The sequence below is a fragment of the Psittacula echo genome (assembly GCF_963264785.1).
Source record: "Psittacula echo genome assembly, chromosome: 3".
Lineage (NCBI taxonomy): Eukaryota > Metazoa > Chordata > Aves > Psittaciformes > Psittacidae > Psittacula > Psittacula echo.
Window position 1 is genome coordinate 34017118 of NC_137736.1, and position 72089 is coordinate 34089206.

The following is a 72089-nucleotide window of genomic DNA, read 5'->3' on the forward strand; positions in this document are numbered from 1 at the left end:
TCCTAACAACATGTCTATTTGGACTCCATACAACGGGTCGCCCTGAGCGCGCGGCTCAGCAGCAGTTCTACCAGCTTGATTTTGCCACTCATGTTCCCAGAGTAAATACTGTGAAGGAGTTAGGATTAACCACGCCAATGACATACAATCGTTAGGTGTCACGATTTCTGAGCCGAAAACATAGGTTATCAAATGTCTTGCTGGCTCAGAGTAAAGCCCGTACTGAGAGACGGTGGCCCGCAGCTGCTGCATCAGCTTCCAGTCAAAAGGACGCCACTGAGCCCCAGGTTGCCCTTGGGGTGTGGTGACCATCTGGATCGGGTATGCCAACGCCGATGCCACCTGCCACTCGCCTTCCAGTATAGCATCTCTAATTACCCCAGACCACCGACCGGTAGGTGCGGTAGGTTTCACTATCACCCCATTAGTAGTCGTCACTTGCACATCTTCTACTGGAACACCTCCCATCTCTCTTAACCCCTTTTCAATCTCTGCAACTGACTGATCAGGGAATGCGGGCTTAGCAGGGGGTGACGGGATGCCAGGAACAGTCCTCGGTTTTACTGGAATACCATCAGACTCAGAGTCAGAAGCAGAATCATCTGTTGAATAATGTGGAAGAATCTTTTGAGGTCGGCCGTCTGGCTCCCCCCCCCGGGGTTGCAAAGGTGGGGCTTGAGGGACTCCTGTACTGCTGGATCCATGAGGTTGCGATTTGGGCGTTTCTCGCCTAGCTGGCTTGCCTTCCTCTGCTATCTCTATGGGCAACGATTTAGTCGGAACAACAAGTCCTTTAGCCGTATCAGCCAGCATATGGTCGAAAACCCAAGTTGCTGATGAGAGGGGTTCTTCGGACCCCAAGAGTCTCGTGGCTGCCATGGCCATTTTCTTTTCGGCAACCATCTGGGATAAATTGTTCGTAACCTCCCTCCACATAGTCCCCAGGTCTTTAGCAGTCTTATCCCCTTGGAGGGTGGCATCTCAGAGGGAGTCTCCAATTCCCCTCCATTCAGTGACACTAAACAGAAGTTGGGGATCCCGCAAATGTCCCTTATCTTTAGCCCAACTGCATAGCTCTCGAAGCTTTTTTGTACTCACACTAGCCTCTCGCTTAGCGAGCAGTTGCTCTAATAGTGCGAGTGCCGTTCCTCAATCCGTAAGGGGATTTTAGGAGGCGGTCTTACCCTTGCAGATGTGGGTGCGCTGGCCGCAACAGCTATCTGGCAAGCCGAGCTTCTTCACTTTTGCTGGCAGATGCTTCTGCACCGTTGATCCTCCGTGCCTCTCGTCTGTGTCTTCACAATGAGCAGTCGTCGGACACAGTTGTGGGCAGCAATCCAGAGTCCCTGTTCGGGCGCCAGTTGTCAGAGATCAACCGGAGTCAAGAGAAAGACTCAATATGAGTTATCTTGCTCAAGTTTATTGCCAAAAACTGCCTTACTTATACAAGTAACAACAAATCACGCAGCTCTATCTTACCTATCATTGGCTAGCACCTACTGTCCACACGCCTAACTCTATACAATGATTGGCTAACCTAACTTCTTCATGAGGGTCTCTGCATCAGCAGGGTACATTCCTTGCGGTAAGCTAGTTTGTGGCTAAGTGTTCCTTTGCAAAATTTCCTCCGCCAACTCCCTTCATCAGCGGCCGTCAAGGACGATTCAAGTTCATGCAGCTACTTCGATTAGTTCCGTTCTGGGGTTGTGCAGCCCATCATATGAGTCCAGGCCAGGGCTGTCAAGGCCCAGATATGGACCATATGGACTATGTCCTCGGCATTTTAACCACTGTTCTACAGAAGGTTAACTGCTGTGTTCAGTGCTAGTCTCCCTATGAGCAGGGACTGCCACCACAGTGTTGGCTAAAGAGGAGATATTTGGCAAAACAGCTATTATAGCTCAATACCACATTTGTAATTCTGTACTAGTAGGGCATCATTAGCGTTGGCACTTCCTCTCAGACACACTCTGGTATATCATAAAGGAGAAGATCAGCATATTTAATGCACAGTGCAAAGAGGTGATGGCTCAGACCTATAGAAGCAGGAGATGCTTCCAGCTGGGGCCGAAAAGGGTTTGACTGCAGGGCTTTTTCTGAGGGTCACTTCTCTGAGCACATTTGATCTAAAATTAGGGCTGATCTATGGATCTCTCAAGCATGTTGAAAGGCTCCCTGTTGCAGGAGAAAAAAGGACCACTCGCAGAAGTCATACCTGTGCTGAATGAGGAGTTCCTCCTGAGTGTTTGTTGTTGTTTACTCTTTGAGCTAACTTTTTATGTCAAGTACACAAGGTATACTGTTCTCTAGTCATCACAAGAGGGCTGCAAAAACTCAGTCAGGCATGTGTGGTGATTTCATCATCTGAAAAGTCCTGTAGACTCAAAGTTTCTTCTACACAAATAAACAAGTGATTTTTAAAGTATCTGGACCTCACATTTGCCAGGGCTTCACACTTCATCAGCCACAAAGCTAGCCTAAGGGTGCCTCTGCACATACCCAGCAACTGCTTTAGGGTGATCATTTCTTCTTTACTGACAGTCCCATCTCTGACTGCTTATATGAACAAACTGTGAGGGCTTTTTCTTCCCTCTTCTCTGGGATAGGATCCTGGGGTCCTCTTTCATGTCATCTCAGAGAAATTGTAGAGGAGCACAGAAAATTCAGATCCAGGTGTACTTCCCTGTCACAAAATCCATGTCCACACACACAGTGTATGTTGCTCCTCTCCTCCCTTGGCTAACAACCCCATGAACATAGAAGGGAAGTTTTATTTTGCTGTTGTTCTCTTAACACTTTTATAGCACAGTACTAAAAATGAGAAGTCAAGGGTTTTCTTTGGTATAATTTCCCACATTTTTTCTTGCAGGGCACCTTGGTAGGAATGCAGCACATCCTTTCTCAGCTGCTGGAGTTGGATCTGGTTCCATTAGGGATGCAGTAAAGCTAAGGAAAAAGTGACTTCCTCACACTGCTCAGCAGAGCAGAAGAGACTCCTTGTTCATGTGTAGTCATTTATATAGTTTTATATGTAGTCATTTTCTGATGCTGCTGAAACTAATGTGTAATATCCCAGGGATTTTTCACAGAGGAACCTGCATTTAGAGTTTATAAATTAAGGTATTGTTTCACATATATATAATTTAGCCACAAAACTTCAGTGAACTATATATGCATCAATCAGGGATCACATTGTTTTTTACAAAAAAGCTGTTTCTGCAGTATTTAACATTTGCAAACCATACCTGATGCAATTCAGACATGAAGCTGGCCCTGCAGATTTCCTTACGCAGTTGACCACATGTTTATTCGCAAGATGTGGTGAAAACATTCTCCTTTCCCAAACCACTGCTTGGGGTCTGCACCTTCATTTGTTTTGCTGGAGTGAAGCTCAAACAGCTTGAGCTACAGACGGATTTCATAGCAAAGAGAGAGCATTAATTTAGTTCATAATCTGTTTTGCTGGTATGCCATAGAAGCAGAAATTCAAACTGTAATTGTTCAGCAATGGTCATTCATGACCAAGGTGTGACCTGGCATGGAGGGCAAGAAAGGTTTACCCTGGGGGGAAGCAGGAGTGCCAGAGACAGGACTGCTCCCTATAAGGGAGTGAAGTTTCACTGGGTGATAAGAAATGCCACAGCACTGTGTTGCAGCAGGGTTGCAATGAGAATGCTCAGGGGCTACCTTTGGACAGCAGAGATGGTGCTGGAGGGATGGACCATGGGGTACTTGCATGGTGGGTATAGGTGCAAGTGTAAGGAATTGGCCTGTGACACTTATTTGTGTAGTCCTTTCACAACTGCTCCTTCCACTTCTGGTGGGAGAACTCTGCTCAATGAGTTGTTCATTAAATATTTTTGCACAAATATGTAATATATAATCAATATTTAAGCACAAACGTATGTTTAATTCACCGCAAGGAGTACAATAAAAATTCCTCAATGCTATTCTGCCAGATCCTCTGCTACCATTTCTTTTCCCACTGAAAGTGCTAATTTGCATGAAATTAGGATCTCATTTTAGTAATTTTTAATATAACAAGATTAAAGGAACAGAAGCAGAGTAAGCATGTGAAAAGCTAGTTGCACCTGAACAGTCCATGGGCAACCATATAGACTACATGCGGTATTTTAGGCTTCAGATTTCCCCCACCCCAAATTATAATGCTAAAGTGCTAAACAGCTGTGAGGAACTGACTTTATTTGCCCTATCTGTAACACATACTGCTCTTCTATTCCTTTCTCATTGGCAGAAGCCAGGAAAGCAGCAAAAAAAGCTTAGGGACTCTAGGGACACTTGGACTAGATGATCTTTTGAGGTCCCTTCCAATCTCTAACATACTGTAAACATCCAGATGTCAGGATCTGTTATCTCTTGGCCATCATCAGAATGACTATTAACAGATTCCCATATTCCTTGAACAAGTAGGTTCAATACTTGTGGTTTAAGCCCAGCTGGTAACTCAGCACCACGCACCCGCTGGCTCACTCCTCCCCTTCTTCCACTCCCTGCTCCTGGCAGGATGTGGAGAAGAATCGAAAGAATGTATCTAGACAACACCCTAGATAACACAGTCTCAGTTCTTGGTCGCACTGCCTTGTGGCTGACATCTTTGGAAGAATTTACATAGCCTAAAATATGTTTCCACAAGCTTGATATTAATTCCAAAGACTTTGAATGTACATCATCTGCTCATTGCTCAAGCCACTCTGGGGACTGACAGAGTTTTCTACTCTAGGCTGACACTGCTCAGAATAGGGGTGCAGTAAGCACTAAACCCCCACACCCTTCTCCCTTGACAGCGCAAATCTGTGCTATGCACATGTCGCTCTTGCCCTGGATATGCAGCCAACACAGCTGCAACTACCAGAACTATGCTTTTGCAGGAGCAGAACTACAGTTGTGCAGTTTTACAGGAGCTGCTGGGCAGGTTTGCAGGATGAAAGCGCTGACTCTCCTACCGAGATGTGTCTTTCACTGGAACAACGCCCCAGTCAACTTCTCCTTTTCATATAAAAATGTCATTACTACCTGCTTCACCCTGCTTCTGTGTGGCTGGATCTCAAGAGATGGTGCAAGAGACTTGAAATGAGCTCCCTTCCCTTGCCAATTTATAGTTAACTTCCCAAGTCGAGCAATTCTTCGGCAGTTTAGGGGTTTGGTTTTCCTTTCTGTTTTACACCAGTTTAAATATTTTTCTTATTTTTTTCTTCTTTCCCCTTATTTTTTGGTAGCTTCTATTTGGTGGTTATTTATTTTGCCAGGATGTTTGTTGAATGTTTGCAGGGTTGTTTTTTTTTTGCAGTGATGCTCTTTTTCAAAATAGTTGTTTATAGGATTTGTTTCTTTACTGCTGGCTTTTGGGTTTGTTCTGGCGTGTCTGTAGGACTTTTATTTATTAATTTAGGTGGGGGTTCTTTTTGAAGGGGTAGTTCTATGATTAAGGAAAACCATGTAACCAAAACAGTCACATAACAAAGGAACTGCTGAAAGCTAATAAGCTGATCAGTAGTGTGACTTAGAAGCCCATTTCCACTCAGATAAGTCTCCTTTATGCTTGAGTGAATGAAGACAGATGATGGAGAAGGCCAGAAGAGGGATGGTGGAGGAAGCCAGGAGAGCTTGGACGTGCAGTCCCCTGCAGTGATCCATGCCAGGCCATGTTGGTGCCCATGGAGCACTGGATCTTTGTCACTCCCTGCCATGCACCCACAACCACAGCTCAGAAACAAGCCCTCTGAGTCACCGCTAGACAAGGAAGTAGGAAGAAGAGCTGGCTTAAAAGATCACCGACTGCTGTTTGGTAAGATATGCAGTCAAGAGTAAGTCAGTTTGAAACCAACCAAAACTGTCAGAAACTGAGAGCAGCTGACAGAGGTAGAAGTCAACACCAGAGGGAGTGAGAAATAAGGGCTGATCCTGCATCAGAGTTGCAAAGCCCCTGCCAGGACAAAGCAAGGTGATTTTGCATAACAGCTTTGAGTCCATAAAAACATAAAAAAATGAGGGCAGAAGAGCAAAGAGAGCAGAAGAGGGAGCATCCTGACCCAGCAATGTCAAAAAAAGCAGTGCAAGGACCTAAGAAAGCTCAAGACCTTGACTGCCTCAAAGGACTCATAATGCTGATAAATCACACTGTGTGTCACTTTGCCCATGTTTAGCAACCTCAGTTGTACCCTGCAGCCTCTGATAGCAAAGGTGCAGTCCAGGTGAGCAGTAGCACAGCTTGCCACTCTGGCCAAGCTAAAAAGTCTTGCTGTGGGGTGGAAAAAAATCTCCTTCTCCTGTGGAGGGGACCCTCACCCGCTTGCTTTTTGCATGAATGGATGAGGAGCCCAAAAGGGTCCTTCAGATGGTGCAGTGTCAGCATCCCCAGCCAGCAGCACTCATGGGAGAAGGGCTCAGCAGCTTGCCTGGTCTCTGCTCAACCTGTTTGGTTTCACCCCACATACAAGAGAGTTGACTTGGTGAGATTACTTCTGGGGGGAGGAAAGAGGAGTTGATGCTCACGGGCAATATTTCCAAGTACCTCCACCATTTGCCCCTGTCACCCTGCCGTGCAGTACAGCCATGCAAGGAGGCAGCCAGCTGTGTCGTGAGGAGTGTCACTTCTGTCATCCGCTAAACAACACAAGAAAAGTCAGCTGGTGTATAAGGAAATAAAAAACCAACACATGACACTATTACTTCCAGAGCTATCATGAAGTGAACCCCTTTTCATGTTGCAATTGGTTTCATTTCTCCTGATTCTCATCACAGTGTAGGTGGAGCCTGTAAATAAAAAAGCACCAGAATAAGTTGAAAAGAAGTTACTGCTTCTCCTTGCTACAGGACACTACACAGGTAGAAGTTTCTCTTTTCCTTCTTCTAAAAATAGTCATGCAGGTTTTGACTGTTATCTTCATTCCTTTTAATAGTTGCATGTGAGAACGCTGTGTAAGTTTCTAAAGTTAGTGTGGTTAAATAAGATTTCCAGAAGTAGGATTTGTTGTTTCTTGAGATGGGGAAAAAGATTTATTTCCTCTTTAAATATAATATTTATATAATATTTAATATTATTAATATTTATATAATATTTAATATTTAAATAAAAGTATTATTTCCTCTTTAAAGGGTGAACACTGAGAGACAGCATTTAAATTAGAACATGTTTTTTAAAGTATCTACTGTGTGGGGGCAGTGTTCAGCAACATGGTCTAGCTGGCAGTATTCATGTGTAGCATCATAAGCTTTGAATTGCTTCACTCTTTTTCTGAGAAGACAGCCAGAATTAATAAATGTACAACGCAGAGACCATGTAGTTTACCCAAATATCCTGAAGTTACAGGGTACATCAAGCAGAAGTCCGTGTGCTCCTCTAGCTGGACAAAGAGTGAATAAATGCAAGATCTGTGTGGGTTCAGTGCCACAGCTTCGCGCTTTGGGTTTGATAGCTAGTTTTGTTATTACCCCTCAATATGCAAAGCTAGGGTTGTTAGAGAAGAGTGAGGCAACTCATCTTCAGGACCATCAGCAAGTTCATGCTTCATGCTGATGGGGTTGCCTAGCTCAGTGTTTTGTGTTGTGCCAGGAGAGATTTCTGATACACAAGCAGACAAATGTCTAAAGGTAAGGTTCAAGGAAACCAATACTGTCCCAGTAATGGAGGCAGGGGCGGCTCTGGGAAAGAGGAGTGTTCAGTATCGGCACGTCATCCAGGTGTCATGTTTCATGCATAGATTTTGGCCAGTTTCAGAAAGGCACTTTAAAATTGAAGCTCTTTTTTTCCTCTCCTTCTATCTCTTTTTCATGTGATGCTGTCAAGGCAAAGCACACAAAGAAATCAGTATGTCTGTATGGCACAGTGAGGGCTTGCACCAACCTATCTAGCCTTTTTCAGGTTCAGGTGAAGAACAGACTTGTAGCCCCATGCTTGCTGATTACTGTAGATAATGCATTGCTTACTGCACGTATCTTGTTAGCCTGCGTATCTGTGTGTGCATGCTGTGATCTATACTCAGCTAAAAACCCAGGTATATGGTTAAGGTACAGCTCTTGCACTAAAACATTTCAAAGTTGGCACTTCCTTTGTCAGACTCCTTAAATCTCAGTTTCCCAGATGTTACAAGTTTATCTTGGAAGATCTTTCTATTTTTATTTTTCCTGGTGGCCTTACTACACCATTTTTGCATTTCATCCTATTCATTACAAGGATATCTAAAGCTTGCTATATAACCTCTTTCTGAAGGAAACACATCCATGTTTAGGAGGCTATATGCTAAAACCTGTACACTAGTAACGCAGCCCAATGAATATAAATAATAATGTAAAAATGATAGAAAATTGTTCTCAGATAATATTTACATTAAATTAAAAAATTGTAAGAAGTGTTTGGTTCACTAAATTGAAACACAGATAGGTAATGGGGAATGGGAAAGGCCATAAAAGGGAATACCGTTAGAAACATTAATACCAGTAAATTATTTCCTGTAGCAATAGCAAATCACTAAAGAGTTTGGTGGCCGGTGAATGTGGAATGTATGTTTGTTGCAGATAAAGCACTGAGACCTCATTCACAGAAGAATCTTTGAATTCATTAATAGAAAAAGGTTCATACTGGAATATTAAAGAAAGGGGAAGTGTGGTAAAAGATGAAGGAACTGTAAAATAAGTAACTACAAAGAAATGAAAGTAGTTCAGTTATCTTTTACTGAGGGCCAAAAAAGAAAAGTTTTCCCATAGGTTGTTTTTTGGTTGGTTGGTTTTTTTTTGGTTGGGTTTTTTTTTTTTGGGGGGGGGGGGTGTTGTGTTTAAATGGAACAGGAATATCGACTAAAAATTATTGCTTTATTTGAAAGAAAGACCAAATAACAAATGTGGAATTAATCTTTTCTTTTTTCTAACTTGTTTTACACATTGAAAGTTTAACTTGGGTCTGATCATCCTGTTTTGACACCTGCTCTAATTAGAAAACCTGTAAACATAATTCAACCAAAAAATTTAAAAACCCGGAAGTTTTTTCAAGCAAAAATGTGCTTCTCCAAATTCATTTTCCCAAGTATTTGAGTTAAACAGATCTTAGTTTTGGCAATGAAGGGTTAAAAAAATCTATCTTTGAAAAAAGAATTCTGTTTTTTTTCTCTTTAAACCATTCTCACTGGAAAACACTTTCCCTGCAAATGTCACATCAAAGGCCTCTGGTTTCTTCAGTCACCCATAGAAAATATATCAACAAACTTTAATGCAATGGAAAGCTGAAAAAAAAAAAAAAGAGTCTCCTAGTTGTCCCTTCTCTAACATTATGTCAAGCAATGTTTGCCTTTTGGAGAGGGTTTTAATTTATAGAGAAGAGGGACTAAGATATTGAACTTCTAAAATAGGTGTAAGACTTGCCTCTGCCAAGTGTTTCTACTGCAGGAGAGGTGAGTTGGCCTCATAGCAGACTATGGCTTGATATGTCCTACTCTCACTGCCATTGGCTCACCCATGTAAGATCCTCTTTGTGCAGCGACACAGCCCTATACTCCTGACCCCAGGTGACTGAAGTTAAGCATTTGCACACTCTCTCCAACCATGCCCAGCAGCTGCTATACTGACTGAGGTCCTCAAAACACCTTTCAGCATAATATTTCATTGAGAAAAACTGCCTTTTTGCAAAAGCGAGTGAAATTTTGTTGTTGTTTGGGTTTTTCAATATTCTTGTTTACTTTTTGACAAATTCTTTTTTTGAAACCACAGAGAAAACATGAGAGAGGTAAGGAGAAGTGTTTCAAGTCTATCCTCTGGAGAGCAATTTTAGTGATTTGAAAAGAGCTGTGGCAGTTGATATCTACTTAGGGTTTGAATCAGTAAATAAAAGTGGTGTTTGATTTTCTCTGCTATGATAACTGTTACAAGTTTGAGTCACTCAGTGCCCTATGTTTGATTTCAGCAGATATATAAAGGAGCGATTGGAGTAAACAGTAATCACTAGTAAAGCACTGATGGACAGCCTACCAGGTAAGTCAAAAAATCAGCAGGCCATGCATAGTTAGAGTGTAGCATTCAACCAACCTTTTGATGGAACAAAATTTGCCCTGATGAAAAATGGTTTTGCATCACATTCCTTACAACTGTCTTTCAAAGCTTTTGCAGTACCTCTTCCACCAGAGTCAGAAGATGAAGATATGATGATGGATAACGTGAAGGAAAGAAAGCCTAACTATGACCAGAAGGAGCTGAAGAAACAATACTATGGAGAAGATGACAAAGTAAGGCAGATATCAGAAGGTGGCATAGATTTTCCCCATTGTTATTCCTTTTTTTCACTTTGCACTCCAAAATGAATTTTGTTGTCTCTTTGGGCAATCTGATCTTGTTAGACCTAAGCAGAGGAGGTACTTTGGGTATCAGGGAAAAGCAGTCCTTTGTGTAACTAGGAAGATAAGAACCTGCAATTAATCTGCAAGCATAAAAAATGCAGGTGTAAAAAATAGGATGGCAGCAGCCTAGCAGCCAATTTAATGTGCAACATATATCTGCTTATTGAACCATAGAACCATAGAATAGTTAGGGTTGGAAGGGACCTTGAGATCATCTAGTTCCAACCCCCCTGCCATGGGCAGGGACACCCCACACTAAAACATGCCACCCAAGGCTCTGTCCATCCTGGCCTTGGACACTGCCAAGGATGGAGCATTCACAACCTTCCTGGGCAACTCATTCTAGTGCCTCACCACCCTCACAGTAATGAATTTCTTCCTTATATCCAATCTAAACTTCCCTTGTTTAAGTTTTAACCCGTTACCCCTTGTCCTATCACTACAGTCCGTAATGAACAGTCCATCCCCAGCATCCTTGTAGGCCCCCTTCAGATACAGGAAGGCTGCTATGAGGTCTCCACGCAGCCTTCTCTTCTCCAGGATGAACAGCCCCAACTTTCTCAGCCTATCTTCATACAGGAGGTGCTCCAGTCCCCTGATCATCCTCATGGCCCTCCTCTGGGCTTGTTCCAACAGTTCCATGTCCTTTTTATGTTGAGGACACCAGAACTGCACACAATACTCCAAGTGAAGTCTCACAAGAGCAGGGTAGAGGGGCAGGATCACCTCCTTCGACCTGCTGGTCACGCTCCTCTTGATGCAGCCCAGGATACGGTTGGCTTTCTGGGCTGCGAGTGCACACTGCCAGCTCATGTTTCATTGGTAACAATTAGCAAATGATGAATAGAAATCCTTTAGGAGATTTTTTCTTACTTGAGGCTCTTCTACCTTCAATAGAAATATGAAGAAAGATTGCTCATTATCTGTGTTGAATATTTGACACTGATTAGTTTTCAATCTGTCATAGTTAATGAAGTTCCTTGAAAATGCTTAGGATTTACCAGCTAGTAAACATCACGATGAAGAACCTTACCAATAAGGTTTTAAAATACCTGCCACCAGTAATGTGTGATATCTTTCTTATTTGGAAAGAAAAAAGCTGCTCTGTTTGATTATGTACGATTGGTAGATGTATTTGCAGAGGTGGCTTTCTTAGACAAAGGCAAAGGTGGAAAACTCCTGGTTTTCTTTGCAAGAAATTAGGTGTGAATGTGCCTCACCTGTTAGGGTCTGTAAGATACTGGTGTTATCAGAATTACATTTTTAAATGCAGCAGTCAGACTGGAATATGGAGACAGGAATAGGGAGAAGAGACCAAGCTGAACTAACTTTAGCTGACCATATTTAACAGCGGGTGGACCAGTTTTGTAAAGGGCTGGAAATTATTTGTTTTGTTTTTATGAAAATGAAGAGTCTTTGTTAATACCTGGCATATGGATCAAACAAAAAAAAATTATAATAATCTTTCATTTAAAACAAATCATTCATCCTTTACCCTAGCCTAAAATGAGGCAAAGAAAGAAGAGCCATGATGAAATAAAAGATTTTAGCAACCTGTTAAGGATGCTAGATCAGAACACTTTTGGTGTCTGTGCAAAAATTAAACCATCAAACTTCAAAACAAAGATTTAATAAGCTATTGTGTACTAAATTCTCTTACTACTGGGATTAGATTTTAGTCACATACACATAATCTGGTACAACTGCAGATGAGTGGAAGAAAATGGTAGTTATTTTTTATTAAAAAAACACAACAGTAAATTAACAAAGCACATTTAGTAATGAGTCTCCCTTTACTCTTTACCTTCTCACAATAGCTTACTAAGCTTGGTATTTTAACAAAGGATAATCATTAAGCTAACCTCAACTGATTTTGTCCTATTTACAGACACCTGTGTATAACATGGAGGTGCACAGATGCATAGTGATATGAAGTACAGCTTGATGCCACTACATAAGGTTTACTTGGGAATGATGAGCAGGAAAAGATGTCTGAAAGTGAGGTGGTTTTGTGTGGAAACAACTTCTTTTAAAATAATTAAAAATTAATTGTAAGTTTAACTCTAACAGGCAGCAGAACGTACCTTGTATAACCAATATGAGGAAAAAATTCGACCCTGCATTAATCTCATCGATAGCCTAAGAGCTCTCGGAATAGAAAAAGACATGGCTTTGCCTGCGATTGCAGTGATTGGAGACCAGAGCTCTGGGAAAAGCTCCGTCCTAGAAGCCCTCTCTGGTATTGCTCTTCCTAGAGGCAATGGTAAGGATTCACTTTCTCAGAACTCACCTGAATTTCACTTTGTAGAAGGGATTTTTTTTTTTTTTCTGGAATTGGATAACTCCGTGACTGAGACTGTATCTAAATTGTGAGATTCCAGGGGCCTTCTCAGCTCTGGTCTCCAGTAGAAGAAATGGATGTGCAAGTCAAGCAGTGCAGGGTAACTTCAACAAGGCACATGTCCTGGGTGGTCAAGAGACCAGGAGTAAGAAAAGTATAGTGTAATGTACTTGTCCCAAAATGTGGCCAGATTGAAAGGTAGCATCAGCTGATTCTGTACATTTCCCAGCAGAGAGTAGTGCAGCAGAGTATCAGTTTCACATAGAAGACTAGTTCTGAAATTTGCTTTTGAAGTTGGTTTGTGGGTTTTTTTAAACAAGATTTTCTTACAGATACCTATTCTTTTTTTTGTATGGAAAAAAATGTACAAAGATCTCTACTAACAAATATGTGCCTTCAATGTTATATAAGGCAGAGAAGATTGTTGGAAGACTTTGCTGCTCAAGGCGATTCGCCTTCCAGTTCTCTGTGTGTGTACACAAACATAAGGTCTGCAAGTTCTGTGTGAGTTGACAGTGCCATCTAGTCTTTCAAGCTGGGCTTGAGGAAAAGGTTCTTATAGGATGTACGTGCAGCACTGAAACAAGTCACCCAGAGAAGTGCAAATCTCCATCCTTGGAGGTTTGCAAGACAAGCTATGGCTGGACAGAGCCATGACTGACCTCATTAGTGCCAATGACAGTCCTACTCTATATGACAAGTCAGACGAGAGACCTTTGTCAAAGTATCCTGAAACATTTCTGTGTCTCTGTGCAAAGTATTAGGCAACCCTATGTACGCCATGCAGTCCGTAGCTATGTATCATGCATAACAGCTGCTGAGAGAGTTACCTCTGTCTTTGGAACTGCTGCAGGTATTGTTACTCGATGTCCCTTGGAACTTAAACTGAAAAGAATACCTGCCACCCAGGAATGGAAAGGGAAAATTCATTACCACAACTTTAACATAGAGCTCCACAATGCTTCTGAGGTGGACAATGCAATAAGACAAGGTGAGTTGTAATGTATTCCCCTCTGATTCGGCTTTCTCAATCTCCTCTGAATTCCTTCTCATCTTTTCTTAGGCTAAGCAGAAGTCCGCAGACTGTAGTGATTGCACATTAACACAGTGATTGTAGCCAGCAGTAACACCAACAGCTGGATTCAGAGAAGAAGACGGTGGGGGAGCATAACATAACTCTCTCACAAAAGTTGTACCACTTATTAGATCGATAGTGAGGATGAGATGTCTCCTCAGCTAGATGCTGTCTGCCTGGTTTGTGAAGGTTGTCAGTCAAACACAAAGCCCTAACAGGTTCCTCTCATCAATTCACTCAGAGAATGTTTGAGGTGCCTGTGGCTGTAAATCTTACGATTCTGAAGAAAATTGCAAGAAGGCAGACTAGAAAGCATAAGGAGCTGTTGCCAGCTAGTGTGACTACAGCCTCAATCAGTGCACTTTTTATGTCACAGTTTTGATTTTGTGGTATTTCATGCTGTGTAAGGAAACATTTTTCTTGCCCAAAGGATGGTAAGGTCTTAGTGAAAATTGGATTGTTCTTATTTCTTTGACTAGCACTGCTCTGCAACATTGTTAATTGTCCTAATGTTTTTCCATTAGCTTTTTAATATATTATTTTGGTATTTTCAATATATCCTTCCAAAACCAGCGAAGTAAGTGGTATAAATTGATTAAGCTAATTACAGAACTGAAAATTCCTCATGAGTATGACTTGGCAAACAATGATAAGACAAGGGGTAATGGGTATAAACTGGAACACAAGAGGTTCCACTTAAACTTGAGAAGAAACTTCTTCTCAGTGAGGGTGACAGAACACTGGAACAGGCTGCCCAGGGAGGTTGTGGAGTCTCCTTCTCTGGAGACATTCAAAACCCGCCTGGACACATTCCTGTGTAATCTTATCTAGGTGTTCCTGCTCTGGCAGGGGGATTGGACTAGATGATCTTTTGAGGTCCCTTCCAATCTCTAACATACTGTGATACTGTGATACTGTGTGATACTGCATTTCGTTGCTTGTCTGTACTGTTCACAGTTCAAGCATTATTGCTTTACAAGATCTGGGACAAATCACTTGATCTCTCAACCTGTCTAAATGTGAAGAATATAGAATGTTATTATCTTTCAAGGCAACCAAGAATTAATTAATGCCATATTAAAAGTGTCTTAACATTAAGAAATCTAATTTCTAAAACTGATCAGTATTCTGTCCAATCACTTTTGTTGTGGTTTACCTATATGTACTTTGCATATATGAAAGTTCATAAGTATATGCTCTGTAAAATATTAAAGTTCACATTGCAAACGGACTCCACATATCCACAAATTGCATAATAATAATTTTTTTATATTTCTACATTAATGGATTTACGTGCATGGCTGGATGCTATGGCTAAAAAAGCCAAGCCTAAAAGTACTTTAGTTGGTAGCAGATATTTTTCAAAGTCATTGTGCTCAACTTCACTTTCATGCATTATTTGAAGCTTATAGTCATTGCCTCATTCTTTTCTTCTTCAGCCCAGAATGTTGTGGCTGGTACTAAAGGTGCCATTAGTGGAGAACTAGTTTCCCTAGAAATCTGGTCACCAGATGTACCAGATCTGACATTAATTGATCTTCCTGGAATTGCCAGAGTGGCTGTGGGGGACCAGCCAAAAGACATCGGGGAACAGGTAAAACTCAGTCTCCTCATATGCCAATCTATTCACAGAGTCACTTCTGTAACCTACCTCATATACAAGCCTTTGCTGTAGGATGCTGAAGTTATTATGCTGGGCTTCTGAGCCAGCAATAAAGCTACACTGACAAACAGGCCTCTTTTTCAGGCAAGGAATTGCTCACAGGAACAGTGAGGTCTAGGATCTTCTGTCTGCCCTGTCGTGCTAGAGGGAGTTGCCCACACTAGGGGCCCTGACACAGCCTACCCATGGGAGAAACCCATATGGACCCTGAACACAGTGTTGCCTCTCTGTCCCTTGGCTAGACTGCAGTCTGGAAGACGGATACATCCCAAAATGAGTTGTCCCGTACCAGCTTTTTGGATGCATTTGGCAAAGGTGAAGATATCAGGAGAACTGGCTACCCAGGATTTGGAGAAGGCCGAGGTTCTTAATGACTTCTTTGCCTCGGTCTTCAGTGGCAAAGACTCTGATCGCACCACCCAAGTCTTGGAAGGCTAACTCAGGGACTGTAAGAATGAAGACCCTAGGCCCACTGTAGGAGAGGATCTGGTTCGAGACCATCTTAAAAACCTAAACATACACAAGTCCATGGGACCTGATGAAATTCATCCGCGGGTCCTGAAGGAGCTGGCGAATAAAGTTGCTAAGCCACTGTCCATCATATTTGAAAAATCATGGCAGTCAGGTGAAGTTCCCAACAACTGGAAAAAGGGAAATATAACCCTCATTTTTAAGAAGGGGAAAATGGATGACCCAGGGAATTACAGACCAGTCAGTCTCACCTCTGTGCCTGGCAAAATCTTGGAGCAGATTCTGCTGGAAAGCATGTTAAGGCACGTGAAAAACAAGGAGGTGGTTGGTGACAGCCAGCATGGCTTCACTAAGGGGAAATCCTGCCTGACCAATTTGGTGGCCTTCTATGATGGGGCTACGGAACTGATGGACAGGGGCAGAGCAGTTGACATCATCTACCTGGACTTGTGCAAAGCCTTTGACACTGTCCCACACGACATCCTTGTCTCTAAATTGGAGAGACATCAATTTGATGGGTGGACCACTCGGTGGATAAAGAACTGGCTGGATGGCCGCACGCAAAGAGTTGTGCTCAATGGCTCCATGTCCGGCTGGAGACTGGTAACGAGTGGTGTCCCCCTGGGATCGGTGTTGGGACCGATCCTGTTCAACATCTTTGTCGGTGACATGGACAGTGGGATTGAGTGTGCCCTCAGCAAGTTTGCTGATGACACCAAGCTGTGTGGTTTGGTTGACACGCTGGAGGGAAAGGATGCCATCCAGAGGGACCTTGACACGCTTGTGAGGTGGGCTGATGCCAACCTTTTGAAGTTTAACCATGTCAAGTGCAAGGTCCTACACCTGGGTCGGAGCAATCCCAGGCATGGCTACAGATTGGGCAGAGAAAAGATTCAGAGCAGCCCTGCAGAGAAGGACTTGGGGGTGTTGGTCGATGAGAAAATGAACATGAGCCGGCTTCAGTGTGCGCTCACAGCCCAGAAAGCCAAACATATCCTGGGCTGCATCAAGAGGAGCGTGACCAGCAGGTTGAAGGAGGTGATCCTGCCCCTCTACTCTGCTCTCGTGAGACCTCACTTGGAGTATTGTGTGCAGTTCTGGTGTCCTCAACATAAAAAGGACATGGAACTGTTGGAACAAGTCCAGAGGAGGGCCATGAGGATGATTAGGGGATTGGGGCACCTCCTGTATGAAGACAGGCTGAGAAAGTTGGGGCTGTTCAGCCTGGAGAAGAGAAGGCTGCGTGGAGACCTCATATGGGTACCTTCCAGTATCTGAAGGGGGCCTACAAGGATGCTGGGGATGGACTATTCATCAGGGACTGTAGTGACAGGACAAGGGGTAACGGGTTCAAACTTAAACAGGGGAAGTTTAGATTGGATATAAGGAAGAAATTCTTTACTGTGAGGGTGGTGAGGCAGCGGAATGGGTTGCCCATGGAAGTTGTGAATGCTCCATCCTTGGCAGTGTTCAAGGCCAGGTTGGATGAGGCCTTGGGTGACATGGTTTAGTGTGAGGTGTCCCTGCTCATGGCAGGGGGGTTGGAACTAGATGATCTTAGTGTCCTTTCCAACCCTAACTATTCTATGATTTTATGATTCTTCTGCAACATGGCAGCAAATTGGCCCTCTTACGGGTTTGTTGCTCTGTCATCCCTTACTTACGGAGCTCATCAGAATCAGACTCATCCTGGTTTTTCTCACCCGTTAAGGGGTCCCAGCAGACCCTTTTTCAAGTAAACAGAATATGCAGTAAATTGGAGGGGATCTCCAATCTTCCTCTGGCTGCTTTTAGAAGAAATGCTGGGGAATGCAGATAAAACTCTAGTTGGACAAGGCCAACTGTAAGGATGATGTGCAGGAGTCGGGTGTACTGTTTCTCCTAGAATACTTTTAAGTTGGAACTTGGAATAAGAGGAGCCCAAACTGAACTAGACATATCAACAAAACTGAGACAAGATTGGATTGTCTGAGCTTAATTCCCTGGGAAAGACTAATTTCATTTCACACTTAAATAGTAATCTTTCTATTGTATTCAGAAGAAAGCAGCAGGTATGACATATTCCAGACATTTTCATCCTGCATGCCTCATAGACAGAGGCTATAGCATTGTAGCATGTTAGAAATCGGGATGGATGTGAAGTAGAAAAGAGAGGCATCTTTACCAAAACTCAGGAGAAAAAAAGAATAAACTTACTTTCGTATAAGCACAATAGAGGTGTGCAAACCTTTTGTAATACAACACAAACTATGACAAACACATTTTGAAACATAGAAGCAACACCAAATAGACGACTTGTGTGACTCGCGTTTTTTGGTTGGTTGGTTGGTTTTGGTTTGAGGTTTTGGGTTGTTTTTTTTCCCCACAAATACTCCACTGAAATATAAGACAAAACATTTTCTCTCCTTTCAGAGATACAAATTTGAGATTTATCAACATGATCTATCTTGCTTTCTTTCTGTAAGTGTGTACCTCAGTATCAGAACTTGTTTTTCTCACGTGATTATTTGCAAAATATCTTCAACATTTCCATGACAGATTATATGCATGAGAGGTTAAACTGCATATAGCTCTCAGGACAGGTATAACATCCAAAGATGCTAGATGTTTGGATTAATCTTGATGTAGAAAAAGAGGCTGCATTTCACTGCTGACCAATTTCCATGCTATCCTTTAGCATGTAATACTATCCTCAGTAAATGAGACATTTAATGCCATTAGACAGTGGCTCATATTGCTAGAAATAGTCACATCTTACATGGAAGCATCTGATTTCACTGAATTTTGTTAATGCTGTGTTGCATTGCAGATCAAAATACTACTTAAAAAAATTATTCGCTTCAAAGAAACACTCAATTTGGTAGTGGTGCCATGTAATGTGGATATTGCAACAACAGAAGCATTGAAAATGGCTCAAGAGGTGGATCCCAGTGGAGAAAGGACACTAGGTGAGACAATTTTTAATCTACAAGTTGAAGAGTAATGTGAATCTTGTTTCCATGAAGGCCTGATGTTCTGTATTCCATGCTAGATCTGTAGGATTAGCTACCAGAAGAAGGAAAAAAGAAAACAGCCTAAATGAACCATTTACAAAGCTTGAGATGATCCAGTAGCTCAAAGAATCCCTCCATTTTGAGTCTTGCTGGCATACATGTTATAATTGCAGGAAAGCTTTGCTGCTGCCTGTTAAAAAAGGATTTGCAAGACAAAAAGAGGGTGGGAGGCCAACTGTGGAGCAAGTTTTACAGTGCAAAGCCCAAGAGCTGAGAGCTCTCTAGAGGAGAAAAAAAATAAAAACAAATGAAAAGAAGTTGCTTTATAAAACATTGTACAGAGTATTCCTGCTCTGGGTGTCCTGCTACACCTCTCCCACCTTTAACCTCTGCACTTGACTAACTTTCTCTTTGGGTAATTTCCCAGGGATCCTCACAAAACCTGACCTGGTGGATAGAGGAACTGAAGAGTCTGTCATTAAGATAATACAAAACAAGGTCATCCCCCTCAAAAAAGGTTACATGATTGTGAAGTGTCGCGGGCAGCAGGACATCCACAACAAACTGTCCTTGGCCACTGCAATCCAGCAGGAGAGAAAATTCTTTCAGACTCACAAACATTTCAGGTACTTCTCACAGCAAGGACCTAATCGAAAACATATTAAAGTCACTTCAAAGTTTCCCGTTGACTTGCTGAGATTTAAATTAGGGTTAGAAACAGGTATTAATGATACTCACACTCACTATTTCTCATTGCCCGTGTAGTGTTATGTTCCAGGGAGCCAGAAGAATTTTACATGTCAAATAAAACTTTAAAATGCATTTTGGATGCAAGTTCAATATATATATCTCCCCTCAATCCTGGGAGAAGTGCAATGGTCTTCAGAAGTTCAGAATAGTCTCAAAAAAATATAATTTAAGCATCTTAAGTGTTTGAGCACTTCAAGTCAAGCACTAAAGTATTTTTATGCACTGGGAAACATGGTTAAACTCAGCATGAGAAAGGATACTGCCCGTGCTAAGGGCACAGATTTCCCCAGCAGATGACTCAGCAGCAAATCAATCATAATATAGAGAATGGCAGGTGAAAAGGGTTTGCAATCAGTATACTTCACACATGCAGAAGTAACACAGCAGCACATTAATCTGCTGTTACAATTTGCTGTTTTCAGGTTCATCTCTGTTCCCATTTGCTTAGCCAGTAGCAGTAGCTGCCAAACAACTCTTGCATAAAATGCCCAGAGTCCTGGGCTGCTGCCGCATCTGTGCTTACGCTGCCCAGACAGCCCTTCTTTTACTCAATTTGTGTATTTACTCAAATTGTGTACAACTAGTGAAAACGGAGCAATGCATCAGTGCTACCTCCTTGCCCTGCCCGTGCAGTCTACCCTAAAACACCTTTTCCTCTTTTTTGCAGCGTTCTGCTGGAAGAAAGAAGAGCTACTATCCCTCATCTGGCAGAAAAGCTCACAAACGAACTTGTGGGACATATTATTGTAAGTAACAGAAGTGCTATACTAAGCCGTTTGTGTTAGTTACAATCTAGAAATAAGTTCAGCCCTTTAACCTTGGGTTGCATCTTTATATGCATAGAGAGTACTTAATTATCCTTCAGTCCGGCAACCTGAAGACAAATTGCACTGAGAGTTAAAGGTGAAAAAACCTGTGTTCCGTTAATCTTAAACTGAACGTTAACAATAGGCAAATAATTTCATTTGTGACTCATGACTCCTGCCTTTTCAATGATAGCCATGTTATTTCTTTTTGTTTGTGAGTGTTGACTGGGTGACAAGTTACTGCTATGAGCTTACTAAAACACAATAATTTCTATTTAGCTGAAAATGCCTTAAAAAAATTCAAGTAAGATGTAATTGTTTTATTATATTATTATACTAATGTAAATATATCAGAGTTTTAATTTTATAGACATATATCTGTAAGTAATATATCTTATTCCATTAAGACAAAATGCTAAAATACAGGGAACCTCTAAATTCAGTACTGAAGGAGAAAAAAACAAGCATTTACATATCCTGATGCAACTAAACAGCTGTGTTCAATCAGCTATTTATCAGGAATGGAAGGGTCATTGCATTCCCCACATCACCACCTCCCTGGCACAACCTTTGAGGACATAGTTTTTGGCTCACTATAAAAGAAATGTTGCTAGGGACTATTGCTAGGTTGCCTAGGGACTGTAGCTACTCTGCCCACCTCACAGTGAGGTAAAGCTTGACTTCTCAGAGAGGTCTTAGACCCTTGCCTTCTCTCAATGAAAGCCATATTTGCTTTTCCATGGTATCCCACTGTGATTGTGTGGGATGCAAGGACAGCAAGCTCTTAGACTTCAAAGAGCAGCAAAGATCTTCTGCAGGTAAAGGTCATTCTTAGAGTGATTTTATTTCCCTTCCAAAACCAGACATGTTCAACCTACCTAAATGTCCTTCTTCACTGTCTACCCACCAGAACACTTTGCCAACACTGGAGAACCAAATTCATGAGGCACTCCAAAAAACATTGCAGGAGCTACAAAAGTACAGAAGAGTCTCACCCACAACAGAGTCGGAGAAGCTGACTGTCCTCACTGATGTGAGTATCAATATTGATTTTGTCATAGAGCAGAATGAAGAGGTAAACATGGGAGAAAAAGAAACCACTTAAAGTTAGGAAACCATCAGCGTGGAGCACCAGGAAGCTTGTGGTATCTGTCATCGAAGTGTTTCAAGAGCAACATAGACAAACCTCTGGCAGGAATACATCATAGCTGCAAAAATAATGGTCCACAGGAGCTCATGGACCCTTCTAGCAATATTTTTCATGTGATTACGTGCTGAGAACTGAACAACAACTCGGTTGAAAGGTCAAACTCAAGCATCTCAGGGATGGAAAAATTACACTCCTGCCTGCACAACATTTTGAAGGGTTTATATTGTTTACAGCACTCATAAAATCAAATGCATTCTTGATATCAAAATATGGTTTACTAGTCCATCTAAGTATCTTCTCTTGGCGAACTAATTCCTCACAGAAAGCTTTCGGGAGGTCAACATGGGCACTTATGAAGGCTCATCAGCCTTCAAAGGTTTCATACCAGTCTGGTCAAATAGAATTTGCTAAATGGTTCTAAGAGTCCACAGGAAAGGAAAAACAAAAAAAGTATCAAGTTTGTTCTCCTCCAGCTGTGCTGGTTTGAGGAAAGCCAAACAAAACACCAAACAAAACAACAGGAGTTACAAGCATAAAAGATGTAAGGAAGGGATGTTTTCAATGAACCATGTTCCTGCTTTAACATCAAAAGATTGCAGATTTGCTTTACAGATGCAAGTCAGTCTGAAGAAATTAAACCTTACTACATTCTTGCTTGTTCTTTAATTCACTACAGTTGATCAAACTCTTTAATCAAGATGTCTCTCAGACAATGCGTGGAGAGGAACAGTTGGTTGGAAATGAAATCAGGCTGTTTACAAAAATCCGCAAAGAGTTCCAAACATGGGAAGAAGTTCTCCTAGAGTGTGCTGCAAAGGGTAAGCATAGAAAACCATTGTTTGCAGCTGACCTGAGATTGCATTCCCTTGCTTTTAAATCAAGACACAGCATCATCAATGGGTTGTTCCAAGAAAGTAAAAACAAGAACCTGGAAGCATGCATCTGTTGTAGTGTTAGGCAAGTTATGCTTTAGTCCTTGAGGAAAAAGACCGAGCTTGTGTTAAATGCTGTCATTACGGAGAGATCAGTGAATGTCTGTCTTCCCCCAGCAAAGCAGTAAAATCAAGACTATGGGCCCTGGCACAAAATTGGTTGGTGAGTCTCTGAACCATTCTTCTAAATAACAGCAATAAAACAAACATATCTTCCTCATTATTATTGTTGTAAACTATATAATTAATCTGCTATAATTCTATTACTATTTTTATTATTACTATTATTAGGAACATTTTGCAGTTTTGGTCTTTTTTGTTCTACTTTAGCGCTGGTTTAAGGTGTGGAGAAAGCAATTCTGAGTCTGAAATCACCACACCTTGTAAAGACACCCCTTTCTGTGCATCTCCCACTTCGCTAATTGCTTAACTGAACTCAGATCTAAACTGAGGCATAGGATGATGCATGCAAGCTGAACTCTGCCATACACTCAACATCTTTTGTAGCATCTCCTTCACATCTTTCAGAGACCCCATCACTTGCTCTTAGAGATGAAATACCATCAGCTATCAGACAAGCAGCAGCTCTCAAAGCAATTTCTATGCACATCTCTGTCAGCGTTACTCGTCACTCTAAAATGATAAGGTACAAATAGGCTGCAAGAATGACATCAACCAGAGACAAACATGTATATATGTATGCATATACGTGAAGACAGACATTAGTGTATGTTAACATCTTTTATGTCACATCCATGAAATATCGAGCCAATCAACATGATTTTATGGAGAGGAATAAAAGAGTAAGATAATGAAGGCATGACAAAATAGACATAAAAACAGCAGAAAGCACTAGCAGAAGGATGCAGCTTCTTCAGAGGACAAGAGCAACTGAGTTGCATTACAAGGCATTTCAAAGCAGCTGAACCACAGTGGGGATCCCTCTGGGCACTTTCAGGTTATCCCCATTGATTTTAACTAATATATCTAACTTCGCAATAGGATCAGGTAGCAACATATAGCAGCTCTTACAACAGCATAGCTCTTGCTGACAATATGCTGCCCCAAACTCGTGTATATATGCCCAGATAAAGTATTTACATGTGCAGCAGAGTAAGTTCACTTACATAGCTTGAAAACTAGAGATAGCTTTAGCGAGCTCTTCCTCAACAAAAAGCACTATTATCAGTCGCCTCTAGGATTTCTGAAGGTACATCATCGCATGTCAGATGACACTGTTTAACTTGAGCTTTCTTATGATGAATGAAAGTACTAAAAGTAGTAGACACTTTTGATATTTGAAGCCTTGAACTTTCTGTTGCAAAGCTGATAGATGTTCTTGTGGCCATGTTACAACTTTGTACTACCTAAACTGTACAGGTAGGTTTCCAGACTCTGAAACATATTCTCTACATCTACTTCTGGGTTTTTTGTGTAATTTTTTCCACTGTTTGTTTTTTTTTTTTTTTTTTTTAATTATCCAACTATGGATTCGTGTATCTGACTGTTAGAACTGAAAGCATTCATAGCTTGACTTCGACTTCCACATCTGCATATGATTCACAAATTTGACCCCCAAACAGGGCTATATTAAATCCTTTTGAAACACTCAGAGGTCTGTCTTTGCCTGAATATATAAACCAGTTCAAAGAGATATACCCCATTTAAGATGGCAAATTCATACAATATTAACAAAGAAATATTGACTGTGATATCTTAAATAAAAATAGATAGTCAACAGTAGATTCCCTGGAACAAGACTGTTTAGGGAGTTTGGGGTATTGTTTTGTTCCATGACGGTAGCAATTCCAAGGAGAACCAGTATTTTTGAACTCCATCATGATTTCTGGGTTGCTTTCTGTCATGTAGGTGGTTGCTCCATTGTGTCATTAACTGAGCAATAATGTGTTAGCACAGTTCTGTAGTAATGGTTTTGCTTGAAAGATCATCTCAGTAGTTGCTCTTCTTAAGAGCATTTCAAAGAGGAGAAATAGACCTCCTTCATAAATCTGAAATTAATAAATTGAGTGATTAGTTGTAAAGCAATGTTATTTTACTATTGCAGTTAACGAAACTGTACCCAGTAAAGCATGGAAATATGAAGAACAATATCGTGGAAGAGAGTTCCCAGGTTTTACCAATTACAGGACATTTGAGGATGTTATAAAAGAGCAGATCATAGAACTGGAGGAGCCAGCCATTGAGATACTGAACAGGGTGATTGGTACGTCCCACAGGCCTCACGAGGCTGTCGCATGGGAGATACTCATGCGCCTAACTTTTTTTTTTCCAGGATGAGCAAATGTTCTCACTGCTGGAGCAAGAGCTCCAGCGAGGATTCTTCAGAGTGGGGAAGTGAATTTGATTCAACCTGGAGTCTTACTTCTTCTCTAGAGCCTCCAATCTCTACATGTGGTCTCCAGCATTTATTAATACTTTTCCCAGTGGCTGGTGGAAGAAAGTTAGAATGTAACTACAGTAAATAACAGAGTAAAGTAATAGTACAGTAGAAGTACCTGGTTACAGCCCAGCAGCTTGGTATTCCCAAACCCAGGGAGTGGCATTCACAAATCTGAAATGGGAGCCCAGCTTCTTTGCCAGTTCTTTGCATGCCGTTGTACATCATACAGTGTATTGTACGTTGTATCATACAGTGACTGCTGAGACTGGGGGGAAGAGTACATAGTTCATCCAGTAAAACCCACCCAAAGAAAAAGTATGTCATGATCCTCTCTCTCCTATATTTGCCTTAGAAGGCAGCTATGGTGTCTGTGCCAGACTCAGTGATCTGTCCTATATGTGGCTAGCCCCTGTCTCTGCAGGGGCAACTGGAGGTGAGATGCAGATGTGCTTACATGGCCAAGTGATGGCACATCTGTTCAGATACAGTTGTAAGCACAGAAATTGCTTCATAAAAGAAATCTCAGGGATATTCAATCTCTCAGGTGTTAAGTGATTACAGCAGGTCTTTAATGTTTCACACTCTTGGACCTAGAAATACAAATTCCTACTTGTTTGTATTGGTCATAAAGGCACAGTGCATCAATACAGCTGCCCAGCTATTTCTGGATGAATACAGAAAATGGGTAGTTTTCCCAAGTCTCATATTAACAATAGCTTAAAAACCTCACTTGATTACTTGACATTATTTTGTCTGTCTGTTCTTCTTCTATCTATTAGGACTGGTTGAAGAGAAATTTACGGAACTCACTATAAGGCATTTTGGTAATTTCCACAATCTAAACAGAGCTGTTAAGGTGAGACATTACCTATAACCTGAGACAAGACAAGAGCAAGACAGAATGCCTTTGTAAATACAGCCATTTGTAAAGACAGCATTTGTAAATACTGCTTAGAGTACCTACCCATTGCATTACCCTTATGCAACCACTGAATTTCTTTCAGGCCTATGTTTTTTATAAAATAAGGAAGAGCATGAAAGTGATAGCATCTTTACAATGGGATTAATGAAAGTGCCTTTTGCTTTTTGGTACAATTTTGACAAGATATAAAACACACATTCCTCATTCATTCTGGTCACATTCTTGATGCATACACCAAAATGCAAGCAAAACAATATGGCAGCCTTGAAGAGTTTATAATTAATTTAAATTTAAGTCCTGTAATGATCTGTTAGCATGTGGGTAGCCTAAGAGTATTAAACAGTGCTTTTCCTTCTCTGAAAGGCAAGCCATGTTGTTAGCCAGTGCTGGAATCTCATCTTCAATAAAAGGGAGCAAGAGCAGACAAGCTAAAAATCATTTAACGTGAGAGAGTTAGAATATGACTGTTCACAGTTTAGGGTAGAGTTAAATGATATGGATGTTATTGAGCCTTTCTCTCAGAAAGATCTTTGAGGAAGAGATGAGAAGCAATGCTGGACAGCAAGGAAGCAGTGTCCACTCACAGGGTACTGCTTAGAAAGGAAACTCAAATGCAAATGTGAGTGAAATAGATCGTTTTCTATTTTACTTGCACGGTCAAACCCTATTGAGCTCCCAGGCCAACCCAATACCAAGCTAAGCTATTTCAGCCAAACACAGGAGTATTTAGGGAGGGTCTTTAGGCATAACACAGCTAGAGAGATGCAGAGGGAAGAAGTTCTGGTAAACACTGAAGATAAAAAAAAAGATGGGGTGCTTTCTTAAGAGTGCTAAGAAAACGTGTTAAGGGAATTTCAGGATGACTGAGGGAACTTCGCTGCTATGGACCGACACCTTTGCAAGAAAAAGCAATTGTCTGAGAACTTGTTGTTCTTTTCTTTTCTAGACCAGAATTGAAGACATTAGAGAGAAACAAGCAGAGGAGGCTGAAAGACATATCCGGACCCAGTTTAAAATGGAGAGAATTGTATACTGCCAGGATAACCTTTACATAAATGATTTAAAATCTGTTAATGGAGAATACTGTAACAAAGTCAGCAATAGGAAAGAATCGCAGGTTGGATCTGGTTTGCAACAAGAACCCTATTTTGTCGGGGAACTGGTTTCTCATACGAAGGCTTACTTCTATGTGAGTTTACAGATGGTCTGTACCTTGAATGCTATATACCCGCTGTCTAGATCTGACTGTAGTTAACATATTGAGTCTTTCATACTACTACTATGCAGGGAATAGTAGCCAGAGGGTATAAGTGTCTTGTCCAAGTACATGCATAGCTTCTGTACGAATTAATCAGAGCTTCTGATCAGTGATAAAAATGCCAGGACAAAGTTGGTCAGAAGGCTGTTTCAGCACAGTTTCTAGGGAGAAGTAGTTGCACAGTGCCAGATACGGTGATTAGAGAAGCCTGCAATTTCTTAAAGTGACAGTTGGTTCCTAAAGCACATGTTAACTGCCTCCCAGCCTGGCATGGTTCCCTGCTGCCCCTTGCTCAAGGAATACACTGTGGGCAAGTGAGCCCTCTTTTCTAGCTTTTCACAGAGGAGGTGGCTCCTCCTGGCTACACAGCCCCATGCCAGTACAAAGTTCTCTTGCTGGCTCTCCTATGGGAACAACTGTTGGGGGGGTGGAAAGACAGTCACTTACCAGCATGGAGGAGAGGATAGGATGTGAAAGAGCCCTTCGCCCTATAACTACAAGTTACTGATATTCAGTTGATGGCAAGCCCCCTTCTACAGCAAAGGAAGGAAAAGGCCTAGGATAGCTTTCCCCACTGCACGTCTATATCACATTTTTCAAATAACATTAGTTTCCATGAGCTTAACAACATTATGTACAGCCCTTGAGCATTTGGCACAGCATCTGAGAGCTTAGGTCAGCTCAGGTCATCCTCAAGTCCTTCTGCATATTCCTCTTGCCAGCAGAAAGCCATGTCAGTGGCTTGCAGTCAGATCCTAAACTAATGTGACAGGAGGAGTGATAATAAAATGTTAAGTTAAAATGGATTCAGCTATCTGTAGAGATCAGAGTGTGTATGCTGCATTGCAGAGACCTCATAGAAGTTAAGTCTCTGAAGACAAATGGGATGTTTTAACAAAATATCATGTTAAAGACAGCAAAGAGAACATGCAGTATCAGTATTTGCTTTTGATCTTTGTTTTGTAAAACTCTCCCAGAAAGCAACAAGTTCAATATTAATAATGCAGTAGGTAGGCAACAGCTCACCTTGAATTCCAATAGCAAGATTTTGACAAATTCCTGCACTAGTGTTCAGTCTGCTCAGGTTGGTGGAGGGAGAGAAAATCATCAGCTTTCAGAGAATGAGACAAAGGCAGAACTGCGTAAACTCTTCCCTGCCACCTCACTATTCTCTCTGCTATAGCACAAATGTCTCAGAAGTTAGTTATACATTTTTGTAAATGCCCTAAGAGCCATTTTAAACAATAACAAATACCAGAGCATCGTATCTCCATGGGACTTACACAAGGTCAAAAGATTTTGAATGCAATGGAAGCTTTTAAGTGTCCAAGGCCTTTGAAAATGGCATGCATGATTCTGCATCACCTATTGCAAGATTGTCAAGATTCTGGGTAGAGTTTGGCTCCAAAAAACCAGCTATATTTAAAGCATGTAGGCTCCCTTCCGCCACAGTCAGTAGTACCTAGCGAAACATAGGCTCAGTAAGTGCTTTAGCTGACTCAGCCAAATTGCTTGCTATTGACTAGATCTTTGCAAAACAGAAAGAAAAACCATACATCTAGTCTTAGGTATTTTTCAGCTTGAGTTCAACCCCACCTTTGTACATGGAAGATTTGTACCCACTGAGTTCCAGAGGTATTTAAAGCCAGAAACACCTTAGACTTCTCTGGAAGCAGGCTGCCCAAATCCTATAGGACCTACAAATCAAAGGTGCCTTTTCAAGGTCTTCCCACTGCCATTTTCAAGTCAGGTGCTACAAGAAGAAAGGAAGACAGCATGTTTCTCAATTGCAGCCAGTCACTCAGGAGTAAGTGTTCACCTGGCACCAGGAGGGTTGGAGGCAGCTCCCTCGCAGCATTGGAGAGGTTTTGAACCTCCCATTGTTCAAGAGCACCAGCTAAGCCCCCAAGGCCTGCAGATGTCTCCGGGGGAAAGGGTCCCACAAGCTCTTCTAGTCAATGTTTCAATTTGCATATATAAATAGCAGACCAGACAGTTTGTCAGCTTAGCACAAAATTATCTCATTGAGATATCAGTAGATGTAATGTAGGCAAAACGAAGCCTGACTGTTGCTGAAGGCATTTTTCCTTAAAGCTAATGCTTACTCCAAAGTTGTCTTACACTTAAAAGGACAACCATATCAGAAATACCATCTAAATACAGAAATTTAGCAAGTTCAGTAAAAATCACTCTTTGATTTCCTGTACCATAATGGATTGCTAACCTTCAGAGAACACTCATTTGATGCCAGAAATTGTTCACAAGTACTATTCGTCAGGTATGTTCTCGGATAAGCTTTTACCAACAACAGCTGGCAGAGCTAAGTGGTGAACAGCCTGCCTTGGGTTTAGTTCACTGAGAGAAAAAAGCAAGTTGACATTCCCATAACTCTTATTTTTTAGACCTTTAGGTACAAAAAAGACTAATGGCAAACAGTTTTTTGGTTCATAGAAGCACTCCCTTCTTGACCAGTAACTCAGTACTTAACATTTTAAAAATGTGCTGTCATTTCTTCCCACATTGCCTATAGCTCCTTCGTTTTTTAGTTCTTTCAGGGAAATAAGTCTTCTGCCTTTTTTCCCCCTTTTTGCAGGGAGCAAGTAAACGCCTCTCTAATCAGATACCTCTGATCATCCTGTCTTCTGCCTTTCATGACTTTGGGGATGGCTTACAGACTACAATGTTACATCTTTTGCAAGAAAAAAACAAATTAAGCCATCTCCTGCAGGAGGATAGTGAAGCTGCTAAGCGTAAGAACTACCTCAGTGAACGAGCTGATCGTCTCTCCAAAGCCCGCCAGTACCTGCGAAACTTCACCTCACTGTAGATTTCTTAATTTTTCAGTCTACTCGTTTTCTAGCATTATTGAAGAACTTTGTAAAATCCCCTGAAAATGTCATGTCAGCACTCATTTCTAGTGTTGTTTGCTTTATTTTCCATAATCATGTTACATGCAAACACCTACTCCTATGTTAAGTGCTCTTTTGTCGGAGTTGTGATTGAATAAATGCTGTCTGATTTTTAAACATTTGCTTTATAAACTTTGTATAACCATTAAAATAATTATTAAAAAGCTAGAGCTCTCGAGGGTTGTGGTGTTTTGTTTGTTTAACGAGGATGAGGGCTTTCAGCTGTATAACTCACAAACTGTAGAAATCACAATGCCTACCTAACTTTCCTAGATGAAGCATACTGCACAACCTTAGCAATCCCACACTTCCCTTTGTGGTTTTGCCTCACAATGATTGATGTCTTCCCTGCCATGGCCTGAAAAACAACTCTGCAAGCTATTGCCACTGTTCAATCCCAGCCCAGTAGGTAGAGTGTACACAGTGGGCACGAAACAATTCCAGCCTAGGTGGAAAAAATGTGAAATACATCTTATCAGGACATCTACAGGATGCTGTTGGCTCTGCTTCTCCTTTGTCAGTTCTCTGATTTGCAGAGAAAGGCTAAGAGGCTATTTCTTTTAGAAGCCTGGAGCATCACCTGAAATTTTGGGGCTGATGGGCAATTCAATAGATGGCAGGATTTAGATGTCCAAGAGATTAAACCAGCCAGGATGTTAAACATTAGAAAGGTATCCCTCTCCAAGGAAAGGAGAAACTTTCCAAAAGCTCTTTCATTTCATGAGAGCCAGTGCAAAATATAACAGTGCAGGCTGTACTCACAACATCGTCCATATGAAGGATTTAACAGGCAAAGCTGTGCTTTATGTAGCGAGAGTAATGTCTGCATTCAGCTAAGAAAAAAGTGCTCATGCCAACATGTCATTTAGTAATTTAGAAGATGCTTACAAGAGAAGCCACCTCTTCAGGCTAGAAATGGTAGGTGTTTGGCCCACTGGCATGAAACAGCAACAGTAAAGGGCTGACTTCTGTGGCACAGCTTTCACCCCAGTACACAATACAACTTTCTTAACTCTGTTTAGCATTACAGCCAGCTTTCTACGTTTCAGTATAATGTTTTGCTACTATTGACTTGCAATGCTGCAGGACAGAAGCATAAAGAAGCCTGATACTACAACAACTTATTTAATTTCTATTTTGAATGTACTTTCAACTTGTTGACTACTTCATGGTATCCCCCAAGGCACACTTGATGCTCATGTGCTATTGAAAACACCCTGTCTCGCATCTTGAGAAGACAGGCAGGCACACATTGCCTCAGGCAGCATAAGATGTAATAACAAAATAGGGTGTGACTCCATCGACCCACTGCCTTTAGGCTAAACTTGCTTATTTAATTCGATTTCACAAGCCAGAGTAATTTCATCAGACGCAGCCACTAAAAGACATGCAGCATTCACGGACATCAAGCTCTCTTGCTTTGCGATTTTTCAAGGACCTTAAAAAAAAAAAAAAAAAAAAAAAAAAAAAAAAAAAAAAAAAAGCCTCTTGGATCACCCTCTTGTATTGTTTTTCTTTGTTTTGTATTTTTGGGGTTTTCTTTTTTGATTGGATTCTCAAAACACTTCAGACACTGAATGCAGCAACTGTCTCTGAAAAAAAAGAATTAAAAAAACCCAAAACCAAACCCAAACACCAAGCAAAAAACTGCAAACCACTACTAAGGAAAAAGATTTATAAAAAAAAATTTATTTGGTGCAGTGTTTACATGCAAGATAATCGCACTTCAAGCTAAAGGAGAAAACCAGACTAGTGGAGTAATTTCATTCAAAAGACTTATCCGTCTTAAAATAGACTTGTTATGGCTTTTTGATCCTTTGGACTATGATTATAAATTATTTTCAAAATTGTACTTGAGGTGGCACTCTTGACATTAATTACATTTTGCTAAAAACACACATGCAGATACATAAAAGGAGAGCTGTAAGGAATTAAAAGCCAGATTTTATAAATGAGGTAGTTCATCTGGTTACACAGAAATGCAAATTTGTGTTTCTTTGTATAAAATATCCAGCCTCTGTACGCATGTCTGCAATCAGAGGTCTATCGCTTGCAACACAGCCTTACTGAAAAACTTTGCCTTTTGCCTTTCTCAGCAGGAACAGTTCAAGAGTCAACCTCAATGTGCGCAGCCAGGAACCTCGCCTTTGGGACACTTAATTCCCTGCTTCCTGCTACAGCTCTGGAGCACAGCCTACATCAAGAGTGACAGCAGGTTTTGCCCTTTTTGGGTTCAGAGAAGCTTAAGGCAGAACAGCACAATCGGACTGGTCTCACTTCAAACAATCTGACTTGGATGACTGCTGTGTTGAGATACTGAGGGCTTTTAATTACCTGAATACACAGTTGGGTTTTTTTGTGTGCCTCTACCATAATGCATGAAAACTTCCCTTCATACATATACTCCTCCCTTTCTACTCTGCTCTCCTGAAACCCGACCTGCTGTACTGCGTTCAGCTCTGGGGCCCCCAACATAAGAAGGACATGAAGTTGTTGGAGTGAGTCCAGACGGGGCCACAAGGATGATCAGAGGGCTGGAGCACCTGTGCTGTGAAGACAGGCTGAGAGAGCTGGGCTTATTCAGCCTGGAGAAGGCTCAGGGAAGACCTCACAGCAGCCTTCCAACACCCAAAGGGGGCCTACAGAAAAGCTGGAGAGGGACTTTTACAAGGGCACGTAGGGACAGAACAAGGGGGAATGGCTTTGGGCTGAAAGAGGGTAGATTTAGGTTTAAGTATTAAGAAGAAATTCCGTACTATAAGGGTGGTGAGGCACTGGAACCAGCATCCACAGAGAAATGTGGATACCCCATCCCTGGCAGTGCTCAAGGCCAGGTTAGACAGGGCTTTGAGCAACCTGGTCTAGCGGAAGGTGTCCCTGCCCATGGCAGGGGGGTTGGAACTAAACGGTCCTTAAGGTCTCTTCCAACCCAAACCATTCTGTGATTCTATACCAAAAAACATTTATTTTTAAATTGCCAACCAGCAGCTCAGAGAGTCAATATTCACATTACTTAACATTTAATTTAAAACACTACTAAACCAACTGTCTCATCATCCTGCTACAAAAATCTTAAGTTTTGATTAAAATTGCCATTATAAGCCTTACTTGATTATCAAGTCAGAGTTACTCAACTAAAGAGAGACATTTCATCAAGCAGGTGACAGAACAGCTTTCTGCCAGGCACAAGACCACCACAAGAAGAAAGGTGGTCATTGTGATAATCCTTCATTGATTAAGATCAGTCACTGCAGCCAGCACAGAACCGAGTGTGCAATCCTTCATGTTATTTTTTAAAATAATTCAAAGAGGAAAAAAATAAAAAGATCATTTGCAAAGTGAATAAATATCCCAGGCACCCATGGCTTCATTTATTCTTGTTCTCAGAAACATCGATCAGCAAGGAGGACAGCCAGCATTGTCATCGGTTTGCCTGTGTAGAAAAACCAAAACAACAAAGGTTCAAGTTCTGTTGACAGCTGACTGATTACCTTATCAATTACTTAGATGCTTCGCAATGGAACAGCCCCATTAGCAGACAAGTCACAATTTTTATTTTTTTTTTTAATAAATAAAATCAAGGTTTAGAAATTTGGACATTTTCAATTATTAAAACCACCCAAATATTTTACCTGCATATTTTTATAAATCCAATCTGTAAACACAGTCATATTCCCATACACTCCTGGTCTATTGGGAGTAGCACAGCCAGATCCCCAGCTAGTATCTCCAACCAGCCACCACAAGGAGTTTTTGTTAGTTACTAGAGGACCTCCACTGTCACCCTGCACAAAATGCAAATGTATTATTATTGACCTGGCCACCAGAAAAGACACAATCCATTTCACTTCAGGAATACAGGTTAAGTTTCAAAAAAAAGCTAACCACCATTGTAAGGCAGTCACTAAAACAAAATGTGATGGCAATTACAGTATTAAATGATGACTGCTTGCAGTAGTGATGAAAATTGTTTGCTCAACGCACTAAAATTATACAGGCATTATTGACTTTCTTGTTCACCAACATAATGGTAGGGTATCACTGTGGTTATGAAGATCATTCATTGAACTTTAAATACCAGATAACAAAACATCTTTGAAGCATTCAAAAGGACTGCCTCACCCTCTTTGGTTATTTAGTGAGAACTCAGAACTGGCAGCCATTCAGAAGATGAAACAAAATCTCGCCCTTTTTAAGGGATGCACCATCAAAGGAACTAGAAACTCAACCAAAATGTTATCTTTCCCCCCTCACATCCCCCCATCTGTTTGTAATTAATAGATTATTAGAAAAGCCTAGTAGTGAGACCACAAAAATAATCAGATCATTATTAGGTGGTAATGAGGAATACTAACCTGACAGGAATCAATTCCTCCCTCTAGATATCCAGCACAGATCATTGTAGGCAAAATCGCACCATTATAGATAAAGACAGAATTACACGTAGACTGTTCTATTAAGGGCACCCTAACATAATTCAAGTTATTTGATGTTTTACCTAAAAATGAAACACACACAAAACCACACATACAAAGACAAAATTAGAACAAACATCACATTATGTCACTATTATAAATCTGTTCTGCTTGTATTGTTCAAGATTAAACATAACAGAAACATTGGGATGGACACTTAAGATATATGGTCCACCACACAGAGACAACGTGACATTAAAACTCTCTCCCAAGAGTTCAATGAGTTACCCTGCTTTGCTGTCAGTGGACTGTAAAGCAAGAGAACATGGCACCTACCTGCCTACTCCAACCCCAAATCAACTGTGTTATCTACAGGGCTATTAAAAGCACATGAAATCTGCAAGAGGCAAAGAACACCTCCCTACAGTTGCTGTGGTTTATGTAGAAGACCGAAGTATTCCAGAGCCACTCTTTACCTCCTTGGCTCTCTGCTCCCCATCCAGATATCCAGCACTCCTGATTAGGCTCAAACATCATTCCTGGATTAGGCAGACAAACTGGCTGTACAGTATCTACAAAAGAAACACAGTAACATCTGTAATCCCAGATGTCTGGACATAATTAAAAATAAATGCATAACCATAATCATGACCACCACTTCAATACATACACACTATGCATTTTCCCTGTGCTTTACCTTCTGCATTCTCTTTGCAAAAGCCTGCTGAAAATAATTACAAAGCAAGCAGGATTCAATGGCTACATATGAAAAGCATGAAACACAAAAACCTGATAAACAGAGGTTAGCAGCAGCAGAAGAGCTCCTCCAGATTACTTCCAGTAGAACTTCAAAATGATGCACTGAAATACAAAGGACCTGTACATAAAAAGCACTTCAAGTTTAAATAATGGTTTGTTCTCTATTTTATACTGCTTACTTACAAACAACCTACATCTACTTTTAAGACAGACACCTCTTGGAACACTTAGTTTTGGGGTTGTTCTTTTGATTTTCCAATTGTTATTTGTTATAACTTGGTTTGGGGTTTAGTCAGTTCCCCACCTCTATGTCCTGAGCCTGCATGTATAGGAGTGGCAATACATAAGCACTGTACAACATTCTGGAGTAAAAGTAAATTGTTGAAATAAGCCCAAACTCCTTTATCATGTACTAGATTTAAATAAATTCTACTTAGAAAATCGGAGGGTGTGCCCTCTGCTTCTACCTCTACCCTGTCTCTGTCCCTAAGGTGTCTTTACCCGCATGTTGTGTTCTTCCCATAAATATCTACAAGGATTTCTTGATGAACTTCAGAGGTTTTAAAGGAGACATTCATTGCTATCAGATTTTTGCCCTAAGAGCAGGATACATACCAGTAAAACTCAACGATGTCTCTAACTTCATAAGGGCGACATCATTGTCTTTAGAATCTGTATCATAATCTGGATGGGAAATTATTTGTTGTACTTTGTATCCATTTTTGATGATCATCTCATCCTGATTCAGAATCCCAGCATAAACTCTCCAGCTGTGCGGTTCAGAAAATTGTCTAGAGGAAAAAGGAAGATTAGAAGGCTTGCTTCTCTGCTAAAGAGTCACAGATTATGACCTTCAAAAAACAGTCTTCAGAAACAGTAGTCAAATGCATGTGTGATCAAGAATGCACGTGCATTTGACTACCATTTCCAAAGAACAAGGTAAACAAATTACAAGACCTCTCACTTCAGGAAAGCTTGACTCTAACTTCATAAATATATTAAAAATAAAAATAAAAAAATAGATCTTTGAAATGGGAGAAGTATCACTGTCTGTCCCCTTAGTCACTCAGCACAGAAAATTATAGTCTGAGTCTGCAACACTGAAGTCTATTGATTTCCATGGCTGAGGGATCAAGCAGTTATTTCTGAGGTCTCACATGTCTGCAGTATCACTTGTGTACTATCTATCCAAAGCACACAAGGGCAGCAAATCCAGAAGTAGTAAAAACATGATCTAGTGAAGGAATTTCACTATCTTGAAAATGCCAGGTTTGTGGGTTTTCGTGTTGTGTGGTTTTGGTGGCTTTAAATGTTGAGCATGTTTGCTAGATGCAATTTAAGTAGTCTTGTGCTCCAGCATAGTTTAAAAACGATCACTAGAAAACTTCCTACAAGTGTTAGAACCCCTTTCACAAGAAATGCGAAGGCAGTAGTGCCCGCAACAGCTGTCCCCCCTCAAAAAAAACCCAAACAAAACCAAACACACCCCCACCCCAAAAAAAAACCAAAAAACCCCCCAAACCTAAGAATCAACAAACAAAACTCCAACCCCACCACAAGACTGAAAACCAGCTTTGTACCAGCTACAGCCTGATTGCCGTTCCTAAATCTTTTGCATCTTACAGAGCTCAAATCAGAAAACAAAGGAGGGATAAGATCGTCACATAAGAACACACACTTGCATTCCTTTCTCAAGGTTAAGGACAAAGTTATTTTTTCTTGGCTTAGCCTCAAATTGTGATCCAGTCAACCAACCATTAAAAATGTTTTTCCTTGGTGAATTTTTCCTCCAACAGAAGCAGACACCTTTTAGATATATTCTGCCCGTGTACATAGGTACCACAACACCCTCAACACTCCTTTACATGTTAAAAATGTACCAAGTACCAGTTATTTTCCTTGTTTATGCCAATTTATAGTGCTTCTTGGACAGGTATAAACTAATGTTTAATACTGACTTGGGCTTCACTACCATGTGGCATGAAGATACGAGGAAATAAGTGGCACAGACATCTTCAAATTGATCGTATCTACAGTTGTGTGATATTTGAGGGTTTAGCTCTTTTTTTTTTTTTTCCAATATTTTTTTTTCCCTTTTCTGTTTTTCCTCACAGTGCAATTTCACATCTTCATGAAAACACTGTACTGTCTGGCATTAAGTTTTGTGCCTTGAGTTTACATCTTCAGTTGGGTGGGTACCTGTGCCCAACACCACCGTCCAACTTAATTTCCACCTTTAACAAGTAAGATTTTCTTCCTGTAGAAAACAGACAGATGATCTGCAGCCAGCCTCGTCCAGAACAAATTTTCCCTTAACAATTGAAAGTCATACTGCTACATAGACAAAATACCATACCTAGCACCTGCATTAAAGGCAGGCGGGAGAGGAGGAATGGTATTTAATTCAGTTTTAAAGGAAAAAGTTGGGAGCCTTAAGCAAATTTGTGTATTTCAGCCTGGAGCAAGAAAAATCACCACCCAAGAGACGAAGGACAGAAACTCACCCTTCCACGCAGTGTGCGGCTGTCACTATCCACTGAGGGGTGATGATAGAGCCCCCACAGATGTGAGTGCCCTGCACATGGAGGCTGACCTGCCATGGCCACTGCCCCAGCACTGCCCCGCTGCCACCCACGATTCTGTTCATGATGTTGACGCTTTTAGTGGAGACGCCGCACTCTAAAGAGTCAGTTACACACACAGAGGCATTAAAGAGCGAGCTGGTCTGGAAGATGGCTTCTGCAACTCAAGGCTTCCCTAGCAGAGAGGAGCACAGACTATGTCTGATCTCTGCACTGCTGGCCTTCAATATGCCTTAGCTTGCACCCCTGCCTTGCACACCAAGATTGCGAGTCTCCCATAGCCTTCACATTGTAAACATTAAGATGAGTAATTTGGTAGCTGCTGTCCTCTGTTCACCACAAACCAGTGGTTCTTTACACCCTTGAAAGTGGTATTCAAGCATCTCTGGTGAGCCACACAGACACAGTGCTGTGTTGCGCAACAAAACAGACAACAGCAAGGAATTGCCTCATGACAGCCAGCACCATCAAGAACCCTCCCAATGTCTGTGTGCTGGAGAGCAGATGTGCCATAGATGTCCCACCACAATTACTGGGTAAAGGCTACAAAGCTTCACTGCAGGCAAGTAAATTTAAAGGAGCTGCTGGCAGCAAAGACAAAAGCAACTGGGAGTCCAACATTCTCATTGTCTCCTCTCCCTTCCTGCTCTCATCTTTTACCATCTGAAACTTGGAAACCGGAATTAATCATCTGGCCATCAAAAGATAGCAATTATTTATGCATATTTGAAAGGATTTCCCAGTCAGAGCATTTCAAGGCATGAATAAGCAGAAGCTTGAGAAACAGTCACTTACGTATGCAGCGCAGAGAAACCACCTTTCCTGACGCACAAGAATCACTGCAATAAAAATTAAAAAAAAAATAGGTTTTTAGGTATACAGTGAAGCAAATGGTGGGCAAAGATCACCCTCCAGCTGCTGCTAACCTTTCCAGCTAACCTTTCCATGTCCTGCCCTCACTTTCATTTTCCTGCCCAGCATTCCCACTTTTCTTTTCCCTTTACCAGCTACCCTACCAGCAACCATCTGGCCTCCACCATTTCTTGCACAAAAGGTTTGTAAGCCTATTGAGAAGCAATATGAAGAACAGTGTGAGGAAAAAGTTGAGCTGAATTATGAAGTAGCTGTAGAAGAATCTAAACAAGGAAGCCACAGGAACTTTGCAGGCACAGCAGTCTACAGGTTTAGAAACTAGACACCTCAAGTGTTGTTTAATGAGAATAAAAATACTTTCCACAGTGAAAGATCCATTTTGTGTGTTCATATGACTAAAAAAAAAACAAACTCAAAGCTGTACCATCTGCTGTGAATGTGTTATAGCTGGTAGCTATTGACACCATATAGAAACTCCTGTTGATAGCTAAAGAGCCTTAGAAAAGTATCACTGGCATGGCAGCCTTCTAGGCAGCATGGAGGGAGCAGGATGTGACATCTCTTTTAAAAAAGAAGAGTGGAAGGGTGGAAAAATGACAGCTGTGGTTTTAACTAGGACAGCAGTTGCTGAAATCAGATGAAAAACAAAGTCTCTTTCCCTCTAAAAACCCCCACTAAAAGATGTGCTTGCATTATGCTACAGGAAGAAACTACACCTCTGACAAAGCTAGAAAGACGCTGATAAAAGGAGATAAGTTTATATTAAGCAAAGATACCTGCAATACAGCTTTTTGTACAAGTCTACATTCCCAGCACTTGCATTCAGCTTCATGTAGCTTTTAAAGCCATCTTCAGTTGCTACTCCTTGACTGTAGTAGTATGTATCTCTGCAAAACAGAAAGTCCATTATGAAACCCAGCAGTTTCAGTTTTCAAACAAAAAACAATAAAGTGTGCCAAGCTACAGTTTCTCACATGAGCAACACCAAAAATAGGATTTTATTTATTTTTTAATTAAGCACAGTACCCCAGGAGTGTTGTACGGTGCCAGAGACTCAGATTCTTTAAAATTTTGTCAAGTTCCATTTCCCATCAAACAGTTACTAGATTAAAATATTATTTTTATCTAATATGCACACACAGTAGGAATCTTCAGCCTCATGAAGCAGTGCAAGATGAAGAGATACCTTTGCCAGTACATTTACACAGCATAGCAAAGTTCAGGTCCAGTAAGTCATGACAGCCACGTTTCTGTGGCACAATGAGAGCAGGTAGCAAGTGGTGCTATTCTGCCAGCCTTTCCAGGTGAGGACAAGCTCCATGTAGTCGCTGCTGGGCTGTCTTACTAGAGTTGGAACTGCTGGGGTTGTTGCTGGTTCAAAGACCTGAATTCAGAGTGCCATGACAGAGTGGGCACACACAAGTTCTGCCTGGGCAATAAATTCACCCCACTACTCCATGCACAACAGTAGACAGCATTTGACAACTGCATCAAAAAGATGCAACATCAAGTGTTTCAGCCATAGAATTTAGCCTATGGCATTCTGCAAGGAGAACACAGACAGCACTCAGGGCCACAAATGTTTACGTCAGTTTTCCACATGAGCTTGTGTTACTTGCATCCTCAGAAAATCAAGGCTTTCTATGCAACACTGGTGATGATAGGTCAAGTCAAACTGGATGTTACCGAGCAATTATAATGATCTGAAGCGAGCTCTGGAAGACGTTTATAAGTGAATGTATTGGGTACAAGTAACTCCACTGAGTTACTACAGCACACACGTCAGACCCCGCAACTCACTGGAGGCATATTTTGCTTTGATTCTGTAACAGCTACCACTGTTAAAATAACACCCACCTTCTTTCACAAAAACTAGATTGCCAACTTTTTGTTTCACATACACATTCTTTAAAACAGCAAGGGGGAAATTTTAACTTTTGTGTGTATGTGCAAAGGCTAATGACGGTTAGACTTACACACTGTAGCCCATGTCTTTACATGCAGTCTTCCCGTAATCATCATACCAGTCATCTTGACAAACAGGATACCAGGATTTGCTGACAGGTGAATAAACTTGCAGGATAAAGTTTGGTCCGAAAAGTCTAACTGCCAGAAAAGGAAGAAGAAAAAAACCCAAAACAAACCAAGAACATCACACACTATATTACTGCTCTCTCTCTCCTTAAAAGTATTGTTACCCATAATATTTGTTTGTATGTATGAAGTGGTGTTAATTTAATGCTGCCTTCTACCCCAATTCTGAAGAAATACCAAGTAGATAGAAATATTGAAATTACTTTATTACTTTGTGTAAAGCAATTTACAGAACTGCCAGTTTAAAAATGCAAGTGTTCAAGACTGTTCATCTTTCATTACAGCTTTTATGCTCAGAATTCTCTTTCACGTTCTACCACAGAGAAAGACTGCAATAGCCTCTCATCATCTATGCAACCATATATTTCTTAATATATCATGCATTGTGTATAAATAAAATATAATCTATTGTAATATATTTTTACTGGATATTTATAGACCAAATTTCTTCAGAGAAGTGCTTATAGTGCAAGAATGTAACAACAAGCAATTAGCTCTGACACTGCATGTCCCATTGTGTTTTGTATCCCATACGTATTGTATCCCATAGGTAACATGCAAAATTATTTGCACATTAATTTAATATAAAATAGTTCAAGCAAAAGGATGGAACAAACAAGCTTCTCCAAAAACCCATTATTTAACCAAATGGAGAGGAACAGCCTTAGAGCATATGCCAGCAAATGCTACCCTTACACAAGACATGCAGAATGAAAGTTCCCAAAGAGATTAAAAAAAGAGTACAGCCAGAGTTTTCTAGAGTAGCATTGGCACAGCACAGGTGTTAGAAATGAGATGCCATGCCTTTGGAACAGAAAAATTGATGTTTCCACCTTCAGCTCTGCACTAAAGCCTTCCTTGGCATCTTTTCAGTTGAAAAAACTGATCAGATCAGGCTTTCTTACACAAAGGAGTTATGAAGTAGTTGAAGCATTACTGGGAGAATGAAGAATGCAAAATATGTGGAAAAAGACAAGCCTGACTGAAGACCACCAGCTTTATATTATCACCTGAAGGTCTACTACAAAGTCAACTATGACTGTTCATTCCAGGGACAATGTTAAATTCAGTTTTGCACAAATCCCATTCATATTAAAAGGTGATATTCTAAAAACTGATTCAGAGTTAAGCCATCTCAAATCCCTGAATCAGTCATTTTGTTTCCGCTCTTCAATCAGTCTGGAAACAAAGTGAATATCTAGATAAAGCCTCCAAAGCATTCAAACATCCTAAAACCATTTTAGAGGTATAACTTAGGCTAAAACAGCCCTATTGTAGCTTAGGCTGGCTTTAGACTAGGCAATCTGCTCAAAAACCTCTCGTAGCTGGCTGAAGGTCCCCCTGCTTGACTGTCAGCACTCACCACACCGGTTTTCGTCCTCCCCACTGGGACAGTCGCTCACTCCATCACACCATTGCGAGGCTGATACACACACTCCTGAAGATCCACACTCAATTAAGGAGCTGAGACAAGGATTCTGTACTGCAGGTAGAGAGCAACACAGACATTAGACTGAACATCAATTATCTTAGCCTTAGGTGACTACTGTTTACTGTCAAGGAGTGTTCCACTTCGATAAAGCAAAACATCAGAAAGAGCTCTAACCCTAACCCTAACTCAGAGGTAGGAGGAGACCTAGCCTGACACAACAGAATATGCTCTGTTCTTTACATTACTTGTCAGATTAAGTCACTGATGCAGCTGACTGGATTTTGTCCACTGCCTCCCGTGAAACAAGCAACATTAAATTGTCTAAAAGGAGTCAGCTTTACACTGACAAAGCATAACACTGAGAAACGGAAAAGGAGGAAGAAAGCAATTACTCCAATTACATCCTTCTGCTTTCATTGCCATTTAAAACAAGATTACATTCATCCTGTATAAATAAAGTAAGTCTCATCCTAATAGTTTTAAATTAACTCCCTTCTCTCTTCCTTTTGTTTCCTTCACAGAATAGAGAGGCTCCTAAAACCATAACAATTTGTTTTCTAGTTTCATTCAAAAAGTGGCTTTCATGAAAGGGAAATTAAGATAGCACAAGACAAACTTATCCTAAGCTGAACAGAAGCGCTCTAGCCCAGCTTCAGAGTTCAGCCACCCTGGCCGGGGATGACTTCCAAGGTGAAGACTCCATTTGTGGTAAGGGTCACACAGTGGTGAGACAGGCTGGGCTCACACATTCACACACTTTCAAAGCAAAAGCCTCACAGAAACAAATAATGGAAGCGAATTACTTCTGCTCCAAGAGAGATCCCATTTTATCAAAATAAAAGGTATTTTGACTGCTTAAACTCCTGCAGCTAAGGTATACAAATTTACTTCAGTCTTGCTCCTTCACCTGAATTTACTTGAAGTTCAAATTCAGAACAGTTACATTTCAGAAAAGATGCACATCAGTGACCTCCTAATGAAATGCACTGCAGAACATGTTGGCAACACACAGCCATGTGCCAGCTATTCCCCAGGGCAAAAACCCTTGTAAGACCTCAAGCTACTCTCTACTAACAGCTATGGTGCTGCACAGTTACACTGCACCAGCTTTGCCAGATAGACCAGAGCTTTCCAGAGAAACCAATTGAATAAGCTGCTCCTGAAGAAACAAAAAGCAGATGACATCATTTACATAAAAAACATATTCACTTGATTAAAGGAAAGTGGCAGCAGCATTTTTCATTAAAAAGAAAGAAAGAAAAAAACCAAACAACAAAAACACAGACTCCATTAGGAAGCAATACAAGTTCATCTCTCAAGAGATAGGTAATGAAGGCTTTCTTATCACAAATTTGGCATAAAATGGAAGAATTTATATTTCTAACATTAAAAGTTTAATACATCTTTTCTTTTAGAACAAAAAAAAAAATAATTCTTACCAAAATACCAAATGAAGAAAGCAGCAACTGCACAACAAATGACTATTAAAATAGTTACTATAATGATTATGGCTTTCTTTACACCTGAAATGAAAGCAAGAAGAAAAAGAGAAATTATGTTCACAAATAAGGTAATTCCAAACCACCAACACTATCTATCTTCATGACATAAAAAACCCACACTTTTTTTGCCAGACAGGCTTTCCTCCATTCCACTATCCTTCCTCCAAATTGCTCAAGTTCCTTTTTAGTTACACTGGTATCCCAACCAGCTATTACTTCTTCATCCACAGGGAGGTGGTTCCTTCAACACCAGAGTTGGAAGGGAAGATCCCTTTTATTATCTTACTTAGGAAGACCTTAAGTCTAAATTTGGAAGAAATCACACCAAAACTTACCTGATGAACATGTTCTCCTGGATGAATGTGCTATTGGCCTACTTGACTGATAGGTATCAACCTTTGGGACATAGCTTGGCACTGACGGAGCATTTGTTGTGAAGTACTGGGGATGTGGGTTAGCACCTACTGGCTGCCTGGCAGAACAGACATTTTCTGGCTGAAAGCCACAATTTTCATAGTATGGCGGTGGACCCTAAATGGTAATGTTGACAGAAGGAAACAGGTGAAAATTAAAAACAAGAGGCAAGAGAGCAATTAGGACAAAGTAAGTTTCAGGTGCCATTTACATTCAGAACCCTACTAAGTAATTCTGCCAATGCAGAAATACACCATGCATGCATGCACATTCTAGTCACTCAAATTCACACAGAGAAAGAGATTTATAGTACATGCCTAATACCTTGCGTTTTGAATAATAAAAATAACAGAGTGAGGCTGGAAGGCATATGAAGGGATCAATCTCCTGATCCAAAGTAACTCAAGAAAGATTCTTGAGCCCAGCCTTCCAGCTGGCTGCACAAACCATTGCATTGGAACATCCAACAGGGTAGAAATAAGCAGCAAGGGCAGTTTTAGGCAGCATCATCGTTTAAAGAAACACTGACAAGTAACAGCTTTTCTGGGTGCAGTTGTCCAGGTCTAGGATGAATACTTACTGTCCCATAATGTCCTAAAACACCACCAGGTACACCTAAGCTATTTCTGGCCTACTAACAGGTTGTGGAATATTTATCCTGAAAGAGCATTAAGAATTAGTTAGAACCCATTTCAATTTATACCTCCAAAACAAGCTTTAAAAGCATGAGTCTCTCGCAGGAGCACCTGGGCACTTGAAGCGCTAGTTAATTCAAGCCTCTTACACTTGCCTCAGTATAACTTCCCTTTTTTTGCAGAAAACACAACTACTCCACATTTTAAAAGACTTGTTAACCAAGACACCACTCAACAGGCTGTTACCTGTAAACAAATAAAACCTCATTAAAGAAAAAAAATCAGTTGAATATTTTACTTACTACAGTAGAGGTCATCTTTATCTTTATCAGCAATACCAAAACAATTCAAGTGTTTGGAAGTAAAGCCTGAACCTATATAAAAATAAAAAACAAAACAGAGAGCAATCACAAACAGAAGCTTTGCCACATTTCTTGTCAGTTTTCCCTTTGGAAAAACACCAAATCTGCAGGGAAAAAAATAGAGAAGTATTTCAAGAGAAGGTCCAAATTAAGGTGCAGCATGAAATCAGATCTCAATAGCCTCTCAATACAACCTTGAGGATTATACAGTGGCAACTATTCATTAACACGAGCGCCATACAAACCAAGAAGATTAAGTTAGTGCTCACTCTCGCTGACAGAATGAGAGTTAAAGAATATCCTGGCAACAACCCACATGGTGTCAGTACCAAGTTCAGGTCCTCCTGCCTCTCTCAACACTTACTCATGTATCGCTCTGAGGTTTATGACACAGAAACGAGAACATGAACAAAGCATCAGGAAATACAAATTCAACTAACTCATTTAATAATGCCACAGCTAGGAGCCCACAAGCCACATCTTTTTCACTCTTCCACGCTGCAAACAGTTAACATCTCAGTTGTGTGTTGTAGCCATCACAGCAAAAACAGGGAAAAAAGAACAGCAGGAAAACAATATGCCTCACCAATACGGAAGTTTTTCACACAGAGCAAAACAGAGGAGCAACATCCAATGTTTCAAGCATATAGCAGTTTATTTTAAAGTTAAACATTAACATGAAGTAAAACCACAGATTAGCAAAGACACAAGAAACACAAAATGTTTCTGCTACAGTTCTAAAATAAGCAGTTATACACCTCTATAAGCAATCATTTTAATAAATAATTTAATCTATTGTGTCCTTTCATAATGTTACTCTACACGAAAAAGCAGCCTAGGAAGTGCCTCAGTCATGCACTGAGAAATACCTTTTTCCAGCTTGCAAAGCAGTACCCTGCACACAGGCACACTGCCATGACCCCTGTTGAAAGCCATGACTATAAAGAGAAGTTGTATTAAGACACAGCATAATTCAGCCCAAAGTATAGGCTTATGTTTCAGAACCTGTACTAAGACATCATCTCACCCAAAACTGAATTGCAAATACCTCAACAGTGGCTTGGCTTGAGCATGCCAATACTTCATAACAATTTAGGAAGGCTCATTCTGGTATTTGCTTATTAGTGCTAACAAAGAAAAGTAAATAATAATGCACTGTTGAACTCTTATTCGCATGGCAGACAGGTAAAAAACCAAGCCTTACTCCTACTTACAGTAAGTCCATCAGATTGGTGACTAAGGCTGCAGGACTTATGCTTTATGTTGCATCCATTCTTACCCAGCTCTTCACAGCAGAGTCAGGAAGTGTAGCTCTGAACAGATTTACAGGATAAGTAACAAGTCACAGGAAGGAATTTTTGTTCCTTGTTCTCTGAAAAGGAGGGGGGAAAATTATTAGGAAGTTTAGCGATAGCAGACAGAAGTAGCAATTCTGAGGTAAGGTACTGTGACCAAACAGATACTACAACCAAATTAAAAAACAAGTATTTTTTACATTAGCATTTGAAAGGCTTTGGAAACCTATTTCCCATCCGGCTTCTTATTAGTAACAGTTTTCCATTATCACACCAGGAAACAGGGAAGCCATAGGTTGTCCTGGGTTCAGTAGTAGCAGTCATTTTCTCCTTCTTAGTGCGTGGTGCTCTGTGTTTTTGCCTTTCAGCCTGGGAACAACGCTGATAACACCGATGATTTTAATTGTTGCTAAGTAATGTTTACCCTGACCAAGGACTTTCTCAGTCTCATGCTCTGCCAGGGAGGAGGGGAAGCGGGGAGGAAGCAGAGACAGGGCAAACTCAAACTAAGACTGACTCAAACTAACCAAAGGGGTATTCCATACCACAGCATGTCATGCGCAGTATATAAACTGGGGGCAGTTACCCAGAAGGGCTAGATAGCTGCTCGGATTGGGCTGGGTATCAGTCGGCGGGTGGTGAGCGGTTGTATTCTCTTCCCTTGTCATTTCCCTTATCATTATTATTATTGGTGGCAGCAGTAGTGGTTTGTATTATACCTTAGTTACTGGACTGTTCTTATCTCAACCTGTGGGAGTTACATTTTTTTGATTCTCCTCCCCATCCCTTCAGGAGCAGGGGAGGAAGAAGGGGGGGAGTGAGCAAGCAGCTGCATCTTTTTGAGTTACCGGCTGGGCTTAAACCACAACATAGGTACATACAGATTTCCATGCTATTGCACATACACATTTGCCAGTGCACTAAAAACAGATTAAAGCAAAACCACTAGGCTCCCATTAGTTCGCAAAAATAGTTTAAGGCAAAGATCCATTATAGCGTCCAATAATGACATAATCTAGTTTTCTTAAACATGCATCACTGACACACCTCAAAAGGTTTTACAAATACACCAAGAATACTGCAACAACTTCACAGATAAGGAAGCTGGGTCATGGAGAAACAAACAGACCTGTCAAACACTCCCCATCCCAGCAGCTATATAGCTGGAAGAGACTGGTCCATCTTATCTCAGTCCAATACTTTGGCCTCCAACTCACCTCACACAGGCAGATTTAAATAGATCCCACATTAAAGTATCACAAACCCACCCTCGTACAGAAGAGTTCAGTGGGAACATACACCTATCCTTCCCTCCCACCGCCAGTCATTCCTCCTGATGTCTGACAAGATATAATGGCACTTTACTGGGTATATCTGAAAAAACAAACTTCAAGAGTCCTTTAAAGTGAGCTAGTGGAATTAATGTGGACAGCAATTTTCAGGCAAGGAAACAGGGATGAAACTTGCCCCCCACAGCAGACTTGAAGGTATGTAAGACAGGGCTCAGGAGGTCAGTGCCTTGCAGATCAGCTTGCTAACAACTTCTGCAGCCTTTTTAATTTTTTCTATGGATTTCTGCAAATTAGTTCTTCATATTTAAGCAAAAGTTGTAGCAGAGTTGGTCTGTACTTCATTTGATAACATACAACATAATTGAATATAGACTTCCTAGACTATTAGTCTTCCAAAGACTTGTCTTCTTCCCTACCACAGTGACAGTCACTGTCCCCTGGACAGGAAAAGCAACAAGCAGAGGGTCGTGCTGCTCAGCTGTAAGTGGTCCTCAATGCCACATCCACCTCACTACTGTTGGGTAAAGGTGAGCCTCCCCTTTTACCTCCTCCTCACAGCGGCAGGTCATGACTCCTCTACATTGCGTGTCCTTCACTAGCCAGGAGCCAACATCCCAAAAAGATAAAAGAAAGAACAAAAGGCAAAGAAACGCTAAACATTTAACAGTGATTTTGTTAATGAAACTAGAATTGCTGGATTCTACCCTAGTTCTCCATGCAAGAAATAATAATGGTACTTCCTTAATACACTATTCTGTACTAGTTCTGTGCTAATTCCTGACGTAATTGTCAGTTAAGAGCAGTAACATGCTTTGGAGGCATGGAGTTCTACAAGCACTGCTAGCTATATTAGTTTCAAAGCCTTTATACAGATAATCACTCTACGTTGTTTCCATGCCTAGGTCAATTAGAATCAAGTCATTAACTTCAGATATCCTAACGCAACACTGAATTCAACTTGGCCAGCGAAGCCAGAGTTAAATGGGCAGCAGCATATTTCCTGCTTTTAAGTATTACTTCAATACATATTTTGTGGTATTTCCTGGAACAGAAATATCATTAGCTGTTTGCTAAGCTCTATGACAGGTATCTACAACTGAAAAACAAAAAGCAAACAAACAAAAAAAAAGTTAGACCTACGTGAAAGCAACCACATGCAAACAAGGAAGGAAGGAGAGGACAGAACAATTAAAAGCCAAATGCATGAAGTCAAATCCAGCTTCTAAAAGGCAGAACACAACAGCACCCAAACACTCTACATGAACACTAACTCAGTGTCACATCCAAGAAATCAGCTGTAACCTTTACCCAGATAAAGAAATACAGTACTTGCAGATGAACAAACTGGAAAAGCTTATCCAGATGGCAAAGGAGTAATTCCAGTGCAAAGCTCAACCTTAAAAAGGGCAAGCCAAGAAATTATGGCTTTTTATGACACTAGAAAGGAAGTATGCATTCATCCTTTTTATTCCAAACAGTTTTATAGCCACCTACAAGTTTCAGTAGCATAACCTTAAACACAATAAAACCATGGTATGAAGGTGGGCAGGAAAGGGAGGAGGGGCAATAAAAAAAGTAAGGACAGAGAAAACAAGCAAAGAGGTTATTCCAGATTAATTTATATGATCTTTTCACAGGGTGGGCAATTCCTGCCTCTGCTATCTGGACAAGAGAAAAGAAACATGGTCAAGATTCCTGTTTAACAAGCAACACTAAAAATTAGCATGATTTGCAAATGAAGTATAGAAAGGTTAAAAAAAAATCAGTTATGTACAAAAAAGAACTAAATAAGGAACTAATTAAGATTTTTCATGTCATTTGATTAATAAGAGCTCCTTGATACTTTTTCAGGATGCAGTACTGAGGTATTTTTATTGAGATGATTCACAAAATGAATGACATTCACTGCACAGGGTAAATTTTATTTTCTGGAAGGGACCAAAGACAAACAAAGCAACTGAATGTCTCAAAGTATTCAAAATCAGGTTCTTCCAATGTCCTGGCCTTTCAGCTAACCTTCTCAACAAAGATAAGCTCTACCCAGTGTGCCTATGCAGTAATAGTACACATCTTGCAGAGAAATAGATGAGGCTGTGTAAACAATTATACGAAAAGTTGCCACAAATAGAGCCTTGGCATTCTTAGATCTCCTAAGAAAAAGCGTTGAACCTACTCTAGATTAACTCCTAAAATACCATTAAACTGTACTACTACTTATCAACAGTGGTCAAAAAAAAAAACAGAGCCTCTTGACAAGCACTACCAGCAGCTCAAATAAAGTCCACAACAGTATTCCCAACACCAGCAAACTAAGGTTAATACTACTTCCACATGAAAAAGCTCTGAGTGTAGCAGTCTTGTTTTGAACAGTTATAGGATGCTGTAGTCATACTACAGGTAGTCATCTTTTGTCTTCTCTGAACAGATGTTACCACGAAACTCAGCCCATCATGAGTATATCACATGCCTTTCTTAGGAAGGGTAGGGCGAGAAAGGAGGCCAAAGTGGTGTTGCCTAGCTGAGTTCATGATAAGTGACAGAATACCCTACAAAAGAGAAGCCATTTCTGAAATAGAAAGTACCAAGAGCCCAGAAGAACAAGATTTGCTGGCACAGTAGGAGATGGACCTATTGGTCAGGCAACAACTGCAGAGGCAGCCACTGCCCACACCATGCATCACCTCGTGCACAGATCACAGTGATCCTAGAGGATGCAGCAACAGGCAGCATGGCACTTGGATGCTTTCTTCCCCTATGCTACATCCCCAGTTCTACCTCTGTCCTCCCCCATCCATGGCAGAAGCAAATAACCTCACCTGGCAACAAAATTCAAGGCTCTGTCTACCGCACTGAAAGACTCCAGCAAGGAAAAAAAAAGCTCTCAAGAATACTTGTCTACCATATTAGAGTTGAAAATGAATATTGTAGGAATATGGTACCAATAGGTACCCATTCTGCAGGAAAATAAAAACTAGCCATATTAACAAATCAGACTTATTAGGTATTTCCTGGGGTCAGCTGTTTTCAATTTGTGAATTAGTGATCCTGAAGAGCTGTAAACCACTTCCAAGGGGTGCATGACACAGAAGAAAGAAAAGCAAGCCTGCTGGAAGGAGGTCTGAATTCACTCCCCAGGGAGGCTCCTATTGCCAGAGACAGGCTTAGGGATCCAGGCACCGAAGACATGGGAAAAGTATGGATACAGTAGCTTGGACAAAACTGAGCTACCATCACAGTACTGGAACTATTCGGTGTGGATCAGACCTTGTCTGACACAAGGAAGAGCCCATATATTCAGGAGCAGTAACTCCAAGAGAAATATTTTGAGCAGCATTTCAGAATATTGTTTTGCTTTGGTTTTTCATCAACATCCAGGAACATATTTTCAACTTATTTCTGTTTTCAGGCTAGACTACTATGACAGATTTGCTCCAGGCAGATTTTTCTATGTACCAGTATAATTTTTAACAGTTTAAGAATTAAAGGAAAAATGAAAAAAGTTCTGTTAAGTCCTACTTTGACATTAAATTTAATCTTAGTCCACCTGTCATTTGGCTTTACATTGATATCTGTAATAGCCACAGGTGCAATCATTTCCCAATTTCATTGACCTATACCACATACAACATCCATCTCTTTCCTGGCCTAACACTGTCTTAGTTGATACAAGTCACCTTTCAGAGGTGAAGCTGCTTCCTTTGGCTCTTCCTAAAGCGTTAAAGACATTAGCATCACTTTACTCATGGCAGAGTAATAGTTTGTCCTAACAAAGGCACAGTGTGAGAATGGTCTCTAAAATTCACTGACACGCACCCACCCAGAAACCTGAGTTGAAACTCAACGTCCGGGTAAGCTGCGATGGTCAGTAAAACCACCTGAGGGGAAGTGGGGAGTAGAGCTGATTTCAGCATTCAAAACTTTGGCCCAGTAGTTTCAATGCTAGGGCTCCTGTGGGAAGGCAGCCTATCAACAAAGTTACTCCTCCAAAATTACTTGACAAGTTGGGACAACGATAATCAGAAATCAGTGCTTTTGCAAGGAACACAACGAAGAGACCCCAGAACCAGATGCTGTGCATCCTGTGTGTGGCCAACTGCTCACGCCGTGACCTTGACAAAGGTGTCCAATCTCGCAGCGTCTCGTCTCCTTCCACCACGACGCAAGAAATGGACAACCTCCATCTCGAAAAGCCAGAGGTGGGCCAGTGCTGGCGTGAATACAGCACCGCACACCTTTCCTCGAGTACCTCCTGGAACCGCGTTGTTCACTGCACAAAACCCGTCCACCTCTCCTGCGCTAGTGCGCAGCTCCCACCTTGCTTTGCTCACCGCTCAGCTCGGACCCGCAACTTTTTCGCGTTCATCTACCAGTAGAGAAACCAGCTGCGGAAAGGGAGCAACCGGGTGAAGCACAGGGAAACGCCGCAGAAAGAGAAGAGTTTACTAGTCTCCGGGATTTTATCCACTCACACCTCCTTTTCTCGCTCTCGGGAGACAACGACATACGTGTCCCGTCCTCCCCACTTCCTCCAGCCCCGGCGAGCCCCGGCCCCAGGGTATGTGGGATTGCGATTTTCAGGTGCCCCCAGGGTCCCTCCGCTCTCTCCCAAAGTAAACTCCCATAATCAACAGCCAAAAACCACAGGCGCCACTCGGAGCGGCCTGGCCGGATCCTGTCGTGTCCCCCCACCCGCTCCACGGGGAGACGGTGCTCCCCGGCCTGTGTGAGCCGACTGGTCCCAGAGAAAGGGAACGTGTGAGGCGAAAGGGTCACGGCGGGGAGCACCGCGCTTACCTGGGGCTGCCCTTGCCGGAGCGAAGCCCAGGAGGGACGGAAAGCGGTGCCCCGAGCCGGGAACAGCCGGCGCTGCCGGGGAGGAGTTACCCGGCGGGGGGAGCGGTGAGGAAAGGGCAGGTGCCGCCAGGTGGATGCGTCGCCCGGCCCCTTCCTCCGACCGACGGGGAGGAGGAGGAGGGCACTGCCCGCAGGAGGACGGCGCCCAGCAGCCGCCTGGGGAGCCCAGCCGTGCGACAACCCTTTGTGCCCGGTGGGGGCCGGCAGCCGTCCCCAGTCAGACAGCAGATGGACGGGGGATCCCTTTTCCCCCTTCCTTCCTCTTCCCACCCCACCATGGTCTGCAGAACGAGCAAGCCGGACGGAAGCAAAGGGATCCCCGGGAAGGGCATGCAGGCCCCCTGGCCGTGGCAGCCAAAGGGCGCGGCGGTGATGGTGCCTCCCCTTGCGAGCCCCGCTCCCGGGCTGACATGCCCCGGGTTTTGCAGTTTCTGCTCTAGCGTAAGCGGGCTGTGGTGGAGGGCCCGTGCCTTTATTTTTTTTGGATCTTCCACATCAACCTGTCTTCCCTGCGTTTCAGGGTGCTGTATGCAAATAAGAAGCCACAAGGCTTCCCTGAACAGGGCAGGTCAGGAGATTATAAAGATTGCTTATAAAACATGCAGCCCAAGCAAACTGCTTCTTTTTTCTTCTGCCTTTTAGGCCATTTAATAAAGAGGCACTCTGGAAAATCACTGCAATCTCAATGGCCACATTACTTACAACGCTCTAATGACTTGCGGTATCTCCCCTGTAAAGCAGATCTACACATGAGTGAGGTTTTTCTCTGCCAAAGCTGAGCTTCAGTGGAAAAAAAAAAAAATAAAATAAAAAAAAAACACCAACCAAACAAACAAACAAAAAAAACCAAATCCACTTATATCCCAAAATCTCAGAGTATGACTGGAAAATTGCATAGGTATTTGAAGAAATTCCACTCACATTTAATAAAAGTTCCATGTTAGCTACAGTATTGCTGCATGCTAATCTTAACATCTCTGTTTAGAGACTACAGATAAGGCACAGTACACAGGTTTGGCATGATAAGTGTTTGGAGTTTGTTTATGTTTCCGAATGCATATCAAGGAATTACATCAAGTACACCAAGAAGCTAAGCTCACATGTTAAGTATTTTTCCAGCGTTTTGTGTTTATTCGAACAGAACTCTATGTATCTTCATACCCTTTAGTATAAAAAACATAAGTAGTATAGAAGCATCCTTAAACTTTAGCTTAGGCTTTTCAGCTGAACCTTTTTTTAGGGCTATTTCTTCTCATGCTCTCCCATAAGGAATCAGTGAGATTCAGTAATTTTCCAGTATGGACTCAGTTGCAGGAATTGGACCTCAAATTTCACCTGAAGTAAAACTTAAAATTGTCCCAGGTCAGAAACAAAATATACCGTGGTGTCACCTTCTGTAGTTTTCTACTATGTCCATCTCTATAGCATGTCCTTGTCTTTAATCTACAGTAACTCTGTTGGTGGCCTTCAGAGCTTAGAAGCATTTTAGATTTGAAGCAGGCTATCTAGTCATAAGATTTCCCTGTTCATTTTCCTTACCAAGATGGAAAGAAACAGCCCTGAAATTTGTCACTTGGCATCATGTCCACAAGGAGAGATGACCACATCTCTCAAGGGGAGTCGCCCCAAGACTTATTCTGCTCTGCAGTTGAACCTGAATATTTCTCTACTTTGGAAATTCACATCTTTTTTTTTGTTTGAAAGTCATATGGAAGCTGTGTAGTGCTGTAGTGATGATGTCTAGTTCCTCTCTCAAGACAAAGCTCATCTTTTGAGCGAAGAATATCCTGGATCTTACGTTGGATTTTTCCAAATGTCTTGCACAACGGCTACAGGTAAGGAGAAAGAGAGATGTAAAATACATAAGCTGGTTCCCCTGTAACTTGATGTTGTCTATATGTAGCCACTTCTAAGGTACTACATCAATTCAAGTGTTAAAAACAAAACTGGGGAGGACACGGTAACATGCAACAAATATGTTGTGCTGAAATGCGGTGTTTTCCTCTACCAGAGAAGCTTTAAACTCTTTAAGAGGACTCACATTGCTTTTAGCATTAGAAAACGATACCAGACCTACCGTGTGGGGGATTCAGTGCGGCTCCATTAGAAAGAATAGCGCTCTACTTACTTACAGACTTGAAGATCTGAGCATAAGCCAGCAGCTCGTTGATTACCCCTGTTAACACCTTTTCTTCTCAGAGAGGGCTGAGCCGGTCAGTGAACAGTGCATTCCCACCTTCTTTCCCCCAATTCCTCCCTTCCTCCGGGCTGGTATCTGGGTTACCGAAGCGTTGGCGTTTCAGATCTCTAACGTGCTAAAAGCTTTTTTTCCTTTCTTCTTTTTTTTTTTTTTTTTTTTTTTTTTTTTAAATTGTGTTAATATTCGCCAAGGTTAACTCAGTTTGCTAACAAAGGTCAAAGGAATAGGAGAGCTGGAGCAGTGGAAAGGGTGAGGTGGCGGTGGAGAGGGGGACGGACACTGCCTCCTCTTGGCAGCAGAAGCTGTTAGGTCTGTTCAGCTTATCTTTTCTAGTGGACGACTGAGCTCGTGGCCCTGTAAATCTCTTCCCAAATAGTTGTATGTGTGTATTCTTGTGTATTCATTATGCTTTTGCAGAGCAGGGTGCTCACTATTCAGTTTACTAGTGGATTACAAGCAACCTTTACAAGAGAGGTCTTGGCAGGGTTTGGTTTTTCAGGGTGGCTGCATGCACTGGGAGTGACAAGTGAGTCCTCTGGAAGAGAGACTTTTTCTTGCTGAGAAACCCAGTGTTTGCTGCCCAGAATACCAGGTGTCTGAGAGCTTCAACATGGCCCAGCCTAACACTGCTCATCTCCACACTTCAAACACCTTTCTCTCACTTAAAATTAACAGTTAAACGGTGAGCCACTTCCTCCTCCATATTTATGCTCATGATGTTTTGGTTTTTACAGAAGTACAAGAAAATGTTTCTGTAGATTCGTGCTAAGCATCTGCATTTCAGCATGTAAAATAAACTGATCTTTTATAAGTATCTGGTATCACCTACCATTTTAGATCCTACTATGTGGTACCTTTCTTGGTACATTGCTTCTCATGACACCTGCTTTATTCTTTAGGGTAGCTCTGCCTAGCCATTAATCGTAACTCACTTTGTTTCTGCAGCACTTTGTCATAGCAGTTCTTTTCCTACTCTGTTAGCACTGAATATGGCCTTTGCTCCATTGTCTTTCCTACTTCTGGAGTTTTTCTGTGTTCCTAGTGTCTATTCAAAACTCCAGGGGAGTCATTGGTCACTCCAAAGATAAGGTCACTCCAAACCCAACCTGCAGAGTTCTCACTGAAAGCATGCCAGAATGACCTTGCCCTTGCCACTTTCAACTACAGTGCAAGACTTCCTTTTACCACACCAATAGGACTAGAATTAGAGGTATCTCAAGGGAAATTGGGTGCTAAAGTCCACAACTGGAAAAAAAACCAAACAACCCACACACATTCAGATGATGAATTGGCTCACCCAACTCAACAGCTCCTTCATTTGCACAACTCAGTTTTAAGCACCAGGTACCACTTTATGCCCTACAGTGGTGGAGTCCTCTATACGCATTTTTTTTTTTTCACCTGTACTATGAGAGAGAGCTCTGTGGTTGACACTTTATGACATATGCTACAGTTACTCACTCAGCCATAAAACGGTATCAAATCTGGGAGTTTAATTAGTCATTTAATAACTAAGCTTAAACTAAATGTATGTTGACTTTGGAAGTACATTTGCATCAGCTGATATTACCAAGAAAACACACACAGAAATTAACCTGCTGCAGGTATACTTGAAAAACAAGCAGGTATCTTGAAACATCGTTTATTTGGGGGTTTTCTTTCTAACCGTTGAGTGCCTGTGAAAGAGGAGCTAGTCCTTTGTTAAAGTATTAACTAAATATGCTTGTAAAACTACAACTCCTTAAACCAATTACCCTGTTATGGGGAACGAGGACAGGGTCCCTGTGCCTGCAGATGAGAAAGGTGTGTCCCTGTGAACATTCACACTTCTTTCCCAGCCTGTCAGAAACTTTTTCAGGAGTTTCAAGCCCTACACAGATGGAAAACCAGAAAATTGCCATGGCTGTTCTTGATTCTACCTTCCTCTCCCCCCCCCCAACCCCCCCATCCCAGTTTAGCTTTCTTGTGTAAAGACAAAGAAAGTCACAGAGTTATGAAATTCTTTGCTTTCTCCCTGAGGGAATAAACTGCCAGAAATAATAAGTGGCCTTAACTTTCCTTTAGGTGCATGTTGTTGTTTCAACGGGTTTCTTGTCTGTTACTGTAAAACATGAGAGACTATAAATTCAAATACTGCTCTTTGTTGGATTTTTCTGGGTGTACCGTGTAAATACAGCTGCATTTTCCTACATCAGAATGGAACTAGACCTACAATTTTGACCTGCTATCCACATTCAAATAATGCCGCCGTTGTGGCACAGAAATTTAATGACAACTTATTCAACTTTATTGTATGGTTTTTTCCTGATACTTGTGACTCTTTTTTTAACTGATCTGGTGGTTTAGCTTTGTTTTGCACTTGTAACACAAAGCAGCCATAAATCCAAACTACTCAGTCAGTTAGACCAGGTTTATAGTTACTCTTGTGCCAGCAAACAGGCCTGAAACAACTACAATGCATCAGTGACTATGGGGTTTGATGCAGACTGATCCTACTGTTCTTATAAAAAGGAATTACAGAAATATTACATTTTAAAATATTTTATTTAATATGAATTTTCAAAAGGAAAATTACTTAATTCTTATGCAATTGGATTAAAATAATTAGTGGAAAACCTATGTTTCAGTGGAAATTAGAATCATAAATATGTGGTTTTGCTGATGCATGCAGAAAAATACTGGTTGAGAAAATAAAAATAAACAAACTGTAATACGTCTTAAATAAAGAGTTAATTGTTTTTTCCAGTTAGAAACCAAAACTGATGCTTTGGATCTGAATGTAAATCAATTAACATTGATGTAGTGGAGCCAGTTCTTCCCAAATGATCCTTTTGAACAGCTGAATTTTTTGAATACCTGCATGAGATAACCAGAGATAAATCCTACCTGAAAAGAATTGCTTTTTGTTTGTCTGAATAGTAGAGAGTAAGGGTTTTTTCACTTTCAATCCTAGTTCAGCTCCAGATTTGCTGTATAACTTTGGGGAGCTTTTCTCCATCTGCCTCCATTTCCTGCTCTGTTAAAGGGAATTACTGGTATGCATTATCAGGAGGAGTATAGCTATTTTCACATTCAACCAAATATTTGTGAAAGTGCTTGGAGACTTGTTGATTAACCTGTTATAAAGGGGTAAAAATAAGGTGTCCTTTTTATATTTACCTGCAGCTAGGCTAGCTTTTATGGTCTGTTCCTGCACCAGGTATAAGTACCTGATTTTTATCAACAATTAGACATTGTTTTAATTCCACGATAAACTGTGCAGACGAAGGCAGAAAACTGTAAATCACTGATGGGTTGCAAACAAAATACTGATCCAGTTCACTGGATCAGGCGAGCTATAAGTGAGTGAAAATGCAGTTCAGTTTCACCTGTTTGTGTTCTTCAGCGAGCCAACAATTAACTCGGGAAAAAAAATGTATTTCATTTCAATTATGAGAAAGTGCTGTTTGCATATGCAAATGCAATATTTCAGTTTCTGTTATTGCACTTCTGAACAAATACTCTTAATGAGGGGACTTTTGCAGTTCCTTAACATTTAGGAAACTGTGCTATCCATAAAAGCAGCTAGATGTGTTGTCCATAACGTTTCACAGGGCGACGTTATAGTTGTGGGTAAGACAAGATTTTACAGTTTGATTCCAATATGTTCAGTTATTTTTCTTGACCTTTTTTTTTTTTCTTTATTTAACGGGAGTGGTTCAGTGAAGCCCTATGTGCAATATGAATGCTTTTTGGAGTGTAGAAAAAAATGGTGATTTCTGAAATAATTTCTGAATCACAGTTATGACTACTCTACATCTTAGTATAAAAAGTATTAACCTGAAGTAGAACATCACACTTTCAGCGCTCTTACTGCTTGCTACAATTTATTCATCAATGACTAAAATATGTTTGCATTTTTTCATCTTACTTAATCTTTTTAATTCAGGTCTGACTGTTTTCATCGATTTAGTCTAGTTCTGTGACTACATTAATTCCTTCAGAATTAATTCCTTCAAGAACTGTGTTTGCTTGCCTGCTGCCTATGTAAAGAAGTCTTGTTTTTGAAGGCACAAATAAAACAAAACCAAAATGTTTCTTATCTTTAGAGAAGGTGGCATGAGAAAACAGATCCTTTCTGCTGAATAATGAGAACTATGGCATTACTATTTTCCCCTAAGAGGTGAAAGATTGATGCTTTAATTCTAGCTTTACTTGCCAACACTTTGGCATTAAGCAAGTAAATTCTTGAATTTACTTAGTTTAACTGCTCGTTTACCAAACTTTTTCTTATTAGTTCTATAACTCCTTTAGAGTCAAATCCCAACCACATTGAAACATGTCAAAGCTTCTATGGAGTTAAAAGAAGATAGCTGGAAGTATTTTTTTGTCTGGCATTGATTTGGCATAGGTCATCAAACTCCTCTAAAACCACCCAGTGAGTAATTTTCAAAAGGTAATTTGAACTCATCCTGAGAAAGGAGTACAAGCTAGCCAATACAAGTTTCTGCTGGTGATGGACCTCTTAAATACTTCTGTGGTAACAACAGCAATAGTCCTCATAAAACAAATACCAGCTAGGGCTGGCATCTTCACTGCTGTTTTGTTTAAAGCTATTCAAAGTATAGGTACAATAAAAAACACTTAGATTGCATGTACACTGTAGAAAGTGTCCTAGGGAAATTAATATTTCCATCAATATCCAAAGCTGACAAAGTCTATGCTTTAGCTCTTAACACTGTGCCATTATTACTAATTGGCCATTGGGGCCGGACTGTGGTGGGTTGACCATGGCGGGTTGACCATGGCTGGATGCCAGGTGCCCACCAAGCAGCTCTATCACTCCACCTCTCAGCAGGACAGTTGGGTAGAAAATAAGATGGAAAAAACCTCATGGATAAAGATAAATGCAGTTTAATAAAGCAAAAGCAAAGGTCACACGCAGAAGCAAAGGAAAACAAATGGTTTTTTGTCTAGTTCACATCAATAAGCAATGTCTAACTACTCCCAGGAAGCAGGGTTCAGTACATGTAGCAGTTGCTCCTAAAAAAAAATGTCATAAGTAATGAATGCTCCCTCTTCCTCCCACTTTCTCTTAGCCTTTATTGCTGAGCAGACATCATATGGTATGGAATATCCCTTTGGTCAGTTTGGTCAGCTTTCCCAAGATCTTGCCCACCTCCAGCCTACGGGAGGAGGGGGAAGGGATGTTAGAATGGCAGCACTGATGCTGTGGGAGCACTGCTCAGCAGTAGCCAAAAAACTAGTGTGTTATCAACACCATTCGAGCTACCAATACCAATGTGTTTGCCTTCTCCCATGAGAGGAGGAATCCACACCACCTTCCCCAGTCGCTTCCCCATGTGCACTGCGGGGACCTTATCTCCTCCCACAGTGTGTAGGAGTTTTTTTTGGGCAGGACGAGGACTGTTAGTAGATCTTCTGGTGTTAACCAGCCAAGTGGCTTCTACTAACTTTATATCCCCGTGCTTCCATGCTCCATTGCCCAATACTCTCAACATAGTCCATTGTATCTCTCAGTCTGTCTAGAGGTTTGTGGCTGATAGGGGATGTGATACACACAATGCCGCGGACAGACTTAATAGAATTTGTTTGCAAAATGCTTATTATCTTGAGTTTGTCTGCACAGGTTTCGAAGAAAAAAGGCAGAATAGAGAGCATAGATAGAAGTCAGGTAACAGAAGTGAATCAACTGATAGTTAACTTTATTAACATGTTGTTAAAAAACTAAGGGTTTTCTTTCCACGTCTAGCATCATGAGAGATGCATGAGTACTAGAACTGAAATAATAACATATGAAAAATTCACAGTAGCTAGACCACATTATTTTGGAAACCTGTAAAAGCTTCAGGAACTGGTAAATATTTGAAGTACTTGGAAATCTCATTTTCCTGCCCTGTTGTGTTTATTTGTTTGTTTTTAAAGTACAAAGTAAGTATCTTTACAATAATTTACTAATCAAAATTCAGGTTATTTTGGAGTTTTTTGCATGCAGCTATAGCTGTTCGAAAGTTTAGTTGCTTCCCATCAATTAGTATTTTCATGTACTATTTTTATATTGAAGATTTTAAAAGTAAGCAGTTGGTTTGCTTTATTTTAACTCTTTATGTAGTTTTACTAAACAAGACTACAGACCACATGCTCTTATTATTCACATAGGAAATAGGCATGAAAAATTAGATTACTTGGTCCATTTCCCATTAAAAAAAAAATCTGTCTGGAACAATCTTCCATCTTCCCAGACTTTTTTCTGCTATTTTGCTTATGTGCCTGTTATGCTGGACTAGGTTTCCCTTCCTTCCAATCTCTTTCTATTACTCAAACTTTTTCAAAGTATTTTCTATATTCATAGGCCACTTTTCACATGGTTCTATTCAATTAGTCCTACTGCAAAGCGTCCCCTCTCTAATAGCATTAATGTATTGCTCCAGCCTTCATAAAGCTTGTGTTGCTACTGACTGCATAGCTGTCTATGCAAAGATACAGGTACTGAAGTAACCCGGAACACATGGAATATTACAAGAACATTTCCTTGAGGTGTAAAAAGATTGTGAGACAAAATGCTCCTGTCTCTGAACTGGATTAATATTGCCACTTTTTTTCTTTTGCTGTTACATTGCTATGTAATCCCACAGATGATATGTATATGAAGTAACTGGGTTGTAATAGTTCTGGGGGAGTTGTACTTCCATTTCCTATTTTATTTTTTAAGTCTACTTCAAAACCATCCTCCCTTATTCAGATTTGGAGAGGGCACATTGTAAATATCTAATTTAATTTCTGCTTGTGCTTATGTCCATGTGGCAAATGTTACCAACTATACAATTACCTTGTTTTATTTTCTCTCCTGTTGTTGCATCTTCAAGACAAAACAATCCCCTGCCCTGTTTCTAGTGAACTTAGCTCTACTAAAATTCTCCAGCCTGATAAAGAGGATTTTCACGTCTTGGAACACAGCAGGAATGCTGCAAGGTGCCTATTGTATGAAAACAAGGAGTTAACCTCTTCTTAAACTGGCTGTGCTGAAGTGGGAGAGAGAGAACATTCTAACTTCAGATTGCTACTCAGGAGTAAGCAAGGTCTTCAAAAGGAATGCAAGAGCTTGGTGCTTTTGTGTCCTTCTGCTTCCTGAGCTCCCCAGGCTTATTCCTGGGGATAGTGGCTTATCAAGAGAGTGCCAGTGCAGAAGCTGTGAGGGTCAATGGATAAACATTTGAAGGTTCAGACCTAGGAAATTAATTCAAAGGGTGGTTGGTTGGGTAGCCCAATAATCTCCCAAAGAGCAGCTGGAACAGCTAAGGTAGATGTTGGAAACACTTGAGTGGGCTAGATAACATATAGAGAGTTTTAATATATCTTCCCTATGGCTTATAAATACAAAATAACCCTGTTAAAATTATTCTGCTCTTGTTCATGTGTCTTGATACCAGCCAGATTTGTTAGAAAAGCCTGTTCAATACATAATCTTTAAACACTGGACTGAATTTAAAACAAGAATGGTGGGAATCCACGTAGAAAACATGTTTCACCTGGTATATTTGCAGAGATTAGAGTTGGAACTCAGAGAGGATGTTAACCTGTGAGTGTTGGGAACTGTTAGATAACCTTAAGGCAAAGAATCCACAAAAGAGCCAGACCTTTAACAGCCCATTACATGCACCAGAAGGGCGTGTAATTACATGCACCGTTACATGCATCAGAAGCTAGCTAGCCATTCAGGAGAGTGCCCTGTACTTTAGCAAGACGCCACTTGTTTGAGCCCTATCTGAGAAGACTTGGAATTTTTGCCTTAGATATGCTAAAGATGACCAACTAGCCCAGATGCCCTTTAGTCATTTCATTCAGCACATTGATTGACTTCCAGACATTCAGAGTTAGTCACTTATAAAAAGACTTCAGGAAGGCCACAAGGTATCCTGCATCCTGTGCACCCAGATTAGCTCAATCAATCGTGTATTTTGAATGGAACAAGTCTGCACTAATTAAAAATTAAACAAAAATAAAAATTAAAAAAAAAGGAGCAGGAAACAGTATAAAGACACACCACCTGTCCCGTGAGAGAGAGGCAATCCTGTTCTAATGGTCTTATGGGCAACAGGGCTCTTCGCCTAGACTGTTACCTAGATGGACACCCACGCTATCTGTCCAGCTCCAAATGGGGCAAGACCAGCAGGTTTTGGCTGTGGTGAGATTCCACACGTTTGCATGTGAACAGGTAAGGCTAGTGCCACTGTTTCTGCATGGAGGCACTTCACCATCATCCTCAAATAGCTCCCAGAAAGACCAGCAATAATTCTTTAACAGTTTCTTCAGATGCTCCCTTCTGGAGTAATAAAGCAGGCTAGCAAAAATGATTTCAGTTGGCTGAGATTAGCCTGCTTGTCTTGTGAAAGATTTGCAATGCCAAGTCCCTGGAGGACATAAACACACAAATTAGCCTTTACAGCCAGGAAGGACCTGTGGTGCAAGCCCAATGAGTTAGGATTTTGTATCTGTCCATCTGCATCAGCAGATTGTCCTGGTAAACCCAGCTGTAGGCTGTCCAGAGGTAAGTAAGTGGAACATGAAACCCATACCCAGCAGGCTGAGAATGGAGGGCTTAGTCTCCTCCTCTTGAGGCAGAGGAGGCTCTGTATGGACTATGCTGCTGGGAAATGCAGTATAAGCTAAAATAGGGATAGGTTAACAGTGCAAGTATTTATTAACAGTATAGTGTCTCTTGCTCTTGGACATCATATGCAAGCACACGGTGATCCAGAAAGATTTGGTAATCCAAAGAGGAAAGCAACCTTGCAAAGCTCTGCAAAGGTCAGACCTATACCTCCAAAACAGGATCTCCCTCCCAGAAGCAACAGTACTGTTTTCAGCTAGGAAATTTTTGTATCCTGTTGTCCTGAGCAGCATCTAGTGTCCCAGTGCAGAAGGTGAGCAGTTCTGTGAAACACCACTGAAACTGAGTGTCCATTTTTGTAGATGCTGTTGTGCTCCTAGATGTATACCCAAAGCTAGAACCACAAAGTGAAAGGCAGGTAGCCTGTCATCCCTGTTATATGGTAACATGAGGTCCATGTGGGCTTATGTCAGCTGTGAGCATAAAACTCTCATAAAACTCTGCCAAATAACTCATGTCTTACTCAAACCTTCAGAGCTTGGAGGCTGTTCATCTATTCTGGCAGTCTCTTTGAACTGCTCTATTAGGACCCGCTCAGGACAGGACAAATTACTTTGTCCTGGGCTGCTGACTAAAAAACCCCATAAATTTCAGGGAAGAGACCTACTGACTCTATGACACTGCCTGCATCAAGTCCTCTGTTTGGCTTTGTCCCAGACCATCTGAACTGAAAGCATACAAGGATGGAGTTAGGGAACAGGGCTACTGCAGGATAGTTTGAAAGATGGAACATAAAGAGTTCAGCACAGAAAATCTTCCACATTCTCCAGAGACTGACTGATGGACAGATATCCTCCTGGGGAGGCAACCTGGCTCTACAGCCTCAAAGGGGCAGACAGCTGCAACAGGCTTTTCACACTAGGACTGCACTGACCTTCAGGAAAAGAACGGGATGTAGAAACAACCCTCATCTGACAAACTTTTAATGGAGTATTGCATAAAGCTCTCTGCCACAAGATTACTTGAAAGACTTGTTTCAGTAATGCTGTGTGGGAAGCAAACAGAAAGACAGGTATTTTGTGTCACGATAGATCTTTTTCTGTGGGTTTTTTATTTAAAGTGGGTTAGCAGGTCTAAAGCTACCATGTGTTTTTTTGTGCTTCAGAAACTGGTGCATGTCTCACTATTCTGCTAAACAAAAGTCAAGGTTGCAGAACTTGCTTTTATATTGGTTTTTCTCAGACACTTTTGTCCGAGGTGTGAGACACTAGGACATGTATCACTGGTGCCAGCACAGATTTTTGTTCTTTAGTGTTCTTAGTGTCATGCATCCCTTAGGAGCAACTAGAAGAACTCAGATCTTATGCAGCATTTCACACACTATAGTAGACCAAATCCTGTTCATGCCCCACCATGGACTGCCCCTGTCATTCAAGTTGAAATAATACATGTATAAATATTTAACCCTAAATATACTGCACTGTAAGTAGTGTTCACTTATTTCTAGCTGAACTTAAAAGAGGCATGCCTGGGCCTTCCTGTAGTAGTCTGTGGCAAGAGCATCAGATCACATTGTTGGCTGTTCTCTTTTTGAAGACTGAGGAAGAACAGCAAAAGACTTGACCTATTTGTAGGCCTCCAGGTTTGACCAGTAGTCATCAGCGAGGCCACAGGCCGTCCTTTGACCAGCACTGCTGCTAACTTGAGCATTAAGCCTCATGGTCAGCAGTTCTCTCAAGCCACTGAGAAACACTGGAATAATGTGATATATATAGCTTGTGGATTGAGACTTTCCCTGGATAACAGAAGGTCAAAAAGTGGACTACAAAGGTTTTTTATTAAAAAAAAAAAAAAGGCAGGAATTTCTATATGTTTGGGGCCTTCAGGGCCATGCAAGCAAATGAACTGAAAAGGGGGTAACATAAATTGAGAAGTTATGGCCTTGGAAAAGTACTTGGGTGCAAGCTACAGCTCTTCATTCACCCGAGGATCTGACTTGGTTTGCTGTTGGAGACTGCCTACCTGCCCTCCTCTTCCCTTCTTTATTTGCCCATCCTGGTTGGTCTCTTCAAAAAAAGAGGCTTCCTTATTCATGCTTTCTGTCTGGTAGCTGCTGCTTTCTTCCATCCCTTTTTCTTAACAAAATCTACCACGAGAAATGAGGCTTTGCTGACCTGAACACCTGTCTCACTTTCATGTGTGCCTGGCGGTGTGATCTACACCCACCTGTTGTTTTTCCAGGAAAACCAACATAGATGGTTTCCTCTTCTTTTGCTCCAGCTCTTTCACTTCCTGCCATGTTTTCCTGATCTTAAATTTGAAAGACCATCACATTGTTCCCTTCAGCTCCTTCTAAAAATATACTTCAGTTAATAAACCCCCACCTATTAACACAAGAAAAAGTGGAAACCTCTCCAAGTGTGTTGTCAGTAAGATAGAGGGTTTCAGAACCCTTTCCACCTGCATTTTGTTGTGAACTTCAGCCAAGTGCAGTTTTATTTTTATATAAAAAGATTTTAATATTCCATCTTAGAGATTATTCGCATGATCAGCTATATAACTACAATAAGCAATCAGCTTTTTACTTTGCTGAAATGACAAAAATTCATATATTGAAAATAAATAGCAATAGCCAGGTCCTTCAAAATCCAGTTTGTTTTTTCATTTAAAAAGGAAGACAAGGTACCTTCATGCTTATCAACAAGGGCTGACCTTACATAGCTCAGTGTGAACAAGCATTCATCGCTTGTAACCAACTGTTTCCTCTTGAAGTTAATCCAGTGGAACATGTTGCTTAAAAGCACAAGTTTAAGATTGCAAAGGCACATTTTTGCCCTTGATTGCAACACGGGTGAAGTACAGTTAATACCTACCTGCAACGTGGCCCTGGCTATCAGTTTTAAGAACTGAAGTTTCTAAGAACAAACAGAGGCTCTGAGCCAAGGGCCCTTTGCTGGGGATGCTGCCCCCAGGCACCCTCCACTTGGGCAACCCTTGCTGCAGTGAGAGCTGCTTTGGTGGTGGTAGGTGGGGAATGCACAGGGCAATAAATTGAATCCCAAGAGACCTCTGCTTTCTAACCTCAGGCATTTTTTCAAAGTACAGATAAGGTCCCAGACATTCCTCTGAAAGGTCTCCTGGGAGACCTTCTGGGCATGGTGGGATTGTACAGTCACTCCGTTGCTTCAGGTTATGTTAAGCTTGTATAGGTGGTGTACCGAAAACAAATGGCCTTGTGCTTCGTATCATGAACATAGCCAAAAATCCACAGGTGCTCAAACCAAAATCATTGTTAAAGACACGATGTGTCTTCACACACCAAGCTTGATTCAAAGTGCAATTGGACATGGAAGGGGTTAGATTAATGATCCAGAGGGAAGATGGCTTAATTAAAGCCATAACAAAAAATTCAGGCTATTTACAAGATTTAAGTATTCTTCAGAAAAGTGTTTTCGCTTAAGGAAGGAAGAACATAATTTGCAAAATTAAGAACTTCAGTTTCATTTATCTTTCCCTGTCCACCCTTAGTTTTCTGGCCAAAATCCTTAAAATTGATTCAGCTCTGAGGAACAGGACTTTCAGAATGTCAAATCTTCCCCTTTAATCCAAACCCCAACCAGGTAACTGGGAAATATATATATTTTTTAATAGAACTTAGATAATTCCTAAATACTGAAATAAGCACCATGGTTTTTTTTCTCTATTTTTTCCTTCCTAAAATTTGTCTTGGATTCTTGACTTACCAGTACCAAGATTTACATAAACACACAGACAGATCCATGTTTCTGAAGAAAAAAGCTGTGTGGGTTTAGTGAAAAAATTAATGCTACTCTAGTTGTTCAATGCTACCTAGGAAAGAGCTTTTCCGCATAAAGGTGAAAAAAATATATATAGTTGTACTGCGTACCTTGTACTGTATGCCTTGTTAAAGCTGATATTGTGCTAAAGAAAATTGAACGGGTGAACGTATGTGGGTTTGCCTCCGCATAACTCCTGACATGAAATAGAAATTAATGATCAAAATGACAGTGAGAGGCATGACTTTTCTTAGTCATTATTCATTTTTACTTTCATTGTTATATACAATATTTGTGGTTATTTTAAAATTGAGCTGTACACATAAAGAACAGTGCATATAACCATTGCTACTGTTGTAGATCCTTTGTTTGGTCATAAGTCCTTAAATTATCAAGCAATAGTTTTTATAAGATTAGCACATTTACATTTCAAATTCATGTGCATGCTATTGCATGAGTAAACTGAATGAATCACAAGTGTCAGAATAAAAACAACTGTACGCTATATTGGAAGGAGAGTTTGCTTTAGATTAAGGGTATGTGAGAGAACAGTGAAAGGAGATTTTTGGAGGAGGAGATCTAACTTGGACTTCCTGCTACTCCCAAAACCTATGATTAGTAACATGATCAGAAACTTACTAGGATTATAAGGCCAGAACTGGAAACTTTGATATACATGAGTAACTGTGCTGAGTAATCCTGCTGAATTCCCTGGTCCTTTTTGCACCAGGCATTGCTCTCCTACTTACGTGACAACAGGACAAGCTCCTCCCTTCCAAAGGTACTAAAAGTATAAACGTCCACTGAGTCTCAGTGGAGATGGAGATGGGCTGGCTCACAGATTCTTCGTAGCTGCCCACTGTTTTGTTTTCCAGGAGCTTAGTCAAATCTGTTAATCACCTTATTAATGCCAAGTAAGGAGAATAAATGGTATAGCCACGTAGTATTCTTTTTGGTTTAAAAGGCAGAATGAGTAAAATGTCATTTGTTAGCTTGGTATATACCTGGAAATACTCTGTGCCTTTTCCCAAGAGCCTTTACCATAAAAGTGAGGTTCCTGAGACTGGAAAAAGGCAAATATCACATCCATCCTCAAGGTCAAGAAGGAGGATCTGGGGAGCTAGAGGCTGGTCAATCCCAACTCAGTACCTGGAGGTTCACACAGCAAATCCTCTTACAAGCCATTTCCAAACACAGGAGGGACAAGAAGTTGGTTTGGAACAGCCAACATGGACTTACCAAGGGCAAATCATGCCCTTCCAGCCTGAACACCTATGATGATACGACTGGCTCTGTGGATGAAAGGAGAGAAGTGGAAATCATATTCCTTGACTCCAGCAAGGCCTTTGGCACTGTGTTTTTCAATATCTTTATTGCCCAACTAGTGAGATACGGACTGGGTAAGTGGAAGTTAAGATGTGTGGAAAATTGGCCAGACTGCTGGGCTCAGAGGGTTGTTTGTAATCCATCAGTGGTACAAAGTCCAACTGGTGAGCAGTTACCAGAAGCGTGCCTCAGGGATCAATACTAGAACCAGTGGTGGTTTATGCCTTTATTAATGATGAAGGCAATTGGAGAGAGGGCAATGTAAGTTTCCACTGCAGAAGCAGTCAATAATGCCGAAGATTGGGGCTACTATTCAGAGGGACCTTGGCAAGGGTGTAGCTGGAAAGACCAAGGAGGTGATCCTTCCCCTCTTGTCAGCACTAGTGAAGCCAATCTTGAATGCTGTGGCCAGTTTGGGGCTCCCAGTACAAGAAAGTTATGGACTTACAGGAGGAAGTTCAGCACAAGGTCACCAAAATGGTTAGGGGCTGGAGCACAGTCCGAGGCAGAGGAACCTGGGACTGTTCAGCCTGAAAAAGAGATATCTCAAGGGGAATTTATCAGTGACTGGACCTAGCTAGTGGGAGATAGCAGAGAGGATGGAGCCAGGCTCTTCTCAGAAGTGCATGGTGACAGGACAAGTGGCAATGGGCACATGTTAAAACATGGGATACTCTGATTAGATACTAGCAAAAAAAAATACCACCACCAGGCTGGTTAGACTGGGGCCCAGAGAGGTTGTGGGATCCTCGTCCTTGGAGATACTGAAACCTCAGTTGTGCAAGCCCCGAGCAACCTGAGCTAACTGGCCCTCCTATAAGCAGCAGGTAATACTAAATTACCTCCTCTCCAGCCTCATTTGTTCTGTGATCCTAGTGATTCTTCCTATATTCTGGGATGTCCAAATATTGTTTCACTTTTGTTCATTAATGTAGCCAAGTGAGCATAGATTTTAAACACTTCTAAGGCAAGAGAAAAGAGTACTGAAGGCCTGGACAGGAGTTATTTGCATAGCTTGGTGCAAGGACATATCCGTGGAGTGTAATAAGAGGAAGAAAGCCTAACCTGAGTTTCAGGAAGAATATCGGGTCTATTTATTTCTCCATGACTCTTTTATTTATTTATTTATTTGAAGGATCAAAGCAGATCTTGTTTTAGCATATGGTCTCTCCAGAGCTCATTTTTCTGTTCAAGTTTTCTGTCCAAATTAATTTAATGAAGAAGGCAGTATACCTAGCAGCCTGGTTTGGGCATGAAGTTATAAACAAGAACTTAATTATAGTAGAATTATTTTCCATATTAACTTATACACACAATGCAGTAACTTTGTTTGAAGTTTGATGTTATAACATGTACTTTCACAGTCATAAGGAAGGGAATATGTTTTTCACATCTGCTTGATTGCCTGAGGAATTACCGTAACGTGATAAAGGTTATTAACAGTTAAACATACAGCTGAGTTGAAAGTGCCCTTTAGTGCCTCTTAATATGAGTAAGTCAAAACTTTGAATGTTAACATTTCCATTGGGCTGGTTTGCTACTAGAGTGCTTTTATTTTTTAATCTTATAATTAGTAGTTGCACAACTCTGTTCCGCTTTGCCATGTAGCCAGTCAACTGTGCCTGTCATGTGCTGGGGTTTGGTACTCTCCAGGAGTTCAAGTTATACGGAACCAATTTAACATACAGCAAGCATTTTAAATGAAGGGCTTGCGGAAATGGTTACTAGAAGGAAATAATGTATTCAAATGGACTTTACAAATATAAATGGAAAACATGGGACTGTATATTTGGAGACATCCCTATGAATGGGTGTGTGTGCTGAGGTACTCCTTCATAGGGGTGTAAGATGTAGCCTGAGCTTTCTCTTCTCCTTACCACTTGTCTTCATTTTAATAGGAAACCAGGAAGGAAGGTAGGTAGGTACAAACGGAGTCTTATGGACTCTCCAGGAGTTTTAAGGAAAGAAACACTGCGCATGAGGGTAAAGATGTCCCTAAGGAAGATCACTGGTATGAGTACGGGCAACCCTTCATACCTGTGGAGTAATCACCATCATGGCATAGGGAAGATCCACATTAAAGTTATGGCCACAAGTCAGATGGGAGGTAGATTGAAGTCTTTCTTCCTGTCCATGTCCCAGCTAGTGTTTCTCAACCTGCAGCCCATCTCACTGACTGGCAGTACCTGCTTTTTGGATCTGACAACCTGGCCCAGGGAGCACATGCTGGGGATGCATGAGCCTGGCAGAGGACAGCCTCTGGGCATATCTGCAGTTCAGCGTGACTGAAGGCTCTAGGTGACACAGCTAAGAGGTACAGAGAGATAGATGGCAGCTGATGGGGGCCTGGAGTGGCTTCAGTCTGGATTTGAATACTTTGGCTCTGCAAGACTTGACCTCACTTTTTTCCTAGTCTTCTTTCTCTCAGCTAATTAAATGGGAGCAGACGGTAGCTTCCTGCTTTGTTTTGTGAGGATAAATACAATAAATACAGCATCCAGACCAAGATGGCAAAAGCAGATCATCTTTCATACAAATAAGGAACAGCTAGGTCTTCTAGCAAAAAAAGGGAGAGTGAAGAAATTTGGCCTCACTTGGGCTAACACTGTGTACATTACACACACATGTAACTCCTCTGTGCTGTGGTGTTTGCATTGCACCACCACGTTTGCAATCTACCAACAAGCACTTACTGCTCAACCAAATGTATGTTATCAGCCGTCATCCACAAATATGGTAGTGTTCTCTCTCAAGAAGACAGGATATCCATCAAGCATTGCTTCCCCCCATATTTTAATCTAAGTCAGTGTGTGTAAGAATGGGTAAAAATGTGTAGAGATCACCTGCTATGATTTGTCACATGCATTTGCACTGTTGACATTGCTCTTTTTAGGTCTACTCCATTTTTCTGCCTTTCCTTCTGTGTTGCTCACTTTCCAGGTCACAACTAGGAGAACAAATAGCACAGTTAATAATCTCTGAAGCATAAGAATCAATAAAACGTACTATCTTAAACTGCAGGTTAGCTATAAAAATAGATGCAAATATTAATTATAAATATATAATAACATAGAAATTGGGGGGGGGGGGGAGGAGCAGCTCTGCCCAGCTGGTGTGAAGCCATATCCCTGCACTTTGGAGACATAACTATGTTGGGGTACATGTTTTCCTTCTTTCTGTGACTGTGGAGAGCTCTTATAGCCCCTTAGCTAATGATTGATGGAATTAAAAATAGGTGATAAATCCTGTTTCCTGCTTCAACCTACACACAGCCTCTTTCCTCCCCTTTCTTCCCCTTCCCAGTAACACTAATCAGACAAAAAGGGTTCACTGGGGATTTACATTTCTCCACCTTTTCCCTTGCTTTCACACTGCATCTCTTTGCATCTGCATTGGAAATTGCTCCAGATCTGAACAAAAGGCAGGGTCTTCAGTGGGAAGAATGGGGGTGGTATGTGTATAAATAAAAACACATCAACTGTTTTTGTGTTTTTCCTGGCTTGGTGCTAGCTTAGTCTGCCTGACATTCTCAGGGAATTAGCATTAGATCTTAGGGAAGAGAATCCCACCTTTCATCTCTCAAGTCTGAGATCTTCTGCAAGACAAGTCAGTCTCATTTCCCCATTCTGTGA

General features: G+C 41.1%; 2 protein-coding genes across 2 annotated transcripts; one reads left to right on the forward strand and one right to left on the reverse strand.

Moving 5' to 3' along the window:
* Window positions 1-10061: 10061 nt before the first annotated feature.
* Window positions 10062-29932, forward strand: LOC308218965 (interferon-induced GTP-binding protein Mx-like; the record flags this gene model as incomplete). Its single annotated transcript, XM_080613504.1, has 13 exons — window positions 10062-10232; window positions 12414-12606; window positions 13538-13675; window positions 15199-15353; window positions 18703-18841; window positions 19314-19512; window positions 20304-20382; window positions 21353-21475; window positions 22269-22410; window positions 24590-24748; window positions 25705-25781; window positions 26794-27036; window positions 29699-29932. The coding sequence occupies 13 exons, from the start codon at window positions 10062-10064 to the stop codon at window positions 29930-29932; spliced, it is 2052 nt and encodes a 683-aa protein (XP_080469630.1).
* Window positions 29933-33616: 3684 nt separating this feature from the next.
* Window positions 33617-45037, reverse strand: TMPRSS2 (transmembrane serine protease 2; the record flags this gene model as incomplete). The annotated part of the gene is made up of 12 exons (XM_080613505.1): window positions 33617-33799; window positions 34370-34512; window positions 34906-35001; window positions 35804-35979; window positions 37693-37867; window positions 38566-38609; window positions 39420-39530; window positions 40620-40749; window positions 42101-42220; window positions 43609-43692; window positions 44007-44202; window positions 45023-45037. The coding sequence occupies 12 exons, from the start codon at window positions 45035-45037 to the stop codon at window positions 33617-33619; spliced, it is 1473 nt and encodes a 490-aa protein (XP_080469631.1).
* Window positions 45038-72089: the final 27052 nt, after the last annotated feature.